Source organism: Lissotriton vulgaris, chromosome 8 (assembly GCF_964263255.1).
Source record: "Lissotriton vulgaris chromosome 8, aLisVul1.2, whole genome shotgun sequence".
Lineage (NCBI taxonomy): Eukaryota > Metazoa > Chordata > Amphibia > Caudata > Salamandridae > Lissotriton > Lissotriton vulgaris.
Genome location: NC_141696.1, coordinates 1,392,733,894 through 1,392,805,982, shown reverse-complemented (window position 1 = coordinate 1,392,805,982; position 72,089 = coordinate 1,392,733,894). Strand labels below are relative to the sequence as shown.

General features: G+C 45.7%; 1 protein-coding gene across 1 annotated transcript; it reads left to right on the top strand.

Moving 5' to 3' along the window:
- The first annotated feature begins 15,395 nt into the window (after nucleotides 1-15,395).
- Nucleotides 15,396-66,688, top strand: PIGP (phosphatidylinositol glycan anchor biosynthesis class P). The gene is made up of 5 exons (XM_086935403.1): nucleotides 15,396-15,541; nucleotides 19,387-19,473; nucleotides 22,933-23,005; nucleotides 41,633-41,751; nucleotides 65,490-66,688. The coding sequence occupies exons 2-5, from the start codon at nucleotides 19,392-19,394 to the stop codon at nucleotides 65,603-65,605; spliced, it is 390 nt and encodes a 129-aa protein (XP_086791529.1). The 5' UTR covers nucleotides 15,396-15,541; nucleotides 19,387-19,391; the 3' UTR covers nucleotides 65,606-66,688.
- The last annotated feature ends 5,401 nt before the right edge of the window (nucleotides 66,689-72,089 follow it).

Genomic DNA, 72,089 nt, shown 5'->3' with positions numbered 1-72,089 from the left:
TGAAAAAGCAATCATAAAAGCAAAGAGTTCCATAAACACCGGCAAAACACCGTTTCAGTTGTTTTTTATGGCGCGAAAATGAGTAAACACTGAAAAGCACTGTTTTTTTGAGGTATGGAAATCACTGGAAAACACTGAAAAAACACCACCAGAATTTACCAAAAATAGAAACTGAAAACAGGAAAGCCTATTTATATAATAAACATCACCCATGTAGCCATGTCGGAGTCCCCAGACAGACTGCCATTATTAATTCTACCCTGACAAAGCTGTCACTGAGCGAACAATAATAAAAAAACTTTAGCTTTCTTACAGAATGTAAAAGCTGTGATAATGTGCCTAAGAAGATGTGTAAATGTAAGCAAAGCTTATTTCATGGTACATTATTTATACAAGCACGCAAGCAAAAGTGTGTCAAGTGTCAATGCTCAAATAATGATGTGAGCGTTTAAAATGGTGGAGTTCCCGCCCGGGCATAATGTGACCACATGACATTGGAGAATTCTCTGTGGCATACCTTGAGAACGCTGCCTACTTCAGCAATTTATGGGGACTGTCTGAAGCACCTAGAAGAGGTATTAGGATACATAGAACAAAACTGACCATCAAGACAGCCACATGCCAGGTAAGGCAAACCTCTGTGTTCTACCTTAGATGGCAGATGTACAACGGGAAGATATGCCTATTGGAAGCGAAGGTCCAGTCTGTGTTGGAATTGGAGATCTCTTCTATCCAGAGTCTTCCTCGAACACAAGTACTACAGGAACATTGTAGCCAATCATAGACCCATAGTTGTGCCCTTAACTGTCTGAAGGTCATTGGACCTGAAGGTCGTGCTATGCAATGCACCAGTGCTGAAGGAATCTGACAACAGACAGCCTTTCACTGTGCAGAGTGATGCTTCAAATAAAGGACTAGGAGCAGCCGAGGCTAAACTTGACAATACAGGTAGAGAGCATCCAGTAGCATATATATTTAGCAAGTTGCTTCCCAAAGAACAGAACTGGGCAGCCATTGAGGAGTGCTTTGACCTATCCATGTGATAATGACGGAGCCTATGTTTGTCATACACGATTAATGTGACACCACGTCTGAGTCAGGTTTTTTTTGCGTTTTTTTTTATATCGCGAACTCGACCCAAAGGTATTGGAATGCTTTATATGAGAACTAGCAGCCCGTCCTGACGTTGTCCGGGTATGAATTGCTGCCGGCCAGTAGTATATTGTTTTGTAGGATTTCGTTTTGATAGCATGTCTTATCTGTGACAGGCCTGTGAAACGCTCCGATTCACAGTGCACTGCTGATGCACTTAAGAGTGCGCGTTCAGTAGTGTGTGAACTCGAGTTTCCCTACTTTATTTTTCCTTGCAATATTATATAGCGCAAACTCGACAACATGGCATGAGCACAATTGACATTACAGAAGAACACATTCATTTGTGGTAGGCACGGGGAGACAAAGCGATTTGCCTGGAATCACAGGATGTTGAGCTGATGCCGAGATTCAAACGTAGCTCCCCAGCTCGAAAGTTCACAATTCTAGAACTTGCGGCGGGAGGTGTGTCTAAAAGTGTATGTCGGTTCTGGCCATCAATGAGAGAGACCTGTGCATTTTTAAATCAGTGGTGAAAAAATATGAGTATGTTGCTGGAGATGTGGGTCGCCGTGCCACCAATGTACTTACTGGGGGAGGGTAAACACCCATTATTCCGCAACTTTCTTTCCGCATACCATCACTCCGCATACTTTCATTACGAAAGTACCATGACTCCGCAATGCCATTGTAACGCATGGCATTACATTTTATATGCTTTTACCACGCATACATTTACAACGAAATTAGTTGTAAATGCATGAATGGTAAAAGCATGGTTTTTAGAGCTCGGCCTACGTCACCACTTTGTCAGAAGTGGGGCGGAGCTCCGAGCCGTCTTGTTACGGGGCTCAGAATAGTGAAGTAAAAATTCCTCACTGCGCGAGATTTTTCCGTAGTTTATTTTGGCATCTGCATGCTAATTGGTCCTCGCAGTGCTGTGTTTATTGTAGCCTTCACGCAATAGGCCATATGGATTTCAGTTTGTGCACTTCCTGCATATTCTGTGCGGTTACGTGCAGGGGAGTGTAATAAATTGTCAATTACGAGCTTTCAGGGTGCCGCGGTAATAGAACCCAGATGTTCGGGGTGCGTTCACCAGTCTGCAGTGAGTTTGGTGGGCGCACGTTCATCTGCATCTTTTCATGTGTAAGTGTTGGCCTTTGAAGAGCTGGCTTGGTCTGCGCCGACAATGAGACACACAGTCTTCATTACCCCACAAAGTATGTAAGTGCGTTTGTATTGGAGACAGTAAAGTCCAGGTACGAAACGGAATTCTTTTCACTGGCTTACGGACAGTCCCACATTTTGCCGCATTCTCCTCATCTCATCAAAGGGGCTCATGTCTTGTTCAGCAACAAAACCAAACCTCAGTGAGCAGGAATGTGTTTCTGCATGGAGGGTCCGAGCAGCCGGGTTGCAACAGTTTTGCTTGTGTGTCTAACCTTGGGCCTCATGACAAGTAGGTTGATTTTAGGTGCAGGGATACACAGGCACTGCTCACACACACAGGCACTGTTGACACACACGGACACTGCTCACACACACAGGTACTTCTCACACACACAGGCACTTCTCACACAAACAGGCACTTCTCACACACACAGGCACTTCCAACACACAGACACTGCTGGCACACAGACACTGCTCGCACACAGACACTGCTCACACACACAGACACTTTTCACACACACAGACACTGTTCGCACACACAGACACCGGCACTGTGCGCACACATAGGCACTGTTCACACACACAGGCAGTACATACACACACAGGCTGCTCAAACACACCGGCACTGCGCGCACACATAGACACTGTTCACACACACAGGCACTACATACACACACCGGCACTGCGCACACACACAGGTGCACTGATCACACACAGTCACTGTTCACACACAGGCACTGTCCACACACAGGCACTGTTCACACACAGGCACTGTTCACGTACACAGACACTGCTCACAAACACATACACTGCTCACACACACAGGCACTTTTCACACACACAGGCACTTCTCACACACACAGGCACTTCTCACACACAGGGACTGTTCACACACAGACACTGCTCGCACACAGACAGTGCTCACACACACAGACACTGCTCACACACACAGACACTGTTCACACACACAGGCACTGTTCACACACACAGGCACTACATACACATACAGGCTGCTCACACACACCGGCACTGCGCGCACACATAGGCACTGGTCACAGTGACTGCAGTGTGTGAGTGTGCAGGGTAAACAGTGTGAGTGTGCAGGGTGAACAGTGTGTAGTGAGTGCAGAGTGAGTGCGAGAGTTACTGTGAGTGCAGAGTGAGTGCGAGAGTGACAATGAGTGCAGAGTGAGTGCAAGAGTGACAGTGAGTGCAGAGTGAGTGCGAGAGTGACAGTGAGTGCAGTGTGAGTGCGAGAGTGCAGAGTGAGTGCGAGAGTGACAGTGAGTGCAGAGTGCGTGCGAGAGTGACAGTGAGTGCAGAGTGACAGGTGCAGAGTGAGTGTGAGAGTGACAGTGAGTGTAGAGTGACAGTGAGTGCAGAGTGAGTGCAGAGTGACAGTGAGTGCAGACTGACTGCAGAGTGAGTGTGACTGCAGAGTAACAGTGACTGCAGAGTGACAGTGACTGCAGTGTGTGAATGTGCAGGGTAAACAGTGTGAGTGTGCAGGGTGAACAGTGTATAGTGAGTGCAGAGTGAGTGCGAGAGTGAGTGTGAGTGCAGAGTGAGTGCGAGAGTGACAGTGAGTGCAGAGTGAGTGCGAGAGTGACAGTGAGTGCAGAGTGAGTGCAGACTGACTGCAGAGTGAGTGTGACTGCAGAGTAACAGTGACTGCAGAGTGACAGTGACTGCAGTGTGTGAGTGTGCAGGGTAAACAATGTGAGTGTGCAGGGTGACAGTGTGTGAGTGCGCAGGATGAACAGTGTGTGACTATGCAGGGTGAACAGTGTGAGTGTGCAGGGTGAGCAGTGTGTGAATGTGTAGGGGCAGTGTGTGAGTGTGCAGGAAACGAACACTCAAACTAAGTCCACCACACACATACATAACACCACACAGATAAGACCACACACACCATACACACACCACACACAAATACACCACACACACACCGTAGAGTGCTGTGTGCTGTAGAGTGTTGTGTGCTGTAGCGTGCTGTGTACTGTAGAGTGCAGAGTGCAGTTGAGTGCAGAGTGCAGTTGAGTGTAGAGTGCTGTATGCTGTAGAGTGCAGACTGCTGTTGAGTGCAGAGTGCTGTGTGCTTTTGAGTGATGGGTGCTTTTGAGTGCAATTGAGTGCAGTTGAGTGCAGTTGAGTGCAGGTGAGTGCAGGTGAGTGCAGTTGAGTGCAGTTGAGTGCAGTATGCTGTAGAGTGCTGTGTGCTGCAGAGTGCAGTGTGCTGTGTGCCTTTGAGTGCAGAGTGCTGTGTGCTGTAGAGTGCAGAGTGCTGTGTGCTGTTGAGTGCTGTGTGCTGTTGACTGCTGTGTGCTGTTGAGTGCAGAGTGCTGTTGAATGCAGAGTGCTGTTGAGTGCAGAGAGCTGTAGAGTGTTGTGTGCTGTTGAGTGCAGTGTGCTGTTGAGTGCAGAGTGCTGTGTGCTCTTGAGTACAGAGTGCAGAGTGCTGTTGAGTGCAGAGTGCTGTTGAGTGCATAGTGCTGTTGAGTGCAGAGTGTTGTTGAGTGCAGAGTACTGTTGAGTGCAGAGGGCTGTTGAGTGCAGACTGCTGTGTGCTTTTGAGTGCAGTTGCGTGCAGTTGAGTGCAGAGTGCAGAGTGACAGTGAGTGCAGAGTTCTGAGTGCAGAGTGAGTTCACAGTGAGTTCAGGTGCCAAATGAGTGCCGTTGCAGAGTGAGTGCAGGGTGAGTGTTGCATGTACAGTGAGTGGCTGCATGCGCGCACACATAGGCACTGTTTACACACACAGGCACTACATACACACACCGGCACTGCGCACACACACAGGCGCACTGATCACACACAGGCACTGTTCACACACAGGCACTGTCCACACACAGGCACTGTCCACACACAGGCACTGTTCACACACAGGCACTGTTCACACACAGGCACTGTTCACGCACACAGACACTGCTCACAAACACATACACTGCTCACACACACAGGCACTTTTCACACACACAGGCACTTCTCACACACACAGGCACTTCCCACACACAGTCACTGTTCACACATAATGAAATAACAAGGAGAGAGGTAGGGAGAGTTAGTAGACACTCTTGTTCCCCGGTCAGTAATCAAAAATCAAAAAAAGAGTGTCTATCAGACAAGCTAGGCCGTTATAGGGAGCACAAACACAACCACACTGAGTTGTTGAAGAAAGCCCTCACTCACCACCTGGTGATGACATGCTTCATCATTGGGCTCCACCAAAGAGACCTGGTGTCTCTTTGGTGTGCTGCAACGCCAGGATTACTGCGGAGCGGGATCGTGAGATAAGGGCGTGTTGAGTGTAATTGGGATTTAGTGAGTGTTGGGGGTATTAAAATGGTCAGTAGTGTATCAAAAAACTTTATTAAGTGATCACTAAAGACTCAGGAGTTAAAATATGTGAGGAAACAGTCCACTGTAATTGAGTGGGGATTCCTAAGAGTGAGTCGACATGTTTCTTGCCATCGAAACGGTGTTAATTTACCCGGCAATTCATCAGGACTGTGTGTGATAAAACCCTGGCGGTATGGGCACGCTAAGGCCCGCCCTTACCTAGGGGCGTGAAAGTGAAAATAAGAAATTAAGTGGAAAAAGTGCAAAAAATTAGGAATGAATAAAATATTCCGAATTACTCCTGGTTTAGGAGGCTTCTACTTATCGTTTCTGCACTTAGTTGGTGTTGGGAATAAACACCATGGGTCTCAGGAGGGGGGTGGAAGCGTATTCGGCACACCGCCCTCGACGCTTAGCACCCACAGTATGCCTACGTCGCCCTCGAACCGGACCCCGGGGTCCGGTTCGAGGGCGACGTAGGCATACCGGGGTCAGATTCGAGGGCGACGTAGGCATACTGTGGGTGCTAAGCGTCGAGGGCGGTGTGCCGAATACGCTTCCACCCCCCTCCTGAGACCCATGGTGTTTATTCCCAACACCAACTAAGTGCAGAAACGATAAGTAGAAGCCTCCTAAACCAGGAGTAATTAGGAATATTTTATTCATTCCTAATTTTTTGCACTTTTTTCACTTAATTTCTTATTTTCACTTTCACGCCCCTAGGTAAGGGTGGGCCTTAGCGTGCCCATACCGCCAGGGTTTTATCACACACAGTCCTGATGAATTGCCGGGTAAATTAACACCGTTTCGATGGCAAGAAACATGTCGACTCACTCTTAGGAATCCCCACTCAATTACAGTGGACTGTTTCCTCACATATTTTAACTCCCGAGTCTTTAGTGATCACTTAATAAAGTTTTTTGATACACTACTGACCATTTTAATACCCCCAACACTCACTAAATCCCAATTACACTCAACACGCCCTTATCTCACGATCCCGCTCCGCAGTAATCCTGGCGTTGCAGCACACCAAAGAGACACTAGGTCTCTTTGGTGGAGCCCAATGATGAAGCATGTCATCACCAGGTGGTGAGTGAGGGCTTTCTTCAACAACTCAGTGTGGTTGTGTTTGTGCTCCCTATAATGGCCTAGCTTGTCTGATAGACACTCTTTTTTTGATTTTTGATTACTGTTCACACATAGACACTGCTCGCACACAGACAGTGCTCACACGCACAGACACTGCTCACACACACAGACACTCTTCACACGCACAGACACTCTTCACACGCACAGACACTGTTCACACACAGGCACTGTTCACACACACAGGCACTACATACACACACAGGCTGCTCACACACACCGGCACTGCGCGCACACATAGGCACTGGTCACAGTGACTGCAGTGTGTGAGTGTGCAGGGTAAACAGTGTGAGTGTGCAGGGTGAACAGTGTGTAGTGAGTGCAGAGTGAGTGCGAGAGTTACTGTGAGTGCAGAGTGAGTGCGAGAGTGACAGTGAGTGCAGAGTGAGTGCAAGAGTGACAATGAGTGCAGAGTGAGTGCAGAGTGACAGTGAGTGCAGAGTGAGTGTGATTGACAGTGAGTGAAGAGTGCGTGTTTGCAGAGTGAGTGTGAGAGCAACAGTGAGTGCAGAGTGAGTGCGAGAGTGACAGTGAGTGCAGAGTGAGTGCGAGTGACAGTGAGTGCAGAGTGAGTGCGAGTGACAGTGAGTGCAGAGTGAGTGCGAGTGACAGTGAGTGCAGAGTGAGTGCAGAGTGACAGTGAGTGCCGAGTGAGTGCAGAGTGACAGTGAGTGCTGAGTGAGAGCAGAGTGACAGTGAGTGCAGAGTGACAGTGACTGTAGAGCAGGGGTCTTCAAAGTGTGGGGCGCGACCCCCAGGGGGGCTTTGGAGTGATTTAATGGGGGTCGCGCATTCCCGGTCACACTTCTGCCCATCGGACAACAAGGGATTCAGCCCCCCTCCTCCCCCGTAGTGTGTCTCAGCTCGAGCTGCTGTGGGCTCCCCTGGGCTGTGTTTGCAGTCTTATCTCCAGCACAGCCTGGCACGCCAGAGTTTTTCACAGGTCGTTAAAGACCATTTATATATTTACATATGTGCTGTATAAGTGTAGGCACTGCCCGCTGAGCTATCTTTTGACTTGTGGCCATTCTGAAATGCTGCTTTAGAGCCCGACCTTCCCAAAGTTCCTTAATGGAAAACCTGAACTGCATATCGGCAAAAAGAAAACACAACCAAGTTGAAGATGTTTTTTCCTCTCGAAGATGCATGATTAGAATGCAAGACATTACACCACTTAATATATAATATTTACATTATAATTATCAGGCAGAGACTAAGGGTTTATGCCACAATGGATGAGTTTTCGCCATATGTTAAACTAATAGCCCTTTATCTACTGTGGGCATTCTGAATATCAGAAAGCAGTGTCCCGAAATGAAATACGTGTTGCTAGGAAACATGTTGCAGCGTTAAGAGTATTAGTGGGCTTTCAAAACAGCTTTGTACAAAACAGAAATTGTTCATGACATTAGCAAATTGTAACTTATCACCGACTGGATTACTTGACCTTGAATCCTAAACACAAACACAAATTGTGTTAATTTATACATTTTGTGAGAAAATATTGCATAATTATTTTAAACTGCTTTGAGTTATCCTTCTGACGCTTTAGTAAAAGAGATCACCCTGGTCTCAATATTAAAGACCTGTTCCCCACCATTACTTTATTTCCTGCATGGAGGATCAACAACCATTGGCATAGCCAATAGGTCTCGCATTTTGGGACCTTATAAGTATTTAGTTATGCAGCACAATATCCTTGGTGCAATAACATCAACTGTTGCATGGCTAAAAACTTATAAGGTCCCAAAGGCAAGATCTATTGGCTATGCCAATGCTCGTTTTTCTAGTTCCAGTACCCCCTGGGCCCCAACTCTGCCTTTTCCTCACATTTGTATTTTGCATTTATTGCAGTAGCGTGAGAATGCATTACATGAAAAGAAATATAAAGTAGGGATGCCAGAAGAAAAATACCAGCTATTTGTTGGTTAAAGAGCCTTCAAAGGCCTCCTATTGACACTAAATAGGATTGTAAATAAAATCATATGCATTCATTCGTAATTTGACTTTTCTGTCTTTGTTCCCTTTAATTATCAGTCATGGATCATTGAGGCAGCCCTAGAACACAATTAAAAGTGCTTTCTATTTATATATGTTGTTCCAAGTACGCACAGATGAGTGCCGAAATATAAAGCTTTAGGTGACTGTTTATTTTTGTACCGTCTGGGACATCAAAATAATGAGCAGGCAACCCTAATCATAGGACTGGAAGTATGTTGCAAGATCAGCATATTATTTATTTCTTCCAGGAGCCCTGCCTACAGGTTTAGAAATGTTTGTCAGGAGGGGGGTCCTTACAACTGAAAATGTTGACAGGGGGGTCTCCGCACCCAAAAGTTTGAAGACCTCTGCTGTAGAGTGAGTGCAGAGTGACTGTGAATGCAGAATGAGTGTAGAGACAGTGAGTGCAAAGTGAGTGCAGAGTGAGTGCGAGAGTGACAGTGAGTGCAGAGTGAGTGCAGAGTGACAGTGAGTGCAGAGTGACAGTGAGTGCAGAATGAGTGCAGAGTTACAGTGAGTACAGAATGAGTGCAGAGTTACAGTGAGTGCAGAGTGAGTGTGTGCAGAGTGAGTGTGTGCAGAGTGAGTGTGAGAGCAACAGTGAGTGCAGAGTGAGTGCGAGAGTGACAGTGAGTGCAAAGTGAGTGCAGAATGACAGTGAGTGCAGTGTGAGTGCAAGTGACAGTGAGTGCAGAGTGAGTGCAGAGTGACAGTGAATGCAGAGTGAGTGCAGAGTGACAGTGAGTGCAGAGTGACAGTGAGTGCTGACTGAGTGCAGAGTGACAGTGAGTGCAGAGTGACAGTGAGTGCAGAGTGAGTGCAGAGACAGTGAGTGCAGAGTGACAGTGAGTGCGAGAGTGACAGTGAGTGCAAAGTGAGTGTAGAGTGACAGTGACTGCAAAGTGAGTGCACAGTGACAGTGAGTGCAGAGTGAGTGCAGAGTTACAGTGAGTACAGAATGAGTGCAGAGTTACAGTGAGTGCAGAGTGAGTGTGTGCAGAGTGAGTGTGTGCAGAGTGAGTGTGAGAGCAACAGTGAGTGCAGAGTGAGTGCGAGAGTGACAGTGAGTGCAAAGTGAGTGCAGAATGACAGTGAGTGCAGTGTGAGTGCAAGTGACAGTGAGTGCAGAGTGAGTGCAGAGTGACAGTGAATGCAGAGTGAGTGCAGAGTGACAGTGAGTGCAGAGTGACAGTGAGTGCTGACTGAGTGCAGAGTGACAGTGAGTGCAGAGTGACAGTGAGTGCAGAGTGAGTGCAGAGACAGTGAGTGCAGAGTGACAGTGAGTGCGAGAGTGACAGTGAGTGCAAAGTGAGTGTAGAGTGACAGTGACTGCAAAGTGAGTGCACAGTGACAGTGAGTGCAGAGTGAGTGCAGAGTGACAGTGAGTGCAGAGTGAGTGCGAGAGTGACAGTGAGTGCAGAGTGAGTGTAGAGTGACAGTGAGTGTAAAGTGACAGTGAGTGCAGAGTGACTGCAGAGACAGTGTATAAGGGTGCAGGGTGCACATTGTGTGAGTGTGCAGAATGAGTGTGCAGGATAAACAGTGTGTGACTATGCAGGGTGACATTGGGAGTGTGCGGGTGAGCAGTGTGTGAATGTGTAGGGGCAGTGTGTGAGTGTGCAGAAAACACCACACACACATACCACACACACACACCATACACACACCACACACACAAACCACACACACCTCACTCTCTCAACCCCACACACTCGTCACCACAACACACTCACCACCACACACTCACCCCCACAGACTCACCACCACACACTCACCACTACACACAAAACAACACACACAACAACACACCCCCAGCCGTCAATGAATGCTTTCACCAGGCACAAACACCAACAACCATCAATGTACGCTTTCACCAACAACAAACACGACCATGCATCAGTGCCGCTAAACTCCCACGCACACAACAATGTCAGTGCAACTTTCACCAAACACACACACACACCAACAGCTGACAGTGCACCAGCCACTCTTTCAATTGGCACAATCATCAACAGCTGTCAGTGCACCCTTTCACCAACCACACGCATAACCATCCAGCTCTGTACGCATGACAGCTACACTCAGTAACAGCTCTTACTGCACACTACCACCAGTCATACACACCTCAAGCCACCACTACACGCTTCCACCAAACACACACACCAACAGCCATCACTGCACAATTCCTACAGGCACACACATCCACCACCCATCAATGCACACACCAATTGATAACGCATCTACTAATTAATATTGTACCTATCACACTATGCTGCACTTTACCTTTTAAAGATAATGCGTTAAAGTGCAGCATGCCACCATTGATAACATTCCAATCCAACACACACCACATGCTTCCACTCCAAAACACATGACTAAAACACATTGCCATTTACAATGCCATTATCTCTAACTCAAACAAACCCGAGCCCTAATGCATTCCTAATGCTTTTTTTTTCTTTTTATCCTCATTTGTGTGCATAGCTCAAATCTATCAAAACCGAGAAGAAAACCACCACAGAGCAAAGAGCCAACTGGTCAGGTACTAAGCCAACTCAGCTTATAGCTGGTAAGGGGATTTGTCTAACGAGAGGCGAGGCCAGTTCCCTTTAGCACAAAATACAGTGACCAATCTTGAACTCGCTTAGGATGGTACCTCAGTTGATAGTGCCCGAATCATCGAGACCCCGTTGGAATCTAGACTATTAGTCTTGATAGCCAGGATAGGCAATGCTCACATTAATCATAGGACCTGGGGAAAAAAAAAAAAAAAACAGGTGAGATCACAACTAACCAAGCATTGCCCAGAATGCTCTAGTATTCGGATTTCCTACCCTGGCAAGATCAAGTTTGGAAATTTGGAGGAGTGATGTTCGCCATTCGTGCACCGTAGGTGGTAGAGCATCCTTCCAGTGTCTACATATCTCCCTACGTGCCGCAAGGATGGAATAGAATATCAGTCTTGTTGCTGCGTTGTGGGTATTATTTCTCAGACCAAAGATCACAAGAGCGAGGTCTATGGTAATGTGTTCACCCACAGAATGCGACAACTTATTTTTAATAGCTTCCCAATATTCTGATAAATTCGGGCAATCTAAAAACATGTGTGTATTATTTTCTAAAATCTCCATTCTTTCGGAGAGGGCTTGATCTTCTTTCCTTAGTTTAACGATATCATCCGTGGTGCCCTCAGCTCTCATTGATATTTGACCCACTGTCTCTTCTAAGGCTTGTGTTCTTAACGTCAAATTACCTAATCTCTCATCCAGAGATTCACAAAAAGTCCTTATCTCTTTCTGATTAGAAGCTGACTCAGCGAAGCCTTGTTTAATTTCTGCTGACAAGGCCGCAAACATTTTTTGTACTGAGGAGAATACCACAGAGGGGGGGAAAACATGGCGGCAGTCGGCTGACTGCGGCAGTGCTCCGCTCCGTCTCGTCATCAGATGCCTGACAGTTAGCTAAAGAAATTGACTCGCCGTCGCTGCTAACTTGCAAGAAAATCGCAAGGTTATTTCTTTTCTATTCTTTCTGGATACCATTATTTACATGCTGATCGGCGAGGGAAATACCTTTCTGCTCAATGTGCCGAGTTTTCAGCATTCACAGCAGCGTCCGGGAAGGGCGCGGCAGCCTCGGCAGCTCCAGCGAACGCGGAAGTAAACGCCCTTCGTGTGGGGTGTTTCCATCGGCGTGGCTGCAACCGTGGAACCTAGCTGCTTTGGAGCTTCAAAAGATAAAACGGGTGCAGAGTTTGCTCGGCGTCGGAAGCGCCAACTATGTGAACGGAGCCTCTGCTGATTATAATTTGAGATTTGCACCCGGCACTCCAGAAGGAAAAAAGATATACAGTGATTTTTCTTCCCTGCACGCGAGTGGTATACCAAAAAGCGGTTCATTTGCTTTTTCTGAGAATCCCACAGTAAGTACTGTGAATACAATAAAGTGTATAAATGTGGTGATAAATTACAAAGCTAACAGCGCGCCCCTTAGTCAAAATTTGGCACACATGAGTGCTTCAGAGTCTGCTAGAAAGTTAAGGGGAAAGAGTGCAGCAAAGAACTTAGTGGGGGCTAGCGCGTCTCGAAAAAAAAGAGTAAAGAGCGCACTACAAGCCATCGAGGAGGAGACTGATAAAAAAGCTTTTCAATCAGGAAAAAGCCCACAAACAGATCGAGAAACATCTTCATACCTCTCTGTTGAAGTGAAAGCTAAAAGGGGTAGGAAACGTTCTAGAGTGAACCCCTCCACAGCTCTTCCCCCTAGAGTTACCCCTTCTTTGCGCTCGTATTTCAAGGCGATCCCTCAAATTTTGAACCTAGGGAAAGAACAAGTCCAGTCCAGTAATAGCATTTCTAAGTTTGGTTCCGAGACCATGGAAAACAAAGAGTTAGAGGATAACCAAGCTGCTAATAAGGATCTGTCCCATATACCAAACCTAGAGGAAACTACGCCAAGTGTACTGAGAGAGTCTGAGTCGGAGGGCTCTGTTCACCACCAAGAGACAATAGACGATGGAATTGTAGGGGGCGAATTGATATCATCTATCTCTCCAGCAGATGGTAGGAATCTTCTCGAGATCCCTAACGCTAACATCGAAGATAATTTTGAGGCTGGTATATTTTCTGAAATCCCCTCAGGAACTCCTCAAGATCCATGTGATGAGGTAGTTTCTAGTGCTGGCACAATATCAGTCGCCTCAGTACAAAAAATGCATTCCTAATGCTTGTTTAAGAATGTTTGGATAAGGTTAGTATGGGTATAGGGGTATATGTTTTGGGGTACTGAGGTATATGTTTTGGGGTGTTTGGGTATTTAAAGGGTTCAAATATAGTTTTGGGTTATGGGGTACAGGGGTAGTGTTAGGGTTTAGGGATAGGTATGGGTTTTGGGGTACAGGGGTATTTTTAGGGTTCAGGGCTAGGTTTGGGTTTTGGGGTACAGGGGTATTTTAAGGGTTCAGGGCTAGGTTTGGGATTTGGGGTACAGGGGTATTTTTAGGGTTCAGGGCTAGGTTTGGGTTTTGGGGTACAGGAGTATTTTTAGGGTTCAGGGGTAGGTTTGGGTTTTGGGGTACAGGGGTATTTTAAGGGTTCAGGGCTAGGTTTGGGTTTTGGGGTACAGGGGTATTTTAGGGTTCAGGGGTAGATTTGGGTTTTGGGGTACAATGGGTATTTTTAGGGTTCAGGGCTAGGTTTGGGTTTTAGGGTACAGGGGTATTTTTAGGATTCAGGGGTAGGTTTGGGTTTTGAGGTACAGGGGTATTTATAGGGTTCATGGCTAGGTTTGGGTTTTGGGGTACAAGAGTATTTTTAGGGTTTAGGGATAGGTTTGGGTTTTGGGGTACAGGGTATATTTATAGGGTTAACATGGGTTAGTATTTAAGGGTGTTGGGGTATTTTAAGGAGTACGGGTGGGTTATGATTATGGGGTGCAGGGGTATTTAAAGGGAGCAGGGTGGACACCCGGAGCTGGAATGTACAGAACCTGGGAAGAAAAAAACAATGAAATATTGGGCACAACGTTCGCATTTTTTTCCCCGTAATCCTGCGCCACGCACACGCACACCCCCCCCGCCCACGATATGAGACATGGCATGAAGGGCGGAACATACCACACGCCCCCAGCATTTGTCACGCCCCCCCAGCACACGCCCACAGCACAGCGCAGACACGCCCACAAGGGACTACTTTGCTGGCACTGTTCTTTTACCTTTTAAATGTATATGGTGGGTGTCTGTATAGCCTATGTCTTTCTGCTGCAACTGCCCTTTCCAACGCTGTATTGGGTGTTGTGATTGGTGCTGTGGATCCTGAGATTACCCGCCTCAAAGGTTTGGGCTCTCTCTTTATTATATTAATAATATGGATATGGATTAGTTGCGTTACACAAGGACACATTCATTTCTGGTAGGCAGGGTGAGGTTAAGTGATTTTGCCCAGAATCACAGGATGTTGAGTCGAACCCGAGGCTCGAACCCGGAACCTGGTTCCCCAAATTCAGCAGCTCTGGCCGTTAGGCCACATCATCTCCTTGCACTTATTGTAAGTTTAGCACGTCTTTCTGGCAGTGATTATTTCTGTCTTGTTCATTTATGCGAGTGTTCCACTGGAGTTTGGCTAACAGCATACACACGCATATTCGTGATCACTGTTGTCTAGCCCTCGTTGTTTGCTTACCCCCTGCTGCTCTGGACTCGTCCGTCTTATCGCGCAATTGGTTTAATGTCTTAGTACCCCACCGCGCCAACATGAGACTTTTTTTTAACTCCTCCCCCTCATGGGAATCATTCAGTACCTCTGCGCTGCCTCGATAGGAGCAGACAGAAGTAGCAGCACGCCGAGCGAAGAGCAACGAGATCACTTCTTCGGTGGGACATCATTCATCGAAACTCTCAATGAGTCGTCTGTTCCAGCGCCACGTTCCCTGTGACCAGAAACGAAGATTAGACATACAAATACTCCGTACACACAACCAGGAATAGTTTCTGGGGGACGCGATTATTTCTGGTGTCATCTCTTACCGCGCGGAAGTGGCAGGTTTATTTTGGTATAGGGAGCTCTTTTTTCCGGGTTGGTCTATTACTAAACCAATCGCAGGATTCATAGGCCAGGACAGACACCCTAAACAGCCAATCAAATCCTTTTAGTACAGCTCTTTAAACTGGCAGATCTTTACAATTCATGCGCCTATTCGCTTCCTTCTTCCGTTGATTTAAATAGAGAATCGCAAACTATGAAGGATTTACAGAGTTTTTAGAGGCTCTCTGGTCTCGTCGGTGGTGGGAGGTAAGGCCACTTTCCATAGACTATCGTAGTATCGCACAGGATTTCGGAGGGTTGACTGTCTGCCTTTTCTAGACACAGTGCGTAGATGTCAGTTTGTTGCGTATACCATCACTTTAGTCTGGAACAATTTAACGTTCCACATCCGTGAAGAAGTTGAGCGTGTTTATGGGGGGCACATGGGCTTAGTGACCGTTGGTGCAGCATTGTGCAATGCATCGGGGCCCATAGTCCTGAGGGGGGCCGGCTATTGCACCCTGATAATAGCTGTATTTTACTGCTCCCCACAGCAGGCATGCTAGGCTTGAAGAGCATGAGTTCCGGTGGTGTGATAGAGTAGAAATTGTTTTCTTGTCGTACTTTGTGTTATGTTGTGTGTATTTGTAAAGCGCACTATGACAAATCCCCCCCCCCCCCCCACTCCTCCAAGGGTATCGGGTATCCTGACGCATGATGTGGGGGAGCTGGGTTGGCCAATTTTCCGATGTAAATTTGGAGTACACGTTTATAAGGTGTTATTGTAGGGATCGATACGTGTATGGATGCAGCGTGGCCTGCGTGCAAGTATTAGACTATTGTACAAGTCAGCCACATGGGACTTCATTCGTATCCCTGTGATTGTGGCAGGCAGCACGTGTATGTAGAATGAAGCAAATGAAAGGGAGTACGGGGTTTTGATGCTTGTGCCACCACCCTTGGGGGTCATTTGGAGCGAGGCCCAGACAGTCACACCTACTAATGCGACTCACAAGCTCAAGCCAATTCCTGACTCCAAAGTCATCAAGGTCTGAATCCAAAGATGTGGATCGCACAAAGGATATGTCACAACAACTAGATTTGACTTGAGAATGGGGCACAAAAGCCATTTAAAAATGTCCAGAGCCAATTTAAACGAGCCCACCACAGGCAACACAACCTGTTATTAACCAGTCCAATACCGGCTGAGAGAACCCCAAAAAAGGTGTTGCACCAATGCCGAGTTATGACTACAGTGGACGTTAGATTGGGCTGATAGCCAATTTCAGTATCAACACAGCAGGCAAAGCTACATCGAATTATTGAATGCAATACTCCTAGAGGCTGAGGTAATCCTATAGCTAGGTCCCAGAAAGGCCTGTTCACAATATGCAGCACATACTTGAGAAGGGGACTCTTCGGATGTGGGCATCTTCACGGGCTTACTTGGGCAACTGCGGAGACTTGTGCCTCTCCTCTCTACTTCTGCATTGCAATCAATTGTTTCCGCCACTGTCCTCTATTTGGGCATTCCCCAGAAGTTCCTCAGGAGATTGCAAGTTGTACAAAATGATTAGTCCAGGCTCACTTTTAGACACCCTAGGAGAACGCAAGCCACTCCTTTACTACATAAATTGCACTGGCTGCCCATTAAACAGCGCATGCAATTTAAGAGTCTTTGTATAGCCCACAAGGCTATTTATGGGGACGCACCGAAATATATAAAAGATCGAGCGAAAAAGTACGTTCCCGGCCGGGCTCTACGTTCTTCCGAGGCCTGTAGGCTAGCCTCTCCCAGGTACAATCTTAAAACCAAAGTGGGCAGAGCATTCTCGGTCCTCCTTCGACGGATCTGGAATGATCTACCGGAGAACCTGCAAAAGGAATCTGTTCTGCTTTCCTTTAGAAAGCTTTTAAAGGCCTACCGTTTTAGAGAGACATTGACATCGGTTTAAGTGCCGCCTCTGCTGCCACTAGACCTTCTTACGCTAGTGTCCTGTTCTTTCTCTAGGAGTGCTTAGAGACCAGTGGTTATTTGCGCTATATAAAAATAACATAACATAACATAACGTCAGCCCATTTAACCATGGGCAAAGCCAATTAAAATGTTCCAAAATCAGGCAAAGTTGCTTTTAATTCATTACATGTTCCCAAGAACAGAGATAACTTCAGATGAGGCTGATCACACTGTGGCTCAGTTACAACCTCTAGAGCAAACTGGAGGATAGCACTTGGAGCACTTTTCAACATTCCCAATCGAGGCAGGCAGTATGGCAAAGCTGCCTAAAATGAATGAATGGATGAATAAAATCCCCCAGGGTTGCTATAACCCCATAACCCCAAAAAGCAAATGCCACCAAAGGACTTCAGGCCAATTTCATGTAAAATTCTAGCAGCTCTATCTAGGATAATGAAACGGATATTCATTCATAGAGCTAAACCAACAGCCCATGAATACCATTTAAAGTTTTAAAGATTCACAATCGTATTACTGGACCTGCTACGGATTTGAAAAGCAAGGGACACTTATTTGACTGCACAAGCATGTCACTTCCTCCCTTTTTGCCGAGGGATGGGATGATAAGTATGAAGTCTTTTTGTCTCTAGTAACAGCCTGTTTGAGCAAACGCTATGCAGGCACAAAAGAGCATAGTCTCTACTGTTATTTACCAGAGGGCACTTGGCACCCAATCAGGCAAGATACATATGTTGCAAAGGGCTGCAGAGACTGAGTTTTCCACAGACATTCTGCCAGAGTGTCACTTTTGTTCCCATGTAGTTTTCCCCCTAGACTCTCCTAAGCTGATAGCATGCAGGTCCTCGCCCAAGCCCTTCAGTAAAGTAAATGTTATTTAGCACAATTAATTAAAATCATTGCCACAATCAAAATCGATTCGCCACCATCAGCATAATCGCCCCAATAGAGCTAAGCTGTTTATCTGAATACAATAAATTCGGAATTCTGTTCTCAAGAATTGATTAAAACGCTCTCTTTATAAGCACAAGCAAAAACGTGATAGGTGTAAAAACATGAGTGATCTGTTTGTTCGAACCCACTGAGTTAACCGTTGCCCCTGATTGCATTCAGTGTTGCTGAGAAACTCGATCAGAAGGCAGACTTAGCACTGTAGATGCATTGTAACAGGCTGCCTGGTACATTTGATCTGTTCACCGGGCACTTTACAAATAGTAAGAAAATGAGCCCCTAAGGTTTCTGAGGATAGTCAATAGCTGACAAACCTGGCCCCATAGTTAAATAGTGTCACTAGGTGCCCATGTCATTTGCATTATCCATTACCATTTAAGTGCTATAAAACGGCTTTTGGTCATATGCTTGCCCAAATAGTTGCTGGAACCTTCTGGTTTGCTTTGGTATTCACCATTCTACCTACCCTACTTTCTCCATGTGTAGACACATTTCCTTTTAAAAGACATAGCTGTGACTAGACATTACTGTATATGATTACAGTTTCATACTGTATGTGAGCTCTAAATCTACTGTCACCTTCTATTCATTGACAGATCATCCTCTTTAAACCTAGCAGTAACCTGGTTCACGGACACCTGGAGAGCAATAGCACTTGAGGACTTTGAACATCAATTGTGAAAGATAGCCCTGCTACTAATACGGGCCCAAGACTCCTTTCTGAAGTATCCAGAGAAAAGGCCTCCAAAGCATGTAAAGCCTTATTGATATGCAGGTCTTAATGTTAGATCTATATTTAAAACATGGCATCTTTAGCCACGTCAGTATCCAGCATTGTTGCAGACAAACTGGTACTCCACTACACTGTTACAACTTTGTGTCTTCCTCCTGCTTCATTCGTCTGCTTTTTTGAGCTGTCTGCAAGTACTTCTTTAGAATCCTGATGGATTATGTACATAATATGCACAGAAGTATGCAGATTGTACCCTATTTAATTTTGAACATTTAGGACATTTTGAGACATCAGATGGTTGCAAGGGTTGGTTTCTTTTGCAACATACTTGCAGAACAAGTACTGCAAGTAAGCTTTTTATCATAACTAATTATTTTGCGTTACCCTAAAAAAACTGTGACTATACCTTTTTACTTGTGTGCATAATTCGTTTTATTTCTTTTTATGTTGCAGAAAACATGGTTGAAAACTCCCCATCACCTTTGCCAGAAAGAGCAATTTATGGATTTGTTCTTTACCTAGGTTCACAGTTTGGTTTCAGTAAGTACATTTATTATAGAATAATTTGGATTATTAAAATCAAGATGCTTGTTATTAAATGGTAGTCCAGTTTTTAAAATATTCCATCAAACACCAAATGTATATGCTGAACACGCTACTTATGTTTTGTGTTAAATTTAAAAATCGTAATTAAAACGAATTACAATCCGAAGTCATAAATTAATGTATGATGGAATATGTAGTCTTTTTTTCTGTACACATATTTTTTTAAAAATGTAAATGGAAAAAATAAATATTAAATCTAATTTCTCTCAGTGTAGGTAAGAGGCATCACAACATAAAATAATGAGAACCCATTTTGATCAGCTATATGACATAAACATAAATAAAAAAATTAATGACATACAAACCAATTTAAATTATCACTACATTATAAGATAATAAGAATCCCCTAAATATTCCTTGGCTATGATTAAATTACTTTAACATATCTCTGGAAGTTGTCTTGCATTGGACAAATGACAAAGTTGGGTTTCTAAAATATAAACAGTACATTAACAATTTTGTAGAGCTGGATACATTTCCAGCCTTAAGTAGTTCCATTTGACTTTCGATTTTGATCAAAACTGTTTTTGTTTTGTTAAATTTGCCATCCCAAGGGTCCAAGTATAAATATTTAGCTTTCTAGTAGACTGCCATTGTTTTAAAATACTAATCGTTCCCTCTATAAGACATTGCTGTTACCATAATTCATAATCACAAGTCATTACAAAGAATTTGTTACGTTAACCAAATTATATCACATTATGAGATCCTAATGTGATTCCGGCTCCTGGTCGCGCTGGGAGCCGCACTGACGCCCACTGACCACACACGCAACCTGAGGTTCAACCTGGACTCATCACTCTCAATGACCCAACAAGTCAACGCCGTCTCCTCCTCCTGCTTCAACACCTTCGGCATGCTTCGCAAACTCTCCTGCTGGATCCCCACCGGAACCAGAAAGACGGTCACCCACGCCCTCGTCAGCAGCAGTCTGGACTACGGCTACGCCCTCTACGCTGGAACCACGGTCAAACTCCAGAAAATACTTCAACGTATACAGAACGCCTCGGCACGCCTCCTCCTCTGCATCCGCCGCCACTCCCACATAACTGCCCACCTGAAGGACCTGCACTGGCTCCCAGTCAACAAGAGAATCACTTTCAAGCTCCATACCCACGCTCACAAAGCACTCCACAACGCCGGACCAGCATACCCCAACAAGCATCTCACCTTCTACACCCCGAATCAACAGCTTCGCTCTGCCGACGTAGTCCCACGCATACACAGAACCACAACCGGCAGCAGATCCTTCTCCTACCTCGCCGCCAAGACGTGAAACACCCTCCCCACCCATCTGCGTCAGACCCAGGACCTGCCAACCTTCAGGAGACGTCTGAAGACCTGGCTGTTCCAGCAGTAGCTGCTACCCCCCCCCCCCCCCCCCCTCAGCGCCTTGAGACCCTCACGGGTGAGTAGTGCGCTATACAAATGATTGATTTATTGAGATTGTGTTAAATATTAATTTCTTTCTACCACACAGCAGCAGAGACATAGATGAATAAAATAGGCTTGTGGGATTTGGCGTAGCCAACATTTTTCAGAGTCTACCATCCAATTTTTTACCATTTGCTTGGTTTTCAGTAACCTCACTGTAAAATGTTTGTTGAACCAAAGCTGTTCTGTTATTAACACTTGTTTTTGATTGCTATTTAAGTATCTAGATCAATCTTTCTCTGGGATGTCACAGTTCAAGTTAATCTTCCAAACATGAGAAGAGAAAATTATAGTAAAATGGGGGAAAGCAGCATATATATTCCCTGGGTCCTTATGCCACATCCAACGCATCCTAAACAAACTTCATATATGGAATTGAATACTTGCAAAATTTAAAACGGTAGTCCATAGCAAATTTCTTCTAACTTGTCTAGTGAAATTTCCCCCTTTCGGGTCCACTTCTACCCTCCACCTAGGCATTAAAATGCTACTAGGTCATTACACCTGGCCACAAAAATATCTTTCGGAATATTACCCTTGAATTCTTCACTTCCTGGTCCTTGTCCGTGGATTTTGTTTTGCTTAATGAGGCAACCCAGAGGTGAAGTGCCCAGTGTCCCTCATCCTCCTGAAGGTTTATAGAACACAGTTTCTTGGAAACAATCAGCAGCAACAGTGCACATCAATTTTTCAAACAATCCATCAAAGTACATCTAGATGGGTAATGCCCTAGATCAAAGGTTCGCTAGCAGAACAGACTTTCCTATCCTCAACCCACTGGGCACAATTGAAAAAAACGTAGGGGTATTATGAGGGCGGTCGGACCGCTGTCCACTATCGTGTGGGTCAGGAGACTGCCCCACAAGCATGTAGCGGTCGGACCGATGGCCTGTTGGTTGGTCAGACCGCCACCGAAGGCATGTCGGTGGTGGTCCGACCGACAGTACAATCGGACGCTGGGCTTTCTTCCTTAGAAGTCATTTCAGGCAACATCATTTGCTCTGCTTTGCAAATCTACCACATAACAATCAATCATCTCTTTCTGGTGTATTATTGACTGAATTCAGCGTCTAAGGCAGCTGTCTGACCATAACCTCCTCCAGTGAAAAGACTTCTATCCTGCACCCATTTCCAATTGTATTGTGTTGTTAGGTCTAGGTGTTGACATCCTTGCTGTCAAGCAGACCCACTGCTAACATTGTAGAAGGAGTGCACTTTCAGTCCCGCTGCTTTAGCCTTTGTTTTTTTACCACCCATCTTCTCTCAGCCATTGGTTTGAGATTTGATTAATCATGTCTTGGCTCAGCCCAGTGGATTATTATTCTCCCGCCTGATGCTATGGGCTGTTTGGGTTCATCTTTCCTTCTGCTCTTGCATTCAGCTGCTTGGGACCACTTTACAACTATAGGCCTCTGTGTGCTCCTGCCAGTTCCCTCCTGTGTTAACACTGCATTCATTAGAGTGTTAAACCTTATGTCTTTGACAATACTTGTTTTCTTTACTATTCTGTTATGTTCGTAAAGAACAAATAGCTATTATATGGGCTCTCGTGCCGGAGTAACTCCTTTAGTCACATTTACTTGCCCTTCCTTCTTATTACTGTGGGTTGATGAGAGTGGGTGTTTATCAGAGTACTATTTTGATGGATTAATAGGGTCTGCCAGTAAAAGGAATGTAAAGAGGGGCTGCAGGGTATAGTCCAAATCAAATTCTAAATTGACAATTGTTTATGATGTAGAGAAGCTACAAAAACGCAGATATCACAGCATTGGTGCACTCAAGAAACAAAAACAGCCGAACTGCTGGGAACACTTTCTTGTGACTTTTTTGTGGGCACCCAGAGATCATATTTCAAAATGTGTCTACACTTGCATTTTTTGGTTTGTTAATATGACTGCATATTAAAATAAAAATCTTTGGTGCTACTTTGTAACTGATAATTCTCTTGTTTTTTGACAGTTCTTTACTTGATGTGGGCGTTTGTTCCCGAATCTTGGTTGTACTCGATAGGCTTAACGTACTGGCCTCAGAAGTAAGTTTAAAGCATCTTATGGCCATCGATTTGATATGTATGCTGCTCCTTTACTTGTGAAAAACACTGCATGTTCCTCCAGCTCTCCCCGGTCGGGAAATATTTCGTCATATATAATCTTTATTTTTAGGTAATTATTCACCTCTATGAAATCTCCAGATGAGAAAAACTTGGACCCTCTGTTTTATTCAGGGCCACTGACTGAGGAAAGTGAACAGTCTCGGTTCTTTACATCCGCTCTGTGTGGCTTTCACATCTGTCTGGAACTTACAACAACAGGAACTAGTTTATGGATCTGAATCCTCACTCCATCTAAATATTTCTCCCCGTTCTGTAGAAATGTAAACATTAATACCACGCTGTCCCTTTGGACAACTACTTCTTATTCTCTTAATCTTGCTTGTACCGTTTCTGAAACTCAACTAAATCTGCTTCCAACTTAACTTGTTTTCAGTCTTTTTAATACAACCAGTAAAAAAAACATGGACTCCAGCAATAGCCAGTAGTATAAAGTGATTCCTTTCGGCACCATTCATTTTGTGACAGGTGCCCGCCCCGCCGGAAGTGACGTAGGAGCCAGAAGGGTGTAGTGTGTGTGTAGTGTGTGTGCCCTCCACACAGGAAATAATGGTTGTGTAGGTGTGTCATAGGTGTAGAGTGGGGGTCAGGGATGTCTTGGACTAGCTGCAAGCCACCCAGTAGGGCCTACTAGGGGTGTTTAGGGTTATGGGATGCGTAAGCAGACACTTACCTGTGTGAGCCATGTTGGTTGGGCAAGCAGGGACATTTCTGGGCATGTTCAGCAGATAGTTGCGGCTGTAGGCTGGTGTTGCTTCAGCAGTGGTGAGGTGCATCGGTGGAATGGGAGCCCTATAGTGGTGCTGGGTCTTTTTGGAGGGAGACCAGCCCACTAGGAGGCGTAACTAATGCATATGGAGTTCCTAAGTGGTAGACCATGGTGCAGGGCATAACCACAGCCAGCCAAGGGCGGGAATCCCAATGCACCCCACAAGAGGCGGGAAGCTAGATGACAAGTTTGCTGGTGCAGTAATTTTGCAACCTAATTTAAAAAAGTCTCTGATGTAAAGTGACACTAGTTATGAAAATAAGATAAATAAATAAATGCCAAGCCACTCCAGGGGCCTGCCAACATATCAATGCATTGTTCTGTAACAGGGTAGAGTGTGCTACAGCACCTCTAGACTACAAGTTTGCTAGTGCAGTAATTTTGCCGCCCAATTTAAAAAAGTCTCTGTTGTAAAGTGACACTAGTTATGAAAATAAAATAAATAAATGCCAAGTCACGCTAGCGGCCAGTGGCAACATGTCCATGCATTGCTCTGTAACAGGGTAGAGTGTGCTACCGCAACCCTAGACTGCAAGTTTGCTGGTACAGCAATTTTATCGCCTAATTTTAAAAGTCTTTGATGTAAAATAACATTAGTTATGAAAAGAAAGAAATGTTAAGTCACGCCGGGAGCCTGGTAACCTGCCCACGCATAGTTCTGTAACAGGGTAAAGTGTTCTACCACAGCCCTAGACTGTATTTTTGCTGGTGCAACCATTTATACCGTCTAATGTTAAAGTCTCTGTTGTAAAATGACACTGGTTATGAAAAAAAAATAATAAAAATATATATAGTACACAGTTGTCCGGTTGCTCCTGGCGTCTGAGTTTAATAAGGCAAAAGTGGCAACTGCCTACCGACGCGTTTCGCCAGTTACGGCTTGGTCACGTGACCAAGCCGTAACTGGCGAAACGCGTCGGTAGGCAGTTGCCACTTTTGCCTTATTAAACACTTTTCAGCATCCAGAAGTATCCTGCGTTGTCTTCTTCTTAAGAGGGGAAACTTTGTAAGTAAATATATATATATATATATATATGAGGCTGGTTTCCCCAAAGTGCGATGGGGGTCTCTGTGAGGCGCCCCTGGGTGGCGCTGAATTGATGCACAAAAACTCCTTCCCGAAAAAAGAAGAGACAGATTCCCAGGAGGAACAGGTAAAGCAGGGGACGAGCCACAGTGAGCCCTACCCGGCATGGGATTGATAATCCCAAAACTGCTAACAATCCTCCTTGGTTTCAATGGCGGGTTCCCAGCCTTTCCAGCAAACGCTGGCAACATACAAGAACTGCAGGAGTCCAAAGTCCCAGTGAGGCTGGTTTCCCCAAAAGCATATCTTAGAGGGATCTACAGACAGCGTGTTACTTCATCTACGGGACGCTTTGGGCACTGAGGAAGGCAGTTTAGCTGCCGAAATGCATTCGCAAGTTCACCAATAAACAGGCGTCTCCTACCTGTTCCTCCTGGGAATCTGTCTCTTCTTTTTTCGGGAAGGAGTTTTTGTGCATCAATTCAGCGCCACCCAGGGGCGCTTCACAGAGACCCTCATCGCGCTTTGGGGAAACCAGCCTCACTGGGACTTTGGACTCCTGCAGTTCTTGTATGTTGCCAGCGTTTGCTGGAAAGGCTGGGAACCCGCCATTGAAACCAAGGAGGATTGTTAGCAGTTTTGGGATTATCAATCCCATGCTGGGTAGGGCTCACTGTGGCTCGTCCCCTGCTTTACGGACTCTCAGGTCGATGTGGTTGCGATGGTCAAAGGGGGACCGGAGGAGGCACTTGCTTGTTGGAAACTCCAAAGCAGGACGGACATTTCAGTTTCCTAAAGATTTCACGCTGTTCCCCTACCAGCCCGCGATGACTTTGTTCATTCCAGTCATTCCCCTGCACCGTGGTTCCAAACATCTATCCTGCTGCATTCTGGGACTGGCAGTTCTGCGCCACACTTGGGACTGCTCACAGGTGCGAGGACTTCAGCAGAAGGGCGGAGCTGACGTGCACTAACAAGCATATCTTAGAGGGATCTACAGACAGCGTGTTACTTCATCTACGGGACGCTTTGGGCGCTGAGGAAGGCAGTTTAGCTGCCGAAATGCATTCGCAAGTTCACCAATAAACAGGCGTCTCCTACCTGTTCCTCCTGGGAAACTGTCTCTTCTTTTTTTCGGGAAGGAGTATATATATATATATATATATATATAAATATATACTCACATACATACTAGCAGGCCGTCACGACGTTGTCCGGGTATGAATTGCTGCCGGCCAGTAGTATATTGTTTTGTAGGATTTCGTTTTGATACCATTTCTTATCTGTGACAGGCCTGTGAAACGCTCCGATTCACAGTGCACTGCTGATGCACTTAACAGTGCGTGTTCAGTAGTGTGTGAACTCGAGTTTCCCTACTTTATTTTTCCTTGCAATATTATATAGCGCGAACTCGACAACATGGCATGAGCACAATTTACATTACGGAAGAACACATTCATTTGTGGTAGGCACAGGGAGACAAAGCGATGTGCCTGGAATCACAGGATGTTGAGCTGATGCCGAGATTCGAACGTAGCTCCCCAGCTCTAAAGTTCGCAATTCTAGAACTTGTGGCGGGAGGTGTGTCTAAAAGTGTATGTCGGTTATGGCCATCAATGAGAGAGACCTGTGCATTTTTCAAATCGGTGGTGAAAAAATATAAGTATGTTGCTGGAGATGTGGGCCGCCGTGCCACAAATGTACTTATTGGGGGAGGGTAAACACCCATTATTCCGCAACTTTCTTTCCGAATACCATCACTCCGCATACTTTCAGGGCTAGGTTTGGGATTGGGGTACAGGGGTATTTTTAGGGTTCAGGGGTAGGTTTGGGTTTTGGGGTACATGGGTATTTTAGGGTTCAGGGGTAGGTTTGGGTTTTGGTGTACAGGGTTTTTTTTAGGGTTCAGGGCTAGGTTTGGATTTTGGGGTGCAGGAGTATTTTTAGGGTTCAGGGGTAGGTTTGGGTTTTGGGGTACAGGGGTATTTTAAGGGTTCAGGGCTAGGTTTGGGGGTACAGGGGTATTTTAGGGTTCAGGGGTAGGTTTGGGTTTTGGGATATAGGGGTATTTTTAGGGTTCAGGGCTAGGTTTGGGTTTTGGGGTACAGGGGTATTTTTAGGGTTCAGGGGTAGGTTTGGGTTTTGAGGTACAGTGGTATTTATAGGGTTTATGGCTAGGTTTGGGTTTTGGGGTACAGGGGTATTTTTAGGGTTTAGGGATAGGTTTGGGTTTTGGGGTACAGGGTATATTTATAGGGTTAAGATGGGTTAGTATTTAAGGGCGTCGGGGTATTTTAAGAAGAAATGGTGAGTTATGATTATGGGGTGCAGGGGTATTTAAAGGGAGCAGGGTGGACACCCGGAGCTGGAATGTACAGAACCTGGGAAGAAAGAACAATGAAATATTGGGCACAACGCTCACTTTTTTTCCCCTTAATCCTACGCCCTGCACACGCCCACGCCCCCAGCACACGCCCAGAGCACACGATGAGAGACATGGCATGAAGGGCGGAACGTACCACACGCCCCCAGCATTTGTCACGCCCCAGCACACGCCCACAGCAGACACGCCCATAAGGAACTACTTTGCTGGCATTGTTCTTTTACTTTTTAAATATATATGGTAGGCGTCTGCATAGCCTATGTCCTTCTTCTGCAACTGCCCTTTCCAACGCTGTATTGGGTGTTGTTATTGGTGCTGTGGTTCCTGAGATCACCCACCTCAAAGGTTTGGGCTCTCTCTTTATTATATTACTATGGATATATATATATATATATATATATATATATATATATATATAATACATTTTAAAGTCTCTGATGTAAAATGACACTAATTATGGAAATGAATAAAATAAATAAATGTTAAGTCAAGCTGTGTGCCTGGTAACATGGTAACATTCCCATGGATATGTCTGCAACAGGGTAAAGTGTGCTGTCACAGCCCAGAAACGGTGGGGTGGAGCAAGTCCCCATAAGAGGCGACAAACCAGAATGTGAGTTTTCTTATGCAACAATGTTACGGCCTAGTTTTAAAAGTCTCTGATGTAAAGTGATACACGGTATGAAGCAACGACTTGAAGGTGGGAAAGGTTATCTGGGGGGCTGGTAAGCATGGCATTTTTGTAAAACGGCCTGGTAATATGTCCAGTCATAGTTCTGTAACCTGGTAAAGTGTGCTGCCGCAGCCCCAGAAAGGGCAGGAGGAACCAGGGCTCCATAAGAGGGGACAAACTAAAATGGAAATTTGCTGATGTAACAATTTCACCCCATAATTTCAAAACCGTCTTAAAACAGTGCTAAGACACTTCAAGGCTTCTACGTTGGGAACAGGTGCCAGGGACTGATTAGCATGACAGTCTTGTAAAGAGAGGTGCCGAGGGTCTGGTAATATGCACAGTCATGGGGCTCTTAGAAGGGACAGTGCGTGAGAGGACTTTGAAAGGATGACATATTTTAAGGCGCGCTTTTTACACCTTGGGAGTGTGTGGAATAAAAAATTGAAGTGCACAGTGTAAACTCTTTTCCATGAGTTTCCCGCCTGTCTAGAGGGTGCCCACCCCATGGCCTATTTATCAGATTGTAACAGATGTGAAAGTATGACATTATTAGGGCAAGCTTTTTACACATTGGGAGTGTGTAGAGAAAAAATTGAAGTGCAACTCTTTTCCATGAGTTTCCCTCCTGTCTAGAGGACGACCCCACATGGCCTATTTATCAGATTGTAACAGGTATAAAAATAGGGACATAACCTATGCACACACTTGCACTCTGAAAATTGTCTGGAATACCTAAATGTATCTTTGTGGGTGAACAGGCTTTGACGAAGACTACAGAGTTAACATGGCACAGAGGGGTAACAGCCACGCTGATAAAACACATTTTATACTTAATGTAAGTAGCTATGGAAGTTGTTTTTAATTTATAAGGCAGTTCTGGTATTTGTGAAAAACTTTAGACTAGGAGTAACTGTAAAAATAAGCCTGCATATAGGTATTATTGTAGTACTATGTCATAGAGACCTAACAGTTTTAAGAGGGTAAAAATTACAAAATAAAACAATGCCTTTTATACACATACCTTAAGTGTTGGTGGTCTTCAGGATATGTAGGAGATGTTAGGACTCCCCAAAATCCGACATCTGCTGCATTACAAAGGGACAGTTGTGGTATGTGCACTGGCTGCTGCTCTGCGCTCTCCAAAGCCCACTTAAAAAAAACAAAAAACAGGGTTGCAGAGATGTGACAGAAGGGTGGGGTTCTCAGAAAAAAGGAGTTGAGAATAATCAGACAGCCCAAGCCCCCAGCCCTCAGACTCGTGGATGCCTGACACACAGGGTTAGTGAAATGGTGGTTTAAAAAAAATAAAAATAAAGGATATCTTCATCCAGTCCGTGGACAGCATGGAATAGCTCGGGTGTGTCCCTCCTTAGACCACAGGCTCTAAAAAACTGTTAGTCATAGAGGTATTGTGGAGGGAAACTTTTGTAAAGGCTATTACATGCAACATATGACTAGACTGAAGCACTGAGGGGGTATTCTATATTTGAGCAGTGTCTCTAAAACTGTAAGACCTAGTTTTCTTAACACATTAAACCCTTGTAAGTCAGATAAGTACGGCCGACACTTCAAGGGGAATTTCTGGCAGATACACTTTTTCTATAGGAGTTGCTACCACCACCCCTATTATCTATGCTATCTATGCTGACCAGCCTGTCAATGCACACTTCAAATAATTACATTTCAAACTCAGGCTTTCTTTTTTGTACTTTCACAAAAGCAAGCAGGTGAGGCTAAGTAAAACCAAAACCCTCAGCGCCTATTTCAGTGCCCAACCAGCACCAGAGTAAGACCAATGTATAAATAGCAAAATGTCTTGGGCTTTTAAAAAATGCGAAATGAACGGAGCTTGTCTCTGGCGCGTTTCGGCCACAAACGGTGGCCTTGATCACATGACGTACACTAACCAGAAACGGGAATTTAAAGGTAAAGGGATGCTTCCTGTGATGTAAATGGCCCTAACAACCATAGAAGTAATACCTATACTGCGAGCATCTGCTTTCGAATACATGATTTAAACAGCTACATTGGGTACATAAGGTGCTATGCTATTAATAAGTCTTTTAGTGCCATAATTGCATATATGATTATACATAATTTTTTTTACCATATAAATGCACCCATTATAACATCAATTGTATACCAACATGACGTACATACATACATGTTGCTATAAATATTGAAAACATATTAAAACAAACCTTGTATGTACACTGTGCAAATATCGCTACGTATTACTCAGATCTGACAACCAGACGATGTGTGACAATGTTATATCAAAGCGCTGACAGCAGCTAATAACTTGAACAGACAAAATAAAGTGCATAGTGCTTACATTGTTTCTAATATTAAAGTCATATTAAAAATCATCAAGTATATAACCTGTGCAAACATAGCTATGCTTATGGCAAATGTACTTATGTAACACGAATACTGATAGTACCTCTCTCTTGTATCTGTGTATATATATATATATCCATACACAACAACTTAGTGTGTGTGTGTGTGTGTGTGTGTGTGTGTAATATATATATATATATATATATATATATATATTCACTGAAAAAACCATAGGTTTGACACCAGTTATAGTTAGCTGGAAATTTTACTGACATAAAACCATTGAAATTCCCACGTTATAGTTAGTTGGACTCACTATAACTTGCACACCTGCAATGCACTGCTGATGACGTCACATATTACATCACTCATGACATGGTCAGTGACATCACTCATGACATCACTGATGACACCATCCAGTGAATGTGTGTCTTTCTGAAAAATAAATATGTTTTATATATGTATATGTTAAGGTCGATGGAAGAATACATGTTTAAATAAGTGTCTAAAAGGATGTTTTTAAAAAAAAAATTGATTGGTTAACTGACTTATTAAGTGTATCTTAGTGAATACATATATTAGCGAGTAATGTTTAAATATTTAAATATATGTATCAGTGTTTCACTTTGTGTATAAGTGGCTGCATGGGTTGGTGAGTAGCTACATGTGTGTGTATATGGGTTATTAGATTTTTTTTAGTATCTGTATGAGTGTCTGTATGGTTTGGTAGGGGAATTACTTAGCACACAGATGCATCAATGACTGACTCACTGTTTGTATGTGTTTTGAAGACAGCATATGTGCAGGACTGTATGGGTGGATGAGTGTGTATATGTGTGTGTTAGTGAGTGAACGACTGTCTCCCTAGTGTCTTTATCAGTAATGACATATGTTTTAATCTAGTATATGTGAGTATTGATGTATATAAGTGAGTATATGTGAGAGTGAGAGATTGTAAGAGTTCCTGTTTAAATAAGTATGTGTTTCTATAAGTGATTGTTTAAGAGAGTAAGTATGTGTAGGTTTCCTTAGAAGTAAGGTGGTAGTGTGTGTATAGTTGTATATGCAAATAAATGGATGTTCAATAGTTTATTTGCATGTGTGAGTAACTTTTGGATGACTGTCAGTGTGTAACAGGATGTATAGGTGTATCACTACATGTGATGAGTGAGTATATGTATGAGTGACTATATAGAACTGTTGGTGAATGAGTGGATGTGTATATAGATGGTGGAATTACTGAATTGGTTATTGTAACTGGTATGGGTATCTCCATTTTTTTGAAAATGTTAGTTTCTATTTTTGAATATGTGTTTCAAGGGTTACATTACACTGAAAGGAGGTCTGTCATTCTGTCACAAGGATGGTGTCATCAGTGATGTCATGAGTGTTGTCACTGACCATGTCATGAGTGATGTAATATGTGACGTCATCAGCAGTGCATTGCAGGCTCGCAAGTTATAGTGAGTCCAACTAACTAGAACGTGGGAATATCAATGGTTTTATGTCAGTAAAATTTCCAGCTTACTATAACTGGTGTCAAACCTATGGTTTTTTTCAATGAATTTAATAGGTTTTTTAAATGCTAATTCCTAACTATAACTGGTGTGAAACCTATGGTTTTTTCAGTGAATTTCAAAGGTTTTTTAATAGCAAATTTCTATAGCTATGAAATGTAATATTTTTTATAATGAATCCTATATTGTATATTTATGTAATACTATTTTTTTTATGTATATTGTTCATGGTTTTTGCCCTGGAGCGCTCCCAGTGCGCGTACCGGTAAGCGCAGTCATGCTGCGTGCCCCGGTGCGCGTACCGGTGAGCGTCCCGTTAGCGCTATTGCCGCGAATGAAAACATCATCGTGACGTATCGCGTAGCCGCGTCCGAGTGATATGCACGGTGATAGCGCACCCGGAAGCACTCGAGCGCATACGATTACGCTACGTGCGCGCCCCCGGGCGCGTAGAGTAAGCGCGTCGGGTCATGTGACCTGAAAATAACACTTTTCATTGGTTCAGGACAGTTTTGGTTTCCAAAAGATGACCCCACCTTTTTTCCTCATTCTCACTTTTTACTTTGACTGAGGAAAACCTGTTTGCAGACCTATTTGTACTGAGAAATGGCTACAGTAGCAGGAGCATCTCAACCACCACCACAAGGAGGGAGGAGGAGGGAGGAGGAGGGAGGAGGGAGGAGGGAGGAGGGAGGAGGGAGGAGGGAGGAGGGAGGAGGGAGGGAGGAGGGAGGAGGGAGGGAGGGAGGGAGGAGGGAAGGAGGAGGGAGGGAGGGAGGTGGGAGGGAGGGAGGGAGGAGGGGGGAAGGGGGAGGGAGGAGGAGGAGGGAGGAGGAGGAGGGAGGAGGAGGAGGAGGAGGAGGAGGGAGGAGGGAGGAGGGAGGAGGGAGGAGGGAGGAGGGAGGAGGGAGGAGGGAGGAGGGAGGAGGGAGGAGGGAGGAGGGAGGAGGGAGGAGGGAGGAGGGAGGAGGGAGGAGGGAGGAGGGAGGAGGGAGGAAGGAGGGAGGAGGGAGGAGGAAGGAGGAGGAGGAGGAGCTTTTGTACACCTCTCTGCAACACAACCCCGTGCATGTTTGAAGAGGGGGAACTAATTCCCCTTGCATACTAGGGGTCACTGAGCCCTCTTCTCACACATGCCCAGGCCCCTTAAGGCCTTGCTTGGTGCACCCCAAACCATTCTCATCCATCTTGTGAGTTGCAGCCTACCTATGCCCCAGATTGCAGTGAGCAGATTCCAGGAAGTGGTAAGGAGACAGACTAGTGCTGTCTCTTCCCAAGACAAAAAGTTGTTTAAAAAACGATTTTCACTTTCTGTGTTTACTGTCTATGCCTGTGGTTGTTGTAGTTTTAGCCTGCCTGTAATTGAATATTTTATCACCTGTGTTCTGTTTTAAATGTGTGGTTTTCCCTGCCCATGATTGCCTCCATTTAGTGTGTTGAATTGTGGGATTTGCAGTCCAACCTCTGTAGTTTGTCCCTCCGATTCCTTGATAACAATTCTGTTTTCCCTCCAAATTTCTCCTTTGCTCTGTGCTAAGACCTGTATGTTAAAACCGTGCACTCCCATCCACCATTTTGTGTTCACAAGCCAGTTAAATCAGCTCCCTGCCCCCCCCCCCTCCCCACAGCAACAGGGATTTTTCTACATCAGAGGGTGCTTCTGTGAGCTGTTTAAACAAGTCTGAGCCCTCTTCTCTCACATGTCCAGGCCCCTTAAGGCCTTGCTGTGACCTGTGAAAAAGAGAACAGTCCACAGTAGGATAAGCTCCGCCAAATACTACGTATCACAGAATTGTAGCCCAGATGCAGTTATCGTGAAGAACAAAAACAACTGTCACCTAGCCTAAGACTAGGTATGGTTGGAACTTGCGGGGTTTCTCTCTGTGGAATTCCGCAGAGTTGCATAAAAACTCTTTGAGTTTCCGCAGAGTTCCTCCAACAGGCAGAAATATGCATGTTGCGCTGCAATTTATCGCCAGTAGTGCGAGCAGCGCTGGAAAATCAGCCTGAATGGCACCATGCAGTGCGTAAGAGAGGCAGCCCTCTGACCATGACTGCTCGCGTAAGAAAGCGGCGCATGGAGATGTTAATTATCGCTTGCGCTCGCATTTTTGGATCCTCCCAAGAAGAAATTCCCATACTTGGCAATTGGCGGAAAAAGTCCTGAACTCCACAGAGTTGCCAAATTCTGCCAATTATGTGGGCGGAATGAAACATTCCACACTTCTACTTAAGACGTGATTCCAGGTCCACAGTATGGAATGCTGCACTGGCCACATATAGTTATTAAAAGAGCATGCCACACCTGCTTGGCTGCAAGAGACCCTTCAGGAACCCACTTGCACATGGTGACTGACAGCCGGCATTGTAAGCAGAAGGCGAACCTCACAATCAGTCACAATGCAGAGGCACTGTACATCACGCTGCTTGTCTTGGAAGGTGGCAAGTTTTATCTCACTATGGGGCACCCCTGTGAGGAGGGCCCTTATCTTGAATCCTCCCAGCTGTAACTAATGTGGATCAGGAACGGGATCTCATACCAGCGAATATCCAATGGCAGAAACCCAGGTTGTGAGCAGAATCTGCTGAGGCCAAGTAATTGGTGAATGCTGCACTATACAAATACATAAAAAAGATATAACTAAACATTCTGCCCCTCTTTCTTCTTTGACAATCGGACCACCATGTACCTACCATGTACCTACCTTGTTGCCCTGCTTGTAAATTGCAGTCCTTGGATCTTGCTTCATATAAAGGTAAAATACTACATTGTATGACCTTCTGCCTTTTAAACTCGGAGGCACTGTCCCAGTTCGCTCAGCTCCAGCTGGTGTACCGCCCTCATTTCCTACCTTTATTTAGTACTAATGCATGCTGGGACCCTTGTCCCTTTACACAGTCCTGTATGCGTCTCTTTATCTTGTCTTGTGCTGACAGAGTGTATATTAAGCTTTCAATATTTATGTATCAACTACAGGTACTAGTTTTTGTCGGTCTGGGTGGAGAAAGTCATTAAGCAACTGAGCCTCCTGGTGCCTCCTCTGTTAAGGGTGCACATGATCGGGGAATTGCCCAAAATGTCGACTCTGGGGATATCATACTGAATCTCTAGTTCATTTGTTTTGTTTATGTCCATCCCTTATGGTATCTAGAAGACGCTTTATACGGGACATATTGAACAACCTGAATATAAGAACATGTCGCCAGGCCGTTATTTTCTGGCTGGGAGGTTCATCTCCGATCCTGAACTGTCGGGGTCTCAAATTTATGATGGAAATTAGAAAGCAGCTACAGGCCTCCCAATGATCATTTTACATATTGCTTTGTCCCTACCCTCTTTGCTAGTGACCCTCAGCCTACTCTATAAATCCTTATCTTTCGAGTAGAGCTTTAGTTTTAACTCTTTTTTAAAATTATTATCTTCTTGTTTTTATAATGTAACCTGCTTTGCAAATACTGGTTAATTGTATTGATCGGGGAATTGTCTGATATTCCGATGGGTAACATGCATATCTGCCCATTCTAAAGGTAGTCCGTAATGGGCTGCATCCCCCAAAAAATGACTGATTCTCTGCCGCAGGGTTCCATCCTTTTGACACCTGCTAGTACTCTAGGGTGGTACTATTGATTCAGCTTGGTAGGTGAGCTAACCAATGTGCATCCCATCTGCACGTCTCCCGATTCATTCATAACTTTATTAAAGTCTCTCTGGTGCTGCCCCTTGCAGCTCTGTTGATCAGGGTCAGTAGGGCTCTGTGTAAATGTTTAAGAGTTAATCTTTGGATACCATTAGCAATGTGTCCCAGTAGTCTCTGTATGTATTAGTCAAGTGCAGAAACCAGAATATTGTAATCACGTTGGCATACATTTTTTTATTTATTTACTGTATTGTTTGGGTTTTAAGTAAACAACATAATACACAGTGCACATGGACAGTTCCAAACATGACTGAGGTAGCGACAATCCAGAAGCGTACCGTATCCCTGGGTGAAATCGTCCACCCGCCCCACAACGCCCTAAGCCGGGCAGACGGAAAACCAAGGCAACAAGCTTATCATTATACAAGGAAATCCCATTGCATACTTGGCCAACAGAAAATATAAACAGCAGTTCTATATTCTAATGAACCCCGCCTCAGAGCTACCCTCGCACAATGCAGTGCCAACGCCTTGAAACATACCCAGCAATTGGGCCCACAGCATAATGGCCTCAGCAGCCCCCTCATCCGTGAGTGATAATCTCATATGTTGTTCCTCTGCCACCCCCATTCCACCACGACTCTCAGATCACGTTGGCATACTTGATAGTTCTCTCTTAATCCTTTTTGCAGAGTTCACCATCAATGATTCATCCCGGACCCCTTGTTCGGTAGTAGCTGCTATGGGCAGATGGGGAGGTTCTGTGCAGGAGCTTGACACCGACACAATGTCCACCACGAATAAGGGACTATAATTGAACGATTGTCAGAAATTGACTTTTAGAGTATAGTGGAATTTAAATGCAACACATTACATTTATTTATTTTATTTATTTATAACGTTTTGTATAGCGCAAACATGACCCTAGTGGGTATCAGAGCGCTTTACATGACGAGGCGTAGGGTATGAATTGGATTGGTAAAAAAAGGTACAGGTACAGGTGTGCATGACAAACGTATATGAAGTGCATAGCTTAAGAAGCTTGATCTAAATTGTACTCCGTAATAAGATGGTCAATCTTCGAAGAGAAGTTAATATGGTTAAATTTCCTTAGGCAAGGATACATTGTCTTAAGGTAAAAACGTAGTCAGTAAAAAAGATTTTGCTTCCTGTTTGAAGGCGGCGGTAGAGGAGATTAGGAGAACATCTAGTGGTAGAGAGTTCCATTTCTTAGGTGCAACAATCGAGAAAGCTCTGGCTACCGTTTTCTTTTTGTGGGTTAGTTAGGGTTTCAGAAGCAGGGTGTGCGCACTTCTCGAGGATCTGCAGCCCCTTGACTTTTCTAGCTTTTGTGCCAGGTATATGGGGGTATTGAAATGTAGCGCTTTATATGTCAAGCCTGCAATTTTTAATTGGATTCTTGCTTCATATGGTAGCCAGTTCAGGGATTTTAGGGCCGGGAGATGTGTGTATTTCTTTTTATTCCAGAGACTAGTCTGGCTGCCGCATAGAGAGAGACTCTTAGAGGGGCTAACTTGTATCTAGGTAAGCTACCTAGTGTGGCACTACCATAGTCCAGTCTGGGCAGAACAAGAGCTTGGACCGCTTGTTTTTGGTCTTCATGTGAAAGGCAGGATTTAAGTTTCAGTATAATGCTCAGTTGGTAATTCGCTCCTTTGCTGGCAGCATTAATGTGTTCCCGCATGTTCAGTTGTTTGTCTAATGTAATACTCAAGGATCTAGCAGACTCTATGATGTGAGGGGAGCAGTTAAGGGCTGTAAGATGTTTTAACCAATGCTCAATCTTGGGGGTGTTATTCAGTGGTGAGATAAGAAGAAATTCAGTTTTGGCAGCGTTAAGTTTGAGATGATTATCCGTGAGCGAGAGATGTGTGTTTTACAAGATGACATTGAGGGATATAATGTCCTCTGAGGAGGCGATTTTGAGATACAGCTGAGTCTCATCAGCACACTTATGATAATGGATGTTAGCAGATTTTAAGTAGTTTGCTAGTGGTTCCATTAATACATTGAAAATAATGGGGGAGAGAGAAGATCCCTGTGAGACACCCAGAGTGATTGTGTGTGGCTTATATAGAGATTGGTTCATTTTGACTCTCTGGGATCTGTTTTGGAGGAATGAGGAAAACCATTGCAATACGACCCCTGATAGGCCCATCCTTTGTTCCAGTAGTTTCAACAGACCATCATGTTTGACCGTGTCACAGGCGGCTGGTAGGTCAAGGTAGTATTATTATTATTATTATTATTATTATTAATCGGGTTTTGTAGAGCGCAAACAACCCGGAGGCCTCGTAGCGCTAAGTACCATCATACTAAAAGGGAAAGAGATTAAATGAACAGGTAAGTTTTCAGATCCTTCCGAAATTTTAAAAGGCTAGGTTCACTGCGAAGGGAGGTGGGCAGAGAGTTCCATTCTTTCGCGGCATTCCAGGAGAAGGAACGTCCGCCCCATCTGGTCCGTCTGATTTTGTTGACAGTAGCCAGAAAGGCAGTGCTGGATCTTAGGGATCTGTGAGGAAGATAGGGTTTTGCCAGGGAACAGATCATAGTGGGGGCATTCTTCCACATAGCTTTGTGCATAAAACAAAGAGATTTAAACAGCACTCTGGCCTTAACAGGAAGCCAGTGCAGTTTCCTCAGGGCAGTGGTGGCTGATTCTCGTTTGTTGAGGCCTAACAGGAGGCGAGCTGCGGCGCTCTGGGTCACCTGTAGCTTTTTGATTGTAAATGCGGGGGCACCTAAGTATAACGAGTTCCCGTAATCCAGGCGGGACAGAATAATGGCTTGAACCATTATTCTGCGAGCTTCAAAAGGGAGAAGAGGCAGCACTTTTCTCAGCATACGCATTAGCCCAAAGCATGTGGCAGAGAGAGTAGTAGCTTGCTGCATGAAGCTGAGGTTGGAGTCCAGCCAAATGCCTAAGCTCTTTATATGGCACTTTGGTTGGGGTATGGGGCCCATGCACGGTGGCCAGTCTAACAGAGGACTGGGAATGGTTGAATTGCCCAACACCATGAGCTCAGTTTTCTCGCCATTTAATTTTAAATGCGAGGTAGCCATCCACTGAGCCACCGCTACCAGACAGTTACTTAGATTGGACGGGGAAGAGTCTGCCTGATTCATAGATACGACTAATTGCGTATCATCGGCGTAGGTTATTATATCAAGGCCGAAAGAGTGCACTATGTCAGCTAACGGCTGCATATAAATATTAAAAAGAGTAGGGCTCAATGAAGAGCCCTGAGGTACACCTTGATCCAAGGGCCAAACTTTTGAGTAAGTGGTACCCTCAACTACCCTAAAAGAGCGATTCTCCAGGAATGACTGGAGCCAGTGCATGGCCTTCCCAGAAATTCCCATCTGGTTGAGGCGGTGAAGAAGAATGCTGGTGTTAACGGTATCAAAAGCGGCACTGAGGTCGAGCAGCATAATTGCTGTAGTGCCGCCTTGATCCATTTGCTTCCTGGCCAGCTCAGTTACCGCCAGGAGGGCCGCCTCAGTTCCCAATTTTGGACGAAAGCCCGCTTGGGAATCGTGGAGAAGATGATGGTTCTCTAAGAATTGAGTGATAGACGAGTTGACATGTTTTTCTAGGAGTTTGCTGATCCACGGAAGGAGGGAAATAGGCCGGTAATTGGCCATATTGCCTGGGTCCAGAGTGGGTTTCTTCAGCAAAGCCTTGACCTGTGCACATTTCCATGCGGTAGGTACTGAACCTGTGGAAATAGACGTGTTTAATATGTTGAGAATAACAGGTTTAACAATGTTCTCAATTTTTACTATCTGATAGGGGGGAGCAGGGTCTGTGGGAGATCCTGATTTTATTTTCGTCATGATAGTCGCAAGTGAGTTCTCATCAAGCAATGGAAACTCATCTAATTTTGGAGTCGTGACGTTAGGTGAGCTGGTTCCCATATCCTGGGATAGATTAGGTGGACTAAAAGCAGAGGCAATTTTTTGTATTTTGCTGTAGAAGTACTCAGCTTGACTTTCACAGCGAGCCTGAGCTGTACTCGGATCAGCAGGAACCAGGGGGATATCAATCAGGAATTTTGCTATCTGAAAGATTTCTCTAGAGGAGTTGGAGGCAGTTAAAAAATTTTCCTCGAAGTATGAAGTTTTAGTTTGTCTGATTTCTAATTTATATTTTTTGATGGCTTCAAGATGTGTGGTTTTGTCTATCTTACTACGAGAAATCCTCCAGTTTCTTTCAAATCTTCTGCACGCCCTTTTTAGTTCTTTAAGTTCAGGAGTGTACCAAGGTGATTCCTTGGACTTAGTTTTTTCTTTAAGGGCTTTGATAGGTGCAATAGAGTCCAAGGCTGTGCACAGCCATTTGATGTAGTTCTCGTATTGCACTGCAGGGTCTGAAGCCCTTTGGGGGGGGGGCAGCCGAGAGTAAATTGGCCCATTGGTCTGGGGAGACTTTGGACCAGTCTCTTCCAAAAAGGGTAGTACGAGGAAAGGGCTGAAGTGGCGTAGCTGGAATCCACTGAATAGGTATTAAACAGTGGTCTGTCCAGGTAAGAGGTAGTGGGGTCCCTACTTCCAGTCTATTATCATTGCTGAAAACACCGTCAAGAAGATGGCCTTTTTCATGCGTAGGCACAAAGCCTTTCTATATAATCTGGAGAGCTGCCATACTGTCCAGAAATGCCTTAGCCATGGAATTGTTAGGATCATCTAAGTGGATATTTATATCTCCTAATATAGAGAAGTAGGATCTACTAACCACAAAGTTAGCTATTTTTGACTGGAGTGATTCGATGAAATCTCCTATTTGATTGGGGGGGCGGTAGATAAGTACACCAGAGAATGAGTCTGTAGGTGAAAATTCAAGAGTAAATAGCATACTCTCACAGTTAGAAATACCGGCCGATGAGGTTCTACAGAGGTAATGATTTTTAAGAAGGATGCCTAGGCCGCCTCCTCTACCTTCTGATCTATCTAATCTCTGCAAAGTATATCCCATTTGCAGAAAAGAGGTGATATCCGAGTCAGAGGCATCTTTTAACCAGGTCTCCGTTAGGAATAATTCATCTGGCTCGTTTTCCTCCAGCAGGAGAGACATTTGCGTGGCATGTTTGGTCAATGACCGGCAATTTAAAAGAAACATTTTGTAGGTTTTGCCAGGGGGGGACTTGTCTTGATAGCTGGTCAGTGAGAATGTACAGTGAGAGCAGATCCCGGATGGAGAGTCCGGGAGAATGGAGTGCTGACAGGTGTGAATGATCGGGGGCATTAAGTTTTTTAGTGTGATAGAATCATACCTCATCGATCTGCCACACTCTGAACCGCCTTGCACAGGGGGTATGGCCCCTGGTCCCGTCCGGTCGCGGACGGGCGCAGACGGGCTTGCCTTTGGCGCGCCGCCGGCGCGCCCGCTGCGCCCGCCCGCTGCGCGGACGGGGGACTTTGATGTTTATATCCAGTGTAGGGGGCGTGAGGAGGGTGGGATCGTCGATCAACTAGACCGCGATCCTACCCCTACCCAAGATGGCGCCCACAATGAATTCAGCGCCGAGCGCCCGAACTAGCGACGCTTATCAGCTGAGGAGGGGGTGTGAGGCCGCCCTGGGCAACGTAGTTCTTGCACCAAAGGTAGGGCCAACAGGATATTTAAAATCGATCCAGTAAAATATTTACAGTTTTTAAAAGTACAGCTTTTAAATTCAATAATTCCTGTTCGCGTTTTGCAAATCAAAAGGAGCAAGAGTGCTCAAGGGCCCCCGGCTTCCGCCTCAGGGGTGAAAAGGAGTATGAAAAGGCATGATTAATTTCGATCCAGCATTTTTAGTATGTCATCAACAACATGGGTAAGTGCAGATTCAGTGCTGTGACCTTTACCGGAATCCTGATTGGTGTTGCTCAAGGAGTTGATAGTTGTCTATGTGATTGCAGAGTTGGATCTGGACACATTTTTCTAAGGGCTTTGCAAGAATAGGCTCAGGTATGGTGGAGATGAGTCTGAAGTTATTAGGATCAGAACAGTCTGCGTTGGGTTTCTTTAAAGTGGGGGTTACTTGTCCTGCTTTAAGGCAATTTTACTTTTACCTCTGAATAAATGCGCCACCCACATTGTAAATCGGATTGAGAGAAAGTAGGTGAAATAATCATTTTCTTGTTTTAACATAATCTTTGTATCTTGCCACTCAAATATTTCTCTTTATTACAGGTACTGGGCAATTGCTTTGCCAGTATACTTCCTTGTCAGCTTAATTATTGCGTTGATACTCTTGTTTGGGATTAATATGATGAGTACTGCTCCACTCAACTCCATACACACGATCACTGGTAAGTATATGGAGCAATTATATCCTGATTAACACACTCTCACTTCTTCAGTAAATAGTAAACACATTACTATAAAAAATGGTAGGTCACAATCCTGCTCAGTAGTAGGTGATTGCGAAATTGCTATATTTTATTCATTACATTTTGTGAAATTACGTTTTTAAAGCCAAGTGTGTTTTGGCAGGTTGTCTTGTGAGGACCCATCGAGTAGCTCTTGAAGAAAATATTTGTGATTTTCTGTGCAAACCCATACTCCAAAAATGTACGTGAAATTATGTAATGTGAAACTTTACAAATGTTGTCCTCATTTCTTAAATTTTGCCAGGGTAATTTACATTTAGACCAGGCAGAAGAGTGTGTTATTTCAGAAATGCTCTTTGGAAGTTAGTGCAGTGAAGGCTTTTATGTTGCAACCATTACTAATTCTCCCAAACCACTGTCTTCTAAAGTGCTCTTCAGTTTATGCACACAGAGGCACACAAGTGTGCTGTATGTGCATATGTAATAACATGTTTAGATGGAGCAACACTCATATAAAGGCATGCATGTACTTACAGGCCTAAAGCTATATAGACTCCCAGTTTACACAAACGTCCTAGCTAAAGGGAATTATATCCACAGGCACACATGTATACAACGCAGAAAGACATGTAGACAACATCCACTCAAATTCAGATGGATTTATGATTGTGGTTGATTGCGTTAATGGATATGGAATGGAGGGAAGGATAGCTCTGGGTGTATAGGTTTATGGGATAGATGAGTGCATAAAAAAATCTTTAAGCACAAATTTGTATTTATAATACGGACAACTTCTTTTGCTGCTGTTAAGGGACATAGTGTGTTTCCTAAATGGTGCAAAGATGGCCGCTGTGCATACTTGAAAGGAAGTTGGGCATCTTGTAGTAATTTTTTTAAAATTAAGAGGAAAAACCAATTCGAGGCATGTGTGCTGTAGATACACATGCTTTGCACACTCCTGCCATCTAGTGTTAGGTCAGGATGTTTGCAAGTTGTTTTTCTTTGAAGAAGTCTTTCCTAGTGACCAGGTAAGGTGACTTCTCCTTTCGATGATCGAGCATGGTCATCGACTCCATGGGGGCGTGGCTTGGGCGCCGATGGGGATGGCGGCGTGAGCCTGTAGCTCCGCGCCCGATCCCGTAATTTCTCCTGGTAATCTTGCCTAAGCGCAGCGCACGGTACAGGCGTTCTGCTCGGAAAACCGGGGGCAGTTAAGGAGCTCACTATCGGCGAAACAGAGTGCCAGACGGCGTGAGGAGAGCCGTTCTCAAAGTTGGAGGTGCCGCGATCCGAGTACAAGATGGCGGCAGCCCCGAATTGGGGAATATAAATGGAGTGAAGCGGAGCAACGCAGGAGCGAGAAAAGATGAGGAAAGAAGCTGGAAGGGCAAGCGGAGTGGGGACCATACCACGGAGAAGCTGAAAGAGGGAGCTAGAGAAGATTGGAACCACCCGCGGCCTCAAAGGACCGGGAATGCGGATGCGACGTCTGCTACCTAAGAGGGCGGCCGCGAGAGGAAGGTCCCGATTCCCGAGTGCAGTCCGAGACAACTGCTGCTGTGGAGGAACCGGCCACGGATTGTCGAAGAGCGGATGTGAGAAGCACCGGCCTCGTGAGTGCACAGGTGTGTAATCACCTAGAGCCGCCGCTCCGGGTTCATAGGTGGTCGGCGGCTCCACGCCGGGACCCCGTTAAAACTTCGCGACCCTGTGTAAAACTTCGCGACCCTGTGGAGAGCAGCGGATCGCAGGAACGACGGAAAGGCTGATTGCAGGCGGGACGCTGAGAGATGCACCCAGGTACGTGCCACGATACGGGCCAACGCCCGATAACGAGACTAGCGACGTGGGGCAGCTCTTTGGCGTGGCGTGACCGGACCAAGGGAGGACACAGAGGGACCGGACAGTAACAGCAGAAAGGCGGCATCCTAGGATCGCACAGAGTAGCTCCCTGGGCAACAACGAGCACTCATTTACTGGTCCTGGCTCAACTGACTGGCACTACCATCCTTGCAGTGCTATTAAACGGGGCCCCAGCCGACTATCGATTTTTGGGGGGTGCAGATGGCACGTAGAAGGGGAGCGCCAGAGTGAGGAACGCTCGTAAGCCGATGACTCCCTCTTTGAGAGAGGCAAAGAACTTTTGGGGGTGATAGACGAGCTGCCAGAACAGGAAACATCCGACCGTGAACGGCCATCTCAGACGCGGGTGCGGAGTCCTGGATTGGATGCACCTGGAGTGCCGTGACGACCTACAACCGGGTCCCAGCAGCGGGTATAGCGCAGTTGTAAAGTGACCAGGGCTAGTGCGGGGAGGTAAGCGATAGGAGGAGAATATGGTCTGACCCACGTGTATCCTGAAAGCCTGAAAGGAGGTCACCCTATCAACGGTAGAGTGGTGGGAGCAGCCAAGGTTCACGGACGACTCAGATCACTGAAGTGGTGTACACGAGCAGAAGGGAGGACAGGGTCGTCGCAGAAACCTATCTGGAGGGGTACCGACCTGGCATTCAATAAAGAACAGGCGAACTGCACACACTTGTGAAAGAAACAGTGGTTTTGGCGACCAAGATGGCCACGAACAGCCGGGAGATGAAACTGAAACAGGAGCAAGATCAGGCGAAAGGGCTGGAAGCAGACCGCAATGCTCAAACCGACCCAGAGGGAACGGCGCAGGAGCAGAGACTGAACAAACGTCTGGATGGGATACTAGAAGCCATAACGGCGACCAAGGAGTCCCTACATCAGGATATTGCGCAGGTCGCAACAGGATTGGGTCTCTTGAGGGCGGATCATTCAAAGCTAGCAGATAGAGTAAAAGAAAATGAACTACTGCTTCAGGAACTCAAGCCTGGGTTGGTGACAGCAGAACATAAGCTGACTGATGTACTCGATCGCTTGGCGACACTGGAAAAGAGGGCAGAAGATTCCGAAAGTCGTAATCGGAGGAACAACGTACGGGTAGTAGGTCTGCCCGAAAAATCTCAAGGGGATGATGCAGTCGCTTACATGGAGAACTGGTTCAAGACGGTAGTGGCCCCAGAGGGCCTATCCCCCTTTTTTTCCTTGGAACGGGCGCATAGGGTTCCAGCCCGACCGCCTCTACCGGGCCGCCCGCCTCGGCCAGTGGTGGTCAAGGTATTGCATTTCAAAGACAGAGATCTGTTGATACAGAGAGCGCGATCGGCAGGCCCTTTCCAGGTGGACAACAGTGCAGTCACGATCTTTCCGGACTATACTCAGGAAGTTCAAAAACGCAGGGCCTCTTACTTAGCTGTGAAAAAAGAACTGAGGGATGAAGGTATACAATATTCTTTGCTCTTCCCAACTAAGTTACGAGTGATTATGGACGGGTCGACACACTTCTTCCAGACCCCTGAAGAAACATGGACTTGGCTTGAATCATACAGGGCTGGCACGGACCGCGGAGGTAGGGGGGACCGAGAAAGGCAGAAACCTGTCCAGGTGCACAAATCGCAACGCATCCGCAAGCGCAACAAAATCAAGAGGACGATGCAGGATAGCCAAATGGCAGCGGACAGAAAAGGGGCTCTGGTGGCGACAGCAGTGATAACGGGCTCGCAACAAGAAGGGCAGTCGGTGGGCTCGGAATCTGAAGATGGAGGGGTAAAATCTGGCGTGGACCTCTCGGATGCAGATAGCGCGGGAGGACCATTCATTGGTCACCCCCCCAAACGGCAGATGGGATTTTTAATGAATGACAACGCCGAGGGTGGACTACTGATAATTGTCTCTGATGGGACTGTTGACCCCGGTAAACTACAGATCAGCAGGTACTGTGACGGACCATTATATGGAATCTTGGGCTCGGGGTGAGGGCGTGACCCACCCCCCGCTGGCCCTGAACCACTCTCCTATTGTCCTTAAGGCCATCTGTAGTGGCGACTACAGAATAGAAGTATGTGTGCTGTGTTGGAAGTTTGGATGGGGGCTGATAATGTGTTATTGGGTCCTGTTCTGGGGGGGGGGAGAATGTGGGAGTTTTGAGGGGAGTTTTGAGTGTGGGGTTTTGCTGCAATGATGGGGGCAGTCGAGAGACACTGTTGGGGCGGATGAGGGATGACTACAATGGGGATGTTACCTAATTTGAAATGTCTCACATGGAACGTCCGTGGACTTCGAACCATGTCAAGGCGTTATAAGGTGCATGTATATTTGGTTAGGCGTGGCATTCAGAAAGCGCTGCTGCAAGAAACTCATCTCACCAAACAGGAATGTAATGCCCTACAGAGGCGGTGGCAAGGCCAGGTGTTTGGCACGACCTATTCGGCATTTGCCAGGGAAGCGTTGATCTGGGTGAGAGCGGGAATCCCTTTTCAGGCCACGAACCATTTGGTAGTCCCTGAAGGTAGATTTGTAGCGGTGGAGGGGAGGCTATACGGCCGTGATTTGGTTTAAGTAGTGTGTATGCTCCCAATATGGACCAGGCCCGCTTTTTTGATGGATTAACTGGTTCATTGGCTCACTTTCTGGCAGGCCCTATAATACTAGGGGGGGACTTCAATTCCATTACAGATGTATTATTGGATAAATCACACCCACCACTGACCGACTCCCTAGTGCGCAGACTAGCTAAACATAGGAAGGACTGGCAAGAGAGATGGGGCCTCATTGACGTATGGCGAGAGCACCATCCTGACTTCAGGGACTATTCCTTTTTCTCGGCAATACATGCTTTACATGTGCGAATAGATTCTATACTAAGTAGTGGACCGATAGCTGCCATGACGACACACACGGAATATTTAACTAGAACCATATCAGATCATAATCCTCTGTTGATATCTGTTTAGTGGCAGCGAGTGAGATCAGCCGTCCCCACATGGAGGTTACGGCCTGATACATTAGAGGACCGGGTGCTCAGTGATACTGTCCGTCAGGGTATTGAGCATTACTTTGGCGAAAATGGAGGTACGGCCACTACTAGATCAGTGGAATGGGATGCCCTAAAGGTAATGGTGAGGGGCATTGGTAGGTTTTCGAGCCAACAAGCGACGGTCCTGGCTGATGTGGGAAAAGCGGAAAGTGTACTGAGAGACCTAGAGCAGCAAAGGCCAGAGCGACCAGAACTACAGGCCCGGTTGCAGGAAGCGAGGGAACTGGTTGCGACAGAAACGGAACGATTGAGGAGCTATGACTATAAGTTGTATACTACCAAGGTGCATGCAGAAGGGGACAAGGTGGGTACGCTGCTGGCGAAACTTGCGAATCCAGAACCTAGAGGGAGCCCAATCATGAGCATACGGGAGGGGACGGGAGAGGTGGTCTATTCGCAGGCTGCAGTCTTGTCACGCTTCTTGAATTATTACACAACTTTATATGGGAGTCAATTGGACGCCGAAGCTTCTGACCTTGAGAACTATCTAGCGGGCGTTCAACTCCCGGTGCTAGATGAGGACAGCGCGGAGGAATTGGGCCGTGATATAACGGTATCGGAGATTAGAGTAGCCATCAAGCAGATGGCTAGGAACAAGACGCCGGGGGTTAATGGCCTACCGGTCGAATTCTATGCGAAATACACTGATGTTTTGAAACCCAGGCTGCTAGAGGTATACTCTGGAGCTGGGGCGTCTGCCTCAATCGATGGGGGAGGCGCTGGTGGTCCCGTTGCTGAAGCCTGGTAGGGAGGCTACCGATGTCACCTCATATAGACCGATGTCCATGCTGACGGTGGACTATAAAATTTTAAGTCGCATTTTGGCCACTAGACTATTGCCACACTGATTCTCACAGACCAAGCCGGGTTCATTCCCACTAGGAACACCTCAGTTAACATCCGTCGCCTAGTTCGAGTGCTAAAGAGCCAACTGGAGCCAGACCAGATGCCAGCAGTGTTGTCTGTAGATATCGAGAAAGCTTTCGACAGCCTAGAATGGATGTACCTTGATAAGGTACTGGAGAAGTTCGGCTTAGGTGAACAATTCGGGCACTGGACGAGGGTTCTCTACTCTTTCGCGACGGCCAGGGTGAGACTGGGTCCTGTGATATCCTCTGACTACCCGGTGCATAGAGGGACGAGACAGGGATGCTCGCTCTCTCCACTGTTGTTTGCGCTAGCAATAGAACCCCTAGCGGCTCAGGCGCGTTCTGGGGAGGTGTACAATGGGATCGTAAGTGGCGGGGAGTCGTATTATATCTCATTGTATGTGGACGATTTGTTGCTGTACCTGGAGGATACAGGAACGGCGTTAGAGGGTGCAGTTGCAATGCTGTCGAGTTTTGGAAGACTGTCGGGCCTTAAGGTCAATTGGAATAAGACATGCGTTTTTCCGTTGCGGGTGAATATGCCCCATCCACCCCTGACAGTGGATGTCATCTGGGAAGGATCGTGCTTTACTTATCTAGGGGTCTGCATATATCACAAGGCTACAGATATGCTAGAAGGAAACATAGGACTCTGTATTAGGGCTCTGAAGGGGTGCATGACCTTTTGGGCATCCCTCCACCTCTCGGTACAGGGCCGGGTGGCACTGCTAAAGATGGTGGCTTTGCCCCGGTTGCTCTACTATTTTCGCACATTGCCGGTATGGATCCCCCAGCGGGTTTTCAAAGAGTTGAGAACACTGACGACTGACTTCTTATGGGGACATGGAAGGCGCAGGGTGGCACTGAATATGTTGATGAGACCCAAGCTTGAAGGGGGAATGGCGGTCCCTGATTTCGTGCTATATTATCTGGTGGCACAACTACAGATACTAACACAAAACATTGCCAAAGAGTTTAGAGGTCCGGACCAAGATAAAAGGACAGGCATTCAGAGACATATCCTATCATATATAATCATGCAACAGAAGTTAGAGTTAAGGGGCTTAACCATGGAGGAGAGGACCTTGCGACTATGCTGGCATAGGAGCTTAAAGAGAGCGAAGGCAACGCGCCCGTACGCACCGGAGATCCCTCTGGGGATGCTGACAGCACTGCCGCATGGGGGGGGGACTGGTCCCCATTACTGGAATGGGAGGATTTGGGCCTTCAAGTGGTGGGGGACCTGTATATTGATGGGGTGTTGGTGCCCTTCAGAGTGCTCCAACATCAATTTGGCCTCCCGAATGGGAGTTTCCTATTACATGCGGCGGTCATAGCGGCGATGCAGAAGCACTGGAAGGCGGGGTTAGCAGAACCCTGTACAACCATGGCCTGTCAATATGTAGTAATGGCTACGGGTACAATTAAGGCGGTTACCTGCCTCCACTCTTGAATGTTGCACGAGGGACTGGAGCCGCTCACAACTCTGAAAGAAAAATGGGAAGAGAGCATAGGAAAACCCATACCAGATACAATCTGGGGACACATTTTGAAGAGAACGTGGAAGGGGTGCAGAAATGCCCGCTTTCAGCAAGTGCATTTCTTTGTAATACATAAGGCCTACTTGACCCCGGGGAAGATAAGGAGGTATTTCCGGGTACAGGACGCAGCATGTCCGAGATGCTTGACACCTGAGGTAGAGTTGGACCATTTACTATGGGGCTGCCCGAGACTAGGGACGTATTGGTCGGAGGTGGGGGAGTTTCTTAACGCAGTCACTGATCGACAGGTGAAGTACGACATGGCGACATGTCTATTCCTCTGGTTCCCTCACACGGCCAAGACGAAAATCACAAGTAAATTCATTGACTTGGGACTTATTCTGGCCCAGAGAGAGATCACTTGGCATTGGAAATCGAAGGAAGGCCCGTCAGCCAGGAGATGGATGGATGAACGAATTGCAGAAATGGGCTAGGAGTGAAAGTGTGGTTAGGTTACGACAAGCCACTCGTACAGCAAATGTGAAGGGCCTAGAAATGGCGAGGGCCTGGGAGGCAATAGTGCAGGCTCTAAAGGACTATTTAACTGAGGATGAAGACTAGGGGATGGTCAGTGTAGGAGGTTCCATGGGACACGAAGATATGTATGTATGGATCCCTCAGGTAGCGAAGACTTGATTGAGAATATATGGTTATGGCTCACATCAGCAGCAGTTGAGGGGGGAGGGATAAGTGGGGGTTAACAGGGATCCGATAAAGATAGAGGGAGGATTTCAGCAGAAGCTAGACTCCGATATGGGCGAATGAAGGAGCGCCCGTGGAACAGATCTTCAACAAACGCATAGCTTGGTTAACTGTGGAAGGTTAGGAGATCTCGAACGGGGGTCTTCCGAAGTACGAGTGGATGTAGCGAGTTGCATTTGCACTGACATTATTCACTATTTATGGAACACTGTATTCGGATGATTGTATTGGGGAGGGGGTTAGGAGTTATAGAAAAGCAGATACTGAATTATGTTGTTGACCGGATACCTCTGTGAGGTGGTTTCCTTAATATCTCTGACGGATTGGACACGAACGCCGCCCGGCCTCCGGGATGTGGGCTGAATGGCTGTGTGCAATTTTATTACTGAACTGTGCCTTATGTTGATCAGGGACGGGAAGGTCGAATTATTTCAATGATTGTTTATGAATCTGCAATAAAAATGTTTAAAAAAAAAAATGGTCATCGACTCCATTGTCACATTGTTTTTTTACCGCCATCGGGTTCGGACGTGTGTTGCTGTACTCCCCTCGATGAGCAGTCCTCTCTACCTTCGACGGTATTGTTTCATACGCGTTTCCTCCACCTCTCCGTGTATCGTTACGTCAATGGAATCGACTTTTTGATCGGAAAGCTTTGTGGACGGCCTTCGGGCCTAACCGCGCCAGCTCTCCGTTGATGGATCGGAATCAGTTTAAATTCTGTCCTTTGTGCCACGCGAAGTATCCGCGTACCGACTCAAATGAAGTGTGCAACTTGTGCTTGTCTCCCGAGCACAAAGAAGAAGACTGTGATGCTTACAGATCGTTTCGATCAAAGAAAACTCCTAGGGCTCGACGTCAAGAGATGCAGTGTCAAAGCATCGAAGATACGCCAGACATCTGCAGTCAAGATTCCGGCCAAGAAGACATTGAGGCAGGAAGCCTTCTCCAAACAAGACTCCGACTCTGAGCTCGAGATTGACCTTGACGCCAAAGAACTGCTGCAGGGACAAGGTGACATGAGTACCGTAGGCCTCTTGCCCCCAAAAACAACTCCGAAAAAACACAAGGCTTCGGCACCACCTCTGCCTCCTGGCGAAGGTCGGCACTGAGACAAAGTTTCCGACACCCCACCTCCAGGCCCGGCCCCAAAGCAGTCAGCCAAGCCTTTCAGTCCTCCATTTCCAAATACAAGTCTGGCTCGGAACCGAAATCCTCTGTGCTGAAAGCCAAGCAACAATTCGGAGCCTGAACCTACCGCGCCGAAAACCCAGCTTTCACTGGCACTGAAGAAGCCAGCACCGAAAACTTCAGCGCCGAAACAGAAAGATACCCCTTTTGATCCATATATAGACATTATTCTTTTAACACCAGATCCCAAGCAAAAGAAGCAATATATTAACCCTGAGACTGGCCATATTCACTCCTAGCTGCCTCACAAACACCAGCTTCCTGATGATGACACTTCTTACAAGATCCCTTTAAAAATGAGATCTATTGCTACAAGTCCTTTTCATCCACCATCACCACCACATCCACCGCCTCCTTCTCCACCTGCACGCCCTTGCAAATTACACCTCCGGTTCTCCACAATCTCAACATGATGACGGAGGATACATCTCCCAAAAGATCCATGCACAGATTATACAATTGATCCCCAGCAGATAATGATCCAGACTTTTGCCAAGCCATCTCCTTCAGACGACAATGCATCCCATCTAGAACTCTTTGCCTGGCTGCACAATATTACAGGGTGGCACTACACAAAGAATCACAAGAGGAAGATTTTTTGTTCAAAACTAGGATCCACACACAGGTTATCACAAACACTTCATGATGAGACATGCTGATGAGATCTTTAAGGACCCAGTGAGAGCATGTATCTTGACTCGTAGGGTTGACAAAAAATATAAGGCCTCCCCTACAGACTCCTTATTTGTCAAGGGCCATTTGCCATTAGATTCCCTGGTAGTGTCAAATGATCGGAAATAGGCGAATTCCCATACATCAGGAGATGCGCCTCCACCCGATAAGGAGTCTAAGTTAATTGACGCTTCTGGCAAGCACATAGCCGCACAAGCTGCGAATCAATGGCGCATTGTGAATATGCAGGGCATTTTAGCCAGGTATGATAGTTCACACTGGGATGAAATGGAGCAATTGCTTCAATATCTCCCAGACGAGCACAAAGCTAAGGCACAGGACTTAGTAAATGAAAGTAAAGTCATTTCTAATGCCTCTATACCATGTGCTCTAGATGCTGCAGACACCGCAGATAGAGAGGTTAATGCTAGCATATTGCTCAGGAGACACGCTTGATTAAGGATTTCTGAGTTTAAGCCAGAAGTTCAACAATCCATCCTTAATACTCCTTTTGATAAAGAACATCTTTATTTCGTCCAAACGTTGATCTAGCGTTAGAGAAGATGAAAATAGACACTGAAGTGGCCAAGTCCATTGGAGTGCTACAATCTCCGTCCAACAGAGGCTCCTTTCATCGCTGCTTTTACAGAGGAGGGTCTAAAACCCCATCCACAGACCAGAATACCTCAACATATAAAGATAACAACCAGTCCTCTCCCTCCAGAGTATTTTCTCGAGGAGGTTATAGAGGCAACAACTTCAAGGGTAGGTGTAAAGGCAGCACCCCACGGAACTCACCTTCTCCTAATAAACATTTTTTAAAATATTTTTTTATTATTAACAGTGCTCATAGGACCATACAATACAATACCATGTTTAAATAGCACAGTTCAGACGGTATTTGGGAATTACACATCGGGGAAACACAAGTGTCTTCCATCATTACAAGTTGACTACTCCTCCAAGAGGGCACCCGCTTCGCCCATACTTTCTTCAATTTTTTTCGTGCACCCCCTGCTTTTATATACCGTTTCTTCTGCTCTTTAGCCCAAGTCCAGGTTGCACTGCCATTCCTCCCAGAGCGGGGGCGCCTGCACCCCCCAAACCCTAGCAATGTTCAGTTTTGCAATCCCTGCATCCAGGGGCAGCCAAAGCTCCACAGATCTCGACCAATCATTGTCCCCCTTGATCAACAATAGAATCCACTTCGGGTCCATTGGGAATGACACCCCCGCTACCCTAGACATAGTATCCGTAACCTTCGCCCAGAATGAAATGATCAGCGAACACTCCCATAGGATATGGAAGAAGGAGCCGCCTTGTTGACAACCCCTCACATAGAGCACCGACTGACACCTTTCCTATGTATACAGGTGAGTGTGAGGATAGTATGTGCGATGAAGGATTTTAAACTGCACAAGCCTAAACATAAAGTGGATAGCAATCTCCCTGGGGACCCAGGAGCGCATCTTGCCAGTCTTCCTCCTCGAGGCTCCCAAGGTCCCGGGCCCAGGCCGCTCTGAGACCAACCAAAGGATCAGGTATATTATTTATCAATTTGCGGTAAATTGTGGATGTGGGTTTCTACGCAATGGGATCTAGTAACAATCGATCTTCCACCGGCAAGTAACCTAATAAGCATTGACATGCCGACACTTCCTGCCCCAAAACTACACCACACCTGTTGGGGGAAGACTTCAACAATTTCTCCCCATTTGTCAGTCTACAACATCAGACAAATGGGTGATTGGAATTATCCAACAACAACCACAACAAACAACAACCATGCCTGCAATCCCCCAAACACTCCACCTAGATCTCACAAATTGTCTCCAGAACACCTACAGTTGCTAGAACAAGAGACCCAATCTCTCTTACTAAAAGAAGCAATAGAACCGGTCCCAATACAGTACCAGGGCTCAGATGTTTACTCTCTGTATTTTCTCATTCCCAAAAAGGATGGTTCCCTAAGGCCTTTTCTGGATCTCAGAGAGTTAAACCATTATATACTGTCAGAAAACTTTCACATGGTGATGCTTCAACAGGTACTCCCACTTTTACAAAAAAAAATATTTTATGTCTACTCTAGATTTAAAAGATGCATATTTTCATGTTCCAATTCATCCGGCTCATCGCAAATACCTCGGATTTGTGACAGTAGGCAAGCATTACCAGTTCAAAGTGATTCCCTTCGGAGGGACTGCAGCGCCCAGAGTTTTTACCAAATGCCTGGCAGTAGTCGCCGCTCAGCTCAGAAGACAGCAGATTCACGTCTTCCCCTATCTAGACAACTGGCTTATCAACACCAGCACTCTCTAGAACTGCCTACATCACACACAGATCACAATAGATCTACTTCATCAACTGGGATTCACAATCAGTGCTCAAAAATCTCATCTGCATCCGTCACAGATGCAGTCTTACCTAGGAGCCAGTCTGGACACAGTCAAAGCTCTAGCCTTTCCCAATGTAGCTAGAATATGCAATATTCAGGCTGTGACTCTACAGTTTCAACCCAACCAAGCATTACCAGCCAGTGTTCATGCAACTGCTGGGAATGATGGCTTCTTGCATCGCAATTGTACCCCATGCAATACTTTACATGCGTCCCCTACAAGAGTGCTTAGCACGTCGGTGGAATCAGTCACTGAGTCAATTAACCGGTCTAGTGTTGGTAGACGGCCGTACCCATCACTCTCTGCAGTGGTGGAACCCACAAAATGTATCAAAAGGCCGGCCTTTCATTGACCCTATTCCACAGATCGTGCTCACAGCAGACGCATCTCTAACAGGTTGGGGGCTCATCTCAAAGATTATACAATACAAGGCCTGTGGAGCAACAAGCACAGAAGTCTCCACATCAACTATCTAGATCTTTTAGGAGTTTTTATAGCACTCAAGGTTTGTCAAACTCACCTCATAGCCCAAACTGTCCTAGTCTGAACGGACAACATGACAGCGATGTATTATGTGCAGAAACAGGGCGGGACACACTCTCTCCTACTGTCAACACTTGTTCAAGCCATTTGGAATTGGACAATCCATCACAAAATGTATCTTCTGGCAGAACATCTCCCAGGGGTAAACAATCAGATTGCCGACCTCTTCAGCAGAAGTAGACCGCAAGTTCATGAGTGGGAACTTCATCCCCAAGTTCTCCTACCTTACTTTCAGCAATGGGGATTTCCACGCATAGACCTGTTCGTCACAGCCAAAAAAGCTAAATGGCCAAGCTTCGGCTCCAGGTTCCAACACCCGCTCTCAAATGGCAATGCCATATGGATGAACTGGTCTGGGATATTTGCCTATGGTTTTCCTCCTTTCCCGCTCATTCAGTGTGTGGTTCAGAAACTCAGGCAAACATCCCTCACACTGATTCTAGTAGCTCCCGCATGGGCCCGTCAACCATGGTACACCACCCTATTGGAACTGTCAATAGTTCCACATGAAAAGTTGCACCTCACCGCCAGTCTCCTCACACAGAACCATGGAGAAGTCAGACATCCAAATCCCAAAGAACTGAATTTAGCAATCAGGCTCCTGAAGTCATATAGTTTGGTTATTTAAATTTACCACCAGACTGTATGAATATTCTTAAGGAAGCAAGAAGGCCTACCACCAGAGCTTGATTTGCAGCAAAATGGAAAGGATTTGTTGAATACTGCAATAACAACAAAATCAATCCTTTAGATGCTTCTATATAAAACATTATCTGGTACCTCTTGCATTTACAGCAAACTGGACTAGCTTACACATGTATTTGTTTGCACCTTGCAGTGGTAGCTGGGTACTTCAATCAAAGCTTTCTTGGAAGGATTAAAAAGAGTAATACCCACGCTTACAACTGCAGCAACAGCGTCATAGGGACCACTTGCAGCACCGAACCATAGAACGCATCACTGCAACGACACACAAAATCTATGACGTGGGAGACAAAGCGGGGAAGATGTTGGCATGGTTGGATAAAAAGTGGGGTGGACCCAGGGGAATACATCACTTGTACTCGAGGGCAGGCATATTACAGATCCATCCTGAGGAGATAGTAACCATACTAGCTGAACACTTTAGGGAAGTATACACTCCAGACCGAGAAATACTGGAGCCCGAAGCGCTCAACTCGCTTAGCCACATAGAAACCCATACCCTCCGACCCGAGGCAGTCACAGAACTGGAGGCAGACCTCGCGACCGACAAGCTACAATCAGCCATAGAAGAGGTGCAATCTGGAAAAGCATTGGGCCCCAACGGGATCCCTATAGAATGGTACAAACTCATGTCTGCAACACTAAGCGCACCTCTGCTGGCAATGTATAACGATAGCCTAAAGTCAGCTATACTCCAGCTAGATGAACGTACGGCAACGATTCTGGCAATTCCTCAACCAGGTAAATCTCTGACAGATTGTGCCTCATACCGCCCAATATCACTTCTAAACGCGAAAGTCAAGATCTTGGCAAAAGTACTAGCTAATAGGTTAATGCCTCACCTCCCCCAGCTTATCCACCCGGACCAATCAGGCTTTATGCTGCACCGGAACACCGCTCTCAACCTCAGACGGGTTCACGGAGTGTTGGCGCGGGCTCTGAAGCTTTCCGAACCAGCAGTGATAATGTAATTAGACGCTAAAATGGCTTTCGACTTGGTGGAATAGCAATACCTTTTCGCAGTCCTGTCGCATATGAGCTTTGGCCCTAAATTTCAGGCCTGGATGCGACTCCTATATACTGAACCGCTGGCGCAGATAACCTCCAACGGCCACATATCTCATACTATACAACTGGCAAGGGGGACACGCCAGGGCTGTCCACTGTCGCCGTTGTTGTTCGCGCTGGCGCTGGAGCCATTGGCGACACTGCTTAGGAAGACACCATTACTAAAAGGCATTGACTGGACGGCGGGGTGGGAGGATCGTGTCTCCCTCTACGCTGATGACATGCTGCTGTACCTTAAGGATCCTGACCGTAGCATACCTGCACTTCTTGAAATCTGCAATATACACGGGGAAACATCAGGATACACGTACATCTAACTCACTCCGTACTCTGGTTTTAAATTTTACAGATTTTATGGATAAATTGGATTTGAGGGTAAATTTAAAAAAATCTTTTATAATGTCTTGTGGGCCAGGTAAGCGGCAGATGAACTCCATACAGGTTGGAGAAGGAAAACTTATTGGAACTCATAACTTTCCATGTTTGGGAGTGACCTTTGCTGCAAATGGCTCGTGGACTGGGCATTTGGCCCAGGCCACGGGCAAATTCTCAAAGGCCACTAACTCAATTTTAAGTATCCCAAGACCAAAGAGATATGATGCTATTAAAGTTATTGTAAAATGTTTAAATTACAGTGTGTCCCGGTAGCGACCTACGGGGCAGAAGTATGGGGCATTGGGAAAAGTACCACTATCCAGCAAATAGAGAATAGGTTCTGTAGGAAATTGCTAAGTGTCCCCATTTATTCATCTAATTTTATCACACATAGCGAACTAAACCTTCCATTTGTATCAGATTTTGTTAATACCCGCCCAGCTTTATTTTGGCACTCGGTTTGGACGAACCAGTCAGCAAAACTTACACAGGAGATAATAACTGACTGTTTAAACTGCGAAAGAGGGAGGAAGATCCTGTGGCTTCAAAATGTGTATACTAGCCTGGAGGAAGTAGGTTTGAGAAATATTTTTGTTAACCCAACTGAAGCTAGTAATATTAAGAAATCTGAATTAAAAGAAGCACTAAGAGCACTTTATTTACAGAAAAGGCTGAAGATTGAATCAGGGAAAAACACAGTTGCTAAGTATTTGAAATCTGTGTTGCCTAAATGTACTTTTGCATTGTACTTAACATTACCACTGACTAGCTGGGAAAGAAGTCTATTATTTCGTCTAAGGGCTGGCACTGTGAGGTATCTGTTAAATTTTCCTTTGGGTTATCAGCAAAGCACAGTTAAAATTAGCTGCCCTTGTGATGGACAAAGCATACAAAGCGATCTGCACTTTCTCTTTTGTTGCAAATTCTATGTGAAATACACTAAATGGTTACTAATTCCGTTTTTTTAAAAACACAGACCAATTACCTTGGAACAATTCTATCAGGCACTGTTAAATTTAGATAATGAAGAAATAATTTGCCGTATCGGTACCTTTTTAAAATTGCTGTTGGAGTGCGCAAAATGATGGAAAATGTTTAAACTGTAATTTAACCTGTACTATTTTAAATTGTATTTTATGGATAATAGTATTTTATGGGATATGCATTATGACATGTACGTACTTTTATGAATTGAAAAATTCGAATAAAGATTCTTTGAATTGATACACGATAAATTGGTCTAAATCAGTGCTATAGGTTCTGCAAGGTCCAGATCCATCACTCCCCGCCTATTGCCCGACTCCTTTAAATATTTAGGAATATACATCACTAGAAATGCGGCAGACTTCTTTGATAAAAACCTGGCGCCCCCTATGGAGCGACTGAAGCGCGATGTTAAGCACTGGGCATCCTTGCCCCTAACTCTCCTGGGAAGGGCAGCACTATACAAAATTATGGCATTACCGCGGTTCCTATATGCGCTAGATAACACACTGTACCCGATACCGCCACAGTACTTTAAACAAGTCGCAGCACAGGTTTCGACCCTTATGTGGGGCAACCGGCCGGCGCGCATAGCCCAAATTAAGGAAAACAAGAGTTGGTATGATGGCGGAATTGCATTGCCGAACCTACAATTATACTATTGGGCGGCGGAACTCAAAACCATCAACGGCTGGCTTCACGTATCCCAAGACGATCTAGTATACAAAGCTGATGGGTTACAGCTAGGTACGAACAACATACTGGCGGTGCTGTATAATAGATGTCAGGCCGCAAAATTAACAGGGCCCACAAAACAGAGTCGCACTATGGTACGCAGGACAGGCGAAATTGGGATGGAAGGACACTATCACCAAGCTCACCCCTCTGTTGGACACCAAAGCACTGGGACAACTACGGAACACAATGGGACAATATCGGGATCTCCACGGTGGGTGACATGTGGGACAAGGGGACGGTGATCCCCTTTGCACAACTCCAACAACAATATGATCTGGGTCAGAATGAAACATATCGATATGTACAAATCAGACATGCATTGTTGACTGCACTTCCAGCGGACACCTGATATTCCAGAAGCCTCCCCATTGGAGGACTGCCTACTCACTGATTACATGCTACAACGCGCAACATCACTCGCATACCGAAAGCTGCTCAATAATATGCCCGACCCTACACTTAAACTCCGGGAAAAATGGAGGGAAGAAGTGGGAGATATGGACGACACAGACTGGTTGATGGCCCTGGCGTCCCCTAAGGAGGTGGGCATATTGGCTAAGTTCCGGCAGGTGCAACTCAAAATACTACATTGAGTGTACTACACCAGAACCACCCTACACAGAATGCAACGGGCGACACATCCCTTCTGCCTCAGAGGATGCGGGGGGGAGAGCACGCTTTTTCACACCCTATGGGACTGTCCAGTAATAAGGCGCAGTACCTGTCGCCAGTATTATACTATGGCACAAGCGTTAGACGTTTCCCTCCTGCCTGAGCCCCGAAGGTGTATTCTGAATATATGGGACCCCACTGACCTCACTCACCAGGGACAAATCTGGGCTACACTCGGCCTCATAGTGGCTAAGAGAGACATAGCGCAGAAATGGGGAGCGGCAGACCCCCCCACGTTAGCATTGTGGTGTAGGAATATGGACCTACTCAAGGTAACAGAGCCCACTGTTTATAAGACATGGGGAAGCCAGCGCAAATGGAACAAAATCTGGGCGCCTTGGAACACTTTAAATGGGGAACCTATGCAACTTGCTGCCAGAAGAAATAGATAGTTCAGATGATGAAGATATAGAGGCGTAGTGGTGCAGCGTGTTGGAAGTCCTATATATGTAGAAGCGAAATATATGATGTAATGACTGTCTTGAGGTTTATTGAATTGATTAAGTATTAATGATCTAAAGTGTCTGCTGTCCAGAGAAGTATTTGATTGCCTAAGTTATGCTGATCAAACCTATCCGACTATATGCTTAATGTAATGTCTGCAACTGTTTTTCTTCAATAAAACAATTTAAAAAAAAAGAGTAATACCACAATAATTCCTCCTGCTCCAGTATGAAATCTCAACATTGTTCTCACAAGGCTCATGGGGCCACATTTTGAACCATTGCAGACATGCCCTTTGCAATTTCTCTCATGGAAGGTTGCTTTCCTTATTGCCATCACATAATAAAAGAGAGTTGGTGAGCTACAGGCATTAACCTTAGAAGAACCCTTCTGTCAGCTGCACAAAGATAGGATAGTTCTCTGCACCAACCCTAAATTCCTACACAAAGTAGTTTCTGCTTTTCATATAAACCAATCGGTCGAGTTACTAGTTTTCTTTCCTCAACCTGATTCTATAGCAGAACGAGCTCTTCACACTCTTGACATTAAAAGAGCTTACTGTACTACAAAGATAGGACAAAAGACTTTTGCAAAACAACTGTTTGTTGCATTCGCTCCACCTCACAAAGGCAATCCTATCTCCCAATCCGGTATTTGCCGGATGGATTGTTAAATGCATTCAAACATGCAACGCAAAAGCTAAAAAAAATGTTACCACTCCCTCCAGAGCGCATTCCACTTGCAAAACAGGGGATTCTGTGGCCTTTTTAGGTCACATTCCTCTAGCTGACATATGTAAGGCAGCTACATGGTCTACACCACACACATTTACCAAACACTATTGTGTAGATGTGTTAGCACGTCAACAGGCTAATGTAAGCCAAGCAGTACTTAAAACACTGTTTCAAACAACTGCAAGATCTACAGGTTAGCCACCGCTTTGGGAGTATATTGCTTTGTAGTCTATGCAAAGCATGTGCATCTACAGCACACATGCCTCAAAAGGATAATGTTACTTACCCAGTAAGCATCTGTTCTTGGCATGTAAAGCTGTAGACTCACATGTGCCCACCCGCCTCCCCGGGTACTAGTAGTTGTTGCAGTTATTCATTCTACATTGATACGCACGGACATCTGTATATTACACTTACTCCACTCTCACCCTCTTGCGGGAAAAAAAATCTAACAATGGAGTAGATGACCATGCACACTTTCACCGAAAGGTGGAGTCACCTTACCGTGTGACTAGGAAAGACTTCTTCGAAGAAAAACAACTTGCCATCATCCGTACCCAACACTAGATTGCAGGAGTATGCAAAGCATGTCAATCTACAGCTCTACATGCCAAGAACAGATGCTTACTGGGTAAGTAACTTTATCCTTACAAGATGGCAGCCATTCATGCACGGGCAGTCATCTTGAAATAGTTCAAAACCCTTTTACAATGGCACCCTCCATAAAGTGATGAGCAGTGCTGGGATTGCAAAGTGGATGGGAGGAAGTTGCAAGTAGCCACTTCTGGGTGAAGGCACTGCCTTAATTTAAGCCGGTGGCTGCTGGCGGTCCCTACATCCACTTTTCACTGAGCAGTGGTACTCCTCTGATGGTTATGTGGGAAGCAGCCCAGTCATCAGTCTGAGGAATTAAAAATTTCACGTCAGCTGGATGCCTTGTCCTGAGCTCCGGCCAGACATTAGTGCTTGTGTTAGTCAGTCACAGTACACAGTTTGTTGCAACAAACAGGTGCTAGGGTGTGGCCTCTGACGACACTACTCTGCTTCGTGTTGCCCAGCTGTCTGTTTGTGTCAGGGAGGCCTAGTGTGCGGACCATGTCATGTGCAATGCTCTTTTGCGTCTGGTGCGATCTGGCAAGAACCGATGCCCCTGAGCTTTGCCATTGTCTATTGTTTCCCACTCATGCCATCACCTTTGCCGACGCCTCTCTGGCTTTTTTTTAAGGTGTTGGACTTAGGTGCTCCAGGAGAGCATGCATGTTGTTGTACGAGTGTTGGTCTGAAGCTCTCTGCTTCTCTTGCCGTTGCCCTTCTACAGTGCTGTAGCTCATCTGCCTACTTCAGTCTGAGTTTAGGAACAGATGCCTGGCTCAGCACTGTGTGTGGCAGTCCAGAATGGGGACCAGGGTAAGTGCTGTGATGGTCCAGTCCAGCTGCATGGTGGCAGCAGCAGAGGCCTAGCACCATGTGGACCATAGCTCCCTCCTCCCTCTTCTGGCCACTCTGTGGCATAAGGGTAGAGGTCTGTTGACCCATGCCTGGTGAAACGCCTCAACGATTGAATAGCATCAGCATCATCTTCAAAACGGAAAGGGAGGACTCCTTAAGAATCCAATAATGGACAAGGAGGAAACTACTAGAAACAGACAGGTCCCTGAAATCTGGCTAACTATTATGTGTAGATAGTAAACAAATGTACTTGCATCCGTTTAAAGCTTGAGACAAAAGAACCACTGGTGCCACAGTAAAAATACATGATTTATTAAGTGCAATACATTGTTTTGTACAAAAGTTTCATGAGAACAGGTTAAAACACATCATTATCTTGATTACATTAAAAAGGAAAACAAGTTGTCGACGCAGCGTTTCGGTTTGTAAAATTTACACCTTCTTCAGGACAGTTTTTCTATGTAATAGAGAACATAAAATTAATTCACCACATTTTAGCACTTTGTACAAAATTTTAATTTACATTTTAATATCTATCTTAAAAGAATTCATTAAACTTTTATAAGGCACTATTGTTTACTAGGGTTCAAAGCTACGGAGCAGCACAATTTTATAACTTAAGAGTCATTTTTGGACACACGATTTAATCGGCAAATCTATACAAAATGCATCAATAAGTTACAATTTTCAAATTTAGTTGTTTGTATTACATTAACCTGTTCTCATGAAACTTTTGTACAAAACAATATATTGCAATTAATAAATCGCACAGGGGGGGAGCGATCGCACAGGGGGAATCGGGTGTCGCGCAGGAGTGGGTGATCGGAAAATTTAAAAAATACAACTTACCTCGAGGCCGGGTCCTGCGTCTTCTGTACTCCTGCTTTCCTGCCTCCCTCACCTAAGCCAATCACAATGCTCCAATGGAGTGTTGTGATTGGTCTGTGTGCTGTGACACAGCGCTCAGCCTGGGATTATACGGATGGGCATGTTCTCCATGCAAGCCATAATGCATCCTGCGGGGAGAACAGGGGAGTGTGCATGACTGTTTTGGGCGGCCTGAGAGGGCTGACCAAACAGTCATTGTGCAGTCAGGAGTGGGCAAACCACTCCGCCTCTGCCCCCACGCTTAGCAGCAGGACAAGAAACATAAAATGACAATAACTTTAAGTAATTGTCATTTTATGTTTCTCACTGCTTAAAAGCAGTGTGGCGACGCTCCTCTGCTATAGTGGAAGAGGCGCCCCTGCTTTGAGTACAAAACCCCTTCTCATCTATATAGATTTCGGACATAAGAAACTATAAGCAAGTAAACAGTTGATGTCTTACCACCAGAAACAGAGGTGCATTTCGTTGGTTCTAGTAGGCATTAAACGTCAATTATTCCACCAAATGTGGATATCGGCTACTGCGAATATACTCGGAGTTATGAGGTAAGTCCGTTAGGGTGGCTTCTCATCTGACTGAGGGCCTACAGATACGACTTGCATTGTTATCCAAGTGTGAATATGTATCCGGCTCAGCTTTAACATATTTGATTAAATCACAGCACCAGCGCCTCTTGTCGGATGAGGCAGCTCTCCAGTTCATGGCTATTTGTCACTTGCCGAGGTTTAGGTCTATACACTTGGCTGCATACCTGCCTTCTTTGGATCCCAACACACAGCCCAGGGGACAGATTTTAGGTTGACATTGGTCTTGTCATCCTGTACATTCTAACAGTAAGATCCTCCCACCAAAGCTTTATAATCCTGTAGAACCAAATAAATGCCAAAATGTTGACCCTGCCTGGTTGCATCGTGGACAGAGAAGATGCTTAGGTGTAAGGTATGTTCTGTGAAGGTATTAGGATTGGGTATGTTTAAGTTGAGCATTTATCGAGACATCCTCTGCATACTTTAAGGCCGGGTTCCATTCTGCGTCTGAAAGGGAGCCACCCAGACCATTGGCTCATTTAGTTCTCAGAGACGGCGATGTTTTGAGTCTGGTGGCTATGATCGCCAGACTAGCTGAATCGTCGTCAAAGCACTCTGCTATATTTGTGGCAATATGGCTCTAGACATATCCATGAAGGATTCCAATTTAAAGCACAAATGTAAGTAAATGTGACATCCTTCTCAGAACACATTCTGATCATTAGTTTGATCACAGTATTGAAAAGCAGAGTGCAAGGACTAAAATAAATACTCTTGCTTTCCACAGTGCCATTTGCACCATGCGTTGATTAGCTTACTTAATCTATCATGTGCAGTATCTTGATGGGTACTCTGGTAGGTAATTGTGTGGCTGCACTCGTGAGAACATTTCAAAGCTTTAGGGCAAGATTAAAGATGCCAGACTAAATACTAATGACTGGTGAGGTTTAAAGCTTTCCTACTAATTCCACTGGATGCCCCCCTCATGTTTCTGAATCGGCCTACACATATTGTTATCCTTGTCAGGGTAGATTAGTAGCCATGCATTCCCATGGCAGAGAGGCCTACCAGATCGGAGACGGGACCCAAGTGACCAAGAGATGATTGAAGAGCTTTGATTGCTCCTGCCAAGATGGTAAACATATGTCTATAAAGTCTTCCCTTGTATCTTATTTTATGCATGTACTTTAAAGATTAAAATACGTATATTCTCTTAATCTGATTTGTAGATCTTCATCTTTCCCCATAATAATAATAAATCCACATTTGGTCTCTAGGCGCTGGGGGCCGTCGGGAAGATTAAGCAAGCTATTGCCCAGAGTCACATAGTGCTGGGCTAATCTGCTGCTGGTGTCGGGGGTCGAACCGTGATCCCCAGATTCCAGAGTCAGTCGCCCTAGGCGCGGGCACTCCTCTTGTGGGAGAACCTTTGGCACTCAACTCCTATAGGCACTCAACACCTATAGGCGCCCCCTGCATTCACCCACTGGAGGCACCCTTTACACTGACAGGCACACACACAAACACAGGCACCCCTGAACTGTCCCGATGCACTCACCCACTACAGGCACTCCCTGCAGTTAGTTAGGCACCACCGTTTTCACCCACTACTCACACATGTATAAGAGCCCTCCTGCACCAAGCCACCCCCTGCACTCATCTCTGCACTCACACATATGCACATGTACACGGACAATGGTATAGGGACTCATGCAGACATTCCCTGCACTCACTCTCCACAGAACCCCTCTGCACTCACCCCTACAAGCACACCCTGGACTCACCCTGTAGCGGAACACCCTGCTCCCGTAGCCAATAGGTCTCGCTTTTGGGACCTAATAAGTATTTAGTTTTGTAGCACAATATTATTGGTGCAACATCAACTGTTGCATGGCTAAACACTTATAAAGTCCCAAAGGCGAGACCTATTGGCTATGCCAATGCTTGTTTACTTTTCCTAGGACGTTTTAAACTGCACGTTTTCTAGCACACTGATCACAAGAGTTTGGGTAGGGCATTTGTCTCTTCGTGTCTTAGTTGTGGAATAATAAAACGAGATGGTTTCTATGAGGTAATTGTATTTTACTCTGAGGAGTGTTATTTTGTGCCTTTAATTGAGTTTAGGGTTGCAGATTCATTTAAAAATCAGACCCAGTGTACCAAAATCATTAAAAGGAGGACAATGCTATTTTTGAATTTTAAATGTGCTCCTCTTATTTGACAAATTAAACAAAAGAAGCAGCAATGCTTCTAGCTGTGCACTGTGCACGATCAAATAGTGTATTTAATAAGTAACATGATTTTGTCTTGTTTGTTCTTCAGACAACTATGCTAAGAATCAGGGGAGCAAGCCTTATCAAGAAGATGCGATCCCTGCGTTGAAGGATATTCCAATCAGCGAAGTGAACCGAATGTTTTTCCTTTCTACAAAAAGTTGACACAAGGAAGAACTACAAATAAAACCTTCAAAAGGAAACCAATCTAAAATTTGAAAAAGTTCCTCTAAGGCATTCCATCCACTTGGAGGGGTATCTGGATTGTAGTCCTGAAAAAAGTGCATTTTGCAGCAACACACTATGCTTATGTTTTAATTTGTGTTCCTTCGAAAAAAGAAGCAAGTAAGAGACTCATGGGAGGCAATACCATTTAACCAAATACTTTAATACAACCTGTTAAAGGTCAATATAAAAACAATTAAAGCAGAAAGAGCTGTCATTGCCTTCAGAATAGCCCAGCATGAGATGCAAAATTTAGGAAATGACTTTAAACTGGTTTGTAGAATGCAGGAAACATATTAATACACTGTGCCAATTGCTATAATTTGTACTGTAAAGTTATACACCATGCATGCAACACAAATATTTCGAAACATCAAACCAAATATATTATATTTATGAAATTTGTGATCCAAGCAATTGAAATCATTCCCATTCCACACAGAATCACTTTTTCTTTCTTCAATTGATTTTGGCATTAGATACAGTAGCATTCCAACACAGTATTAATACAACTCTAAATTGGAGTATTTTTTGCATTAACATTTGTGGCAATAGAAAAGGAGTTGTGATGTATGAGATTGTCACCCTAATGACATTGCAACTTAGTAAGTAATTGGGCTGATGTCATGAGAAGAGGACGTTGAAAAAAGAACCACGATTCAGTATGCAGTACTGGAACTTCTAGGAGCCAGGTCTGCATTATGGGGAAGCAGAACGAAAATGTATTCCAACACTTTCCTGGAATTACCACCATTACATAAAGCAGATTTATCAACCAAGAACCAAGGTAGCACGAAGTAAGACTAGGCCATTCTATTGGAGGACAACAGCACTGAAAGAAATCTACAGGACCAAGACAGTAAGGCTAAGAACAATATAACTTTTTGGAATAATTACATGACTGTAGTATCAAAAAGTAAGGTTTCAATGGAACCACTGCTTGCTCTTAAAAAATGAAACTGCAAAGTAAAATGTTTTCTTTTTAAACACATCACATTTTCCTTTAAGGAAAACGGGCTGCATGAGTCTGCGAGGCACCGGCGTCAGCATTGAATGCAGCTTATTTTTCCCGAGCTTACACAGACCCACAACGGTGCCTCGCAGACTCTTTGTCGTTCCAGCAGCTCCCGGAGGAACCATGCCATTTTACTGATGCCACTGCAATAACTGCACCCTAAGATGCCTCCACCGGATGCTTATTCAGCCAAGACGCCGGCCACTTGATACTATTACTCGACCCTTCAGTGGGCCTAAACCTCCCTCGGAACGTAAACCTCACCCACCCCGCCTCCTCATGGTAGTTTTTTTTACAAATTAAACCAACGACCCGATTTATCTCTTAAGCTGATTCATCAGACGGTTTGCTCTCCTCTTCATTTCTTGGCACACCAGCGGGATACCTCACAGCTGGCCCAACCGCTGTTGCCATTCCAATTCTACGCAGCACTCAAAATAATTTGTAACTTGGTCCTGATGATGGCCTGAACTGAGATCAGGTCGAAACGCCGTCGACCTCCTAGCGCTTTTGTTTGGCGTATTCATCTTATGGTATTTCAATCAATTGACTCATCTTAAGCTATGTAATGAAATTGGATCATTATAAATGTTTTCTTTGTAAATATTGATATCACTATTCTCTTGTGCCGTTTTTCGCTGGTTCCACTTGTCACTTTGCGCTGTTTGCCTTTTTCACGAGTACAATTGTGCACAAGTTGTACAGGTTACATCCTCATTTAATGTAATACAGTGCTAGTTTTCTAAATCTAGTGTTAAATATATACTGCTCTGAGCAAGTATTGCATAACTCATCGATGCTGCCCTGTTTCCACTTGGTTCTTGCAACTGTTATACATGTTCTTAAATAATTGCCTTTAAATACTACCTGTAGAGATATTGTTTCTTGTTGTATACACTTATTACCTGGTCTCAACTGGGTTTATGGGTTACCTCCTTGTGATACGGGGCCGTCCCCTACTTCGCTGATGTGGCGCCCACCAGGGCCGTACCCCCTCTCGCTGATGAGGTCCTTTCCAGTACGATCCCCCACTTTAGAAAACGACCCTGAAGTGTCTCTGACGATCGAGACTCCACCCCTCTGTCCTTCGTTGCAGGACCCAATCGGAGCCGGAGATAAACCGGAAGCACCATCCCGTGTTCCCGAGCCGGAACACAGAAAAGATGGAGCCCAGGAGAGAAGAGCGCTCAAGACGGCGAACTCGTGGCAGAAGAGTCGAGCGTACGGAGAATCGGAGAAGGCGACATCGGAAGAAGAAGAGGACATGTGGAGTGAAGACTGGTGGAGTCCGCAGGAGGTGGCTGGAGAGCGGCCGCAACTCTCAGAAGAGTTGCGGCGGGGCATGCGAGTACCATCATTCCATATCTAGTAATTGTGGCCCCAGTAGAGTCATGTGTACAGTGTAAATATTTGTATATAGAAGGATAGCACCACCTCGGGAACAGAAAGGCACTATATATATATATATATATATATATATGTATATATATATATATATACCCTTTACAGCAGCACCAGAGCTCACACGGACACCGTTGTATTTAGACTCCTCACCTACCCCTCACCTATCACTTTCTTTGTCTTCCCCAACCTTACCTACCTATCTACAAAAATACCCCCCCCTTCCTTCCCCACAGTCTCTTTTCATCCCCCACAACCCGGTGTCGGTATCAAGGCGACCATTCCCGTCCTGTTGGACTAACAGCCCTTCTTTCTTCTGTCTCTCTATACCCTCCGAGGGCACACCGGGACCACCAACCGAAGACCCTGACGTCCCGCTTCCAAGTGAAGGAGAAGACCAGGACCCCATCCCTGCGTGTTCATCCTTGTGTTTCCTTCTTGAACGTTATACAAACTACTGTACAAAGCTAATAAAACCAGGGGAACTACCGCCCACTATATCCGGCCTCCACGCCTGTTATTCCGGTCCGCCACACCCCCACACTCCTATAGTTTGTTTCTGCATCAGGAGTAGGGCGTGGTTGTTATTTCCACTACTTTCTGGTACCGAAAAAGGACAAAGGCCTCTGTCAGATCCTGAATCTTGGCCTTCTCAATGCCTTTGTACAGAAAGAGAAATTCAAGATGCTCACACTGGCTCAGATCCTGTCTGCATTGAATCTTGGAGACTGGATGGTAGCGCTGGACCTCCAGGACGCGTAGTTCCACATTCTTAGCCTATATGTGTTATCTGTGATTCATGGTTGGCCAGAACCATTTCCAGTTCGCTGGGCTCCCCTTTGGCCTCACCAGTGCCCCACGGGTGTTCACAAATTTGATAGCAGTAGCTGGAGCACATCTGCAAAGGTCAGGAGTTCCAGTCTTACCCTTACTCGACGACGGGCTGTTGAAGGCGGGCTTGCCCCAGGTGATTATTGCCCACCTCCAGGCTATGGCAAACCTTTGTTGGGGTTCACTATTAACATGCCAAAGTGACACCTGACTACTTCTCAAACGTTCCCTTTCATCAGAGCCATTGTGGACACAGTGCAGTTCCATGCTTACCCACAGAAGCGAAGAGTCCGGGACATTCGGGCGAGGATCCAGATGTTTCAGCCTCAGTGTATGATCTCAGGGAGACTGACTCAGGTTGCTGGGCCTGATGGCCTCCTTCAACCAGTTGGTAAAATATGCTAGATGGCACACAAGACCTGAAGTCCCAGTCGACAGAGCACCAGGAGAATGTCTCCGACCTGGTCCAGACCTTAGGGGAGACTGCAAAAGATCTGCTGTGGTGTTTTATGAATCGGGTCAGCAGCAGACCCCTCTCCCTTCCCCACCTGGAGCTGCAGTGGAGAGTGATGCATCACTTCTGTGTTGGTGCAGCCACCTGAAAGAGGTGGAGATCAGAGGACTCAAGTCTCCAGTGGAATTTCAGCTCCATATCAACCTGCTGAAGCTGTGGGCTATCCGCTTGGCACTCAAAGCCTTCCCCCCATCCATCTGGAGAAGGTATTCATGACCAACACTGCTGCTATGTCATATTGCAACAAACCGGGTGGAGTGAAGTGAGGCCCTGCTCCTTTGGACATGGCTTTGAAGGTCAGGACATCTTCCTGGTTGTACAACACCAGACTGGATCTCTGAACGCCAGAGCAGACAAACTCAGCTTATGATGCCTTGTGGACAATGAATGGCATGTGCATCAGGAGGTGGGACAATGTTTCTTCCAAGAATGGGGAGAACCTTTGCTCGATCTGTTCGCCACTGCCAAGAACATGCATTGTCAGAAGTTTTGTGCAGTGGAGTTTCTAAAGTGACTGTCACGAGGGGACACATTGCACTTAGACTAGAATTTGGCACTCCTGTACGCCTTTCCGCTGATACCACTACTGCTGTGATTTCTCAAGAAGATCAAGATTGACTGGAGCCTAGTCATTCTGGTTGCTCTGAACTGGACACAAAGTTTAGTATCCAGAACTCCTGAGCATTTGTCCGTCAATCAGGCTGCCCTTTCGGGAGGATCTACTGTCGCAGCACTATGGCAGGGTTTTGCCCCAGAACCTGCATACTCTCCAACTTTATGCTTTGAGCATTGACAGCTGAATGTCTTTAATCTTACTCCTGAAATCTGTGTTGTTATTCTGGCAGCAAGGTGGCCCTCGTCAAAGACAGTGTCCGCCTAGTGTTGGGACAGGTTATTAGCTTGGTGCTGCTCACAAGTCGACCCACTTGCTGCCTCCCTATCAGAGGTGCTGTTGTTTGTGCTATCCTTAACCCGGCAAGGCCTTGTCCCTGGGCGTTGTTAAATGGTTACCTGTCTGTTATCTCTGTGATGTCTTACAGTTGCTGGATCATCCCTCTTTATCTCCGTCATCCGCATGTTTGTTTTCTTAAAGGGTTTACAGATCTGTTCCCACCTCTCCCTTATATTATGTCCCAGTGGAACCTTAATTTGGTCTTAACGTTTCTTTTGTGTTCCTTTTTTGAACCCATGTACATCTATCCTTTGAAGCTTCTGACTTTTAATACAACCTTTTTACTGGTGATTATGTCGGGCAGGAGGGTAAGAAAATGTCAAGCGCTTTATGTTAACCCTTAACCCTTGTTAAGCTTCTATCCAAATGTGGCAGGGTGGTAGGTGTGGCAGGGTATACTCAGACATGAGTCCCTTTCTCACTGCTCCATCAGGATTCAAGCAAGCCGGGCCGAAGAGGCTGAAATGCCAGAAACCGGTCCCCGGTAGCTTGTCTCCTTTCTGGTAAAGAATTGGCTTGGTAGTTTAGTCTGCCCTGTTCCCATGATGCACTGGGCCAGGGACAGACTGATTTGCATATAGCCAGGTTCTGAGCTGGGATGGGGCAGTGAGATAAATAACGGTGATGGATCAAGCCCTGATCTTTGGACTGGGTAAGAGTGGTCTGCTCAATTCAGACACTCTGTTCATCACCACCTCCTTTTGTAAATCGATTTTGGCCACTATAGGTGTGGCAGGGTATACTCAGACATGAGTCCCTTTCTCACTGCTCCATCAGGATTCAAGCAAGCCGGGCCGAAGAGGCTGAAATGCCAGAAACCGGTCCCCGGTAGCTTGTCTCCTTTCTGGTAAAGAATTGGCTTGGTAGTTTAGTCTGCCCTGTTCCCATGATGCACTGGGCCAGGGACAGACTGATTTGCATATAGCCAGGTTCTGAGCTGGGATGGGGCAGTGAGATAAATAACGGTGATGGATCAAGCCCTGATCTTTGGACTGGGTAAGAGTGGTCTGCTCAATTCAGACACTCTGTTCATCACCACCTCCTTTTGTAAATCGATTTTGGCCACTATAGGTGTGGCAGGGTATACTCAGACATGAGTCCCTTTCTCACTGCTCCATCAGGATTCAAGCAAGCCGGGCCGAAGAGGCTGAAATGCCAGAAACCGGTCCCCGGTAGCTTGTCTCCTTTCTGGTAAAGAATTGGCTTGGTAGTTTAGTCTGCCCTGTTCCCATGATGCACTGGGCCAGGGACAGACTGATTTGCATATAGCCAGGTTCTGAGCTGGGATGGGGCAGTGAGATAAATAACGGTGATGGATCAAGCCCTGATCTTTGGACTGGGTAAGAGTGGTCTGCTCAATTCAGACACTCTGTTCATCACCACCTCCTTTTGTAAATCGATTTTGGCCACTATAGGTGTGGCAGGGTATACTCAGACATGAGTCCCTTTCTCACTGCTCCATCAGGATTCAAGCAAGCCGGGCCGAAGAGGCTGAAATGCCAGAAACCGGTCCCCGGTAGCTTGTCTCCTTTCTGGTAAAGAATTGGCTTGGTAGTTTAGTCTGCCCTGTTCCCATGATGCACTGGGCCAGGGACAGACTGATTTGCATATAGCCAGGTTCTGAGCTGGGATGGGGCAGTGAGATAAATAACGGTGATGGATCAAGCCCTGATCTTTGGACTGGGTAAGAGTGGTCTGCTCAATTCAGACA

Excerpts from the sequence above, each read along its gene's own strand:
- PIGP (XM_086935403.1), top strand. The coding sequence starts at position 19,392 with ATGGTTGAAAACTCCCCATCACCTTTGCCAGAAAGAGCAATTTATGGA. Across the intron at positions 19,474-22,932 it reads AGGTTCACAGTTTGGTTTCA|TTCTTTACTTGATGTGGGCG; the intron begins GTAAGTACATTT and ends GTTTTTTGACAG. Across the intron at positions 41,752-65,489 it reads CTCCATACACACGATCACTG|ACAACTATGCTAAGAATCAG; the intron begins GTAAGTATATGG and ends TTTGTTCTTCAG.